General features: G+C 41.7%; 1 protein-coding gene across 1 annotated transcript; it reads right to left on the bottom strand.

Annotated features, from left to right (window-relative positions):
- Nucleotides 1–17,081: 17,081 nt before the first annotated feature.
- RAD23B (RAD23 homolog B, nucleotide excision repair protein) lies at nucleotides 17,082–62,211 on the bottom strand. The gene is made up of 10 exons (XM_019966687.2): nucleotides 62,001–62,211; nucleotides 44,691–44,772; nucleotides 41,543–41,622; nucleotides 38,428–38,696; nucleotides 34,186–34,241; nucleotides 29,973–30,100; nucleotides 26,680–26,812; nucleotides 24,976–25,103; nucleotides 24,109–24,279; nucleotides 17,082–19,478 (listed from the first exon to the last, which is right to left on the bottom strand). Exons 1-10 carry the CDS (start codon nucleotides 62,064–62,066, stop codon nucleotides 19,365–19,367), a joined length of 1,227 nt encoding a protein of 408 aa, XP_019822246.1. The 5' UTR covers nucleotides 62,067–62,211; the 3' UTR covers nucleotides 17,082–19,364.
- Between the last annotated feature and the right edge of the window lie 9,878 nt (nucleotides 62,212–72,089).

Below are 72,089 nucleotides of genomic sequence, written 5' to 3'. Positions count from 1 at the left end.
CACTGGGCTAGAGTCCCTCCGTGGAATTTCTCACTTAATCCTCACTGCCGCCCTGGGAGGCAATGAATCTGTGAGGACTGTTTCAGGCCACCGTTCAGACAACATGAGACTTTGTTAGCCCAGGGGGAGCCCCGGCTTCAGACATGGCTGGGTTCAAGATGAAGAAGGCATCATCAAGACTCTTTTTCTCCAAGGAACTGCTGACGTCACTCAAGAAGGCTCCCCACCGCGGCAACTCCAGACCTACCATTACCCAGTCTAGAGCGCTGGAAGTCTGAGCGCAGCTGCCAGAGTCCCTGAGACTCACTCGGATTGGACAGGCAGGGAAATTTACTTTTCAAGGGAAGCCTTCTGTGGTCCAGAGTGGAGCAAAGAGAGGACAGGGAAGGATCCAGGGCAGACAGGCAAAGGACCGGCATATTGGTCCACAACTCACTGAACCTGCCCTGGAATGCAGGTTCCTTTAGGGCGGGGACCCATCATATTTGCTCCTCGTCACCTAGAAGTGTCTCTAGACATGAGAGGCTCTCAGTAAATATCAGCGGATTGAGGTTGATTCCTGTTTCTTGAGGGACTGGAACATATTTGAGGCTAGGACAGCCATTGTGTGGATAAAAATAGCCATTCAAGTTGGACTGCCATGATTAGATGAGAAAATATAAGCAAAGATGCCTAAAAATACAAGACCTAGGGGCTCCATAAAAGAGTGTAGACTTCATAGACTCATCCATTTTCGGCCATGGTAATCTGACTCAGATGGACAATGATTTCCTGTAGGCTACTTGTGTCTCCTGATACAATAGTTTTAAAAAATAATAGCACTAGGGTTGGGGGGAAGAGAGAAGCAGGTGATGGAGATTAAGAGGCACACACTTTCAGTTACTAAATAAGTGAGTCACAGGAGATGAAATGTGGGAATATAGTCAATAATCACGTGCTAATATTTTTGTATGGTGACAGATGGCGACAAAGATTTATCATGACCATTTTGAAATGTACAGAAATATCAGATCACTGTGTTGTGTGCCAGGGACTAACATACTGTTGTAGGTCAATGATACTTCAAAAGCAACAAACAAACTCATAGAAAAAGTGATCAGATTCATTGTCACCAGAGGTGGAGGTTGGGGTGGGGGAATTGGATGGAGGCAGTCAAAATGTACAGACTTCCAGCTATAAGATATATAAGTACTGTGATATAATGAGCAGCATGATAAATGTAATTAACACTGCTGTAAGTTATATATGATAGTTGTTAAGATAGTAAATCCTAATAGTTCTCACCACAAAGAAAAAGATTTTTTGTCTTTAATTTTATATCTATATGAGATGGTGTTCACTAAACTTGTTGTGATAATCATTTTATAATGTATATAAGCCAAATCATCATTATGCTATACACCTTAAACTTGTAAGTGCTATATGTCACTTATGTCAATAAAACTGAAAGAAAAATAATAGCAAGTCATTTTTAGCATGCTTTGCCAATTACAATGCACCTTTACAATGGACTTCCCTGGTGGCTCAGATGGTAAAGCATCTGTCTACAATGCAGGGGACATGGGTTCCATCCCTGGGTTGGGAAGATCCGCTGGAGAAGGAAATGGCAATCCACTCCAGTACTGTTGCCTGGAAAATCCCATGGACAGAGGAGCCTGGTAGGCTACAGTCCATGGGGTCGCAAAGAGTTGGACACGACTGAGTGACTTCAATTTCACTTCACAATAATGATCTCATTTGATTCTCTCTACACATTCATGTTTAGATCCTGATGAAGGTGAAAGAGGAGAGTGAAAAAGCTGGTTTAAAACTCAATATTCAAAAAACTTAGCTCATGGCATCTGGTCCCATCACTTCATGGCAAATAGAAGGGGGAAAAGTGGAAGCAGTGACAGACTATTTTCTTGGGCTCCAAAGTCACTGTGGACAGTGACTGCATCCATGAAATTAAAAGACGTTTGATCCTTGGAAGGAAAGCTATGACAAACCTAGACAGCATATTTAAAAGCAAAGACGTCACTTTGCTAACAAAGGTCTGTATCATCAAAGCGATGGTTTTTTCAGGAGTCATACATAGATGTTAGAGCTGGACCACGAAGAAGGCTGAGCACCGAAGAACTGATGCTTTCAAATTGTGAGGCTGAAGAAGGACTCTTGAGAGTCACTCTGCAAAGAGATCAAACCAGTCAACACTAAAGGAAATCAACCCTGAATATTCATTGGAAGGACTGATGTTGAAGCTGAAACTCCAATACTTTAGCTACCTGATGCGAAGAGCCAACTCATTGGAAAAGACCCTGATGATGGGAAAGATTGAAGGCAAAAGGAGAAGAGGGTGGCAGAGAATGAGATGGTTAGATAGCATAACCAACTCAATGGACATGAATTTGAGCAAACTCTGGGTGATAGTGAAGGACAAGGAAGCCTGGCTCACTTAGTCCATGGGTTCACAAAGAGTCTGGACACAACTTAGCGACTGAACAACGACAAACAAAACCTCCATGTGAATTAGACGATAACACCTAATATTTTGTTGAGAGTTTATCCATGCCAGGCATTGTTCTGGATGCATGGTTCTAGATGGTGTGCCGGATAAGGCAATGGCACCCCACTCCAGTACTCTTGCCTGAAGAGTCCCATGGACCGAGGAGCCTGGTAGGCTGCAGTCCATGGGGTCGCGCAGAGTCGGACACGACTGAAGCGACTTAGCAGCAGCAGCAGCAGATGGTGTGCATTTGTTCATTCCCTTCATCTTCACAAGAGCCCTCTAAAGTGGATGTTATTCTCCCCACATCACAGATGAGGAAAGTGAGGCACGGAGGGGTTAAGTAACATGATAATGGTCACAGAGCTGATAAACAGCAGATACTCCAATCATCTGGCTTTGGCCTACCGTATTTAACCACCAAGCAAGATGCTGCTTTAGTGAATTCCATGAGAAAACTGGACCTGAAATAATGCAGTGGCCTCAGAAGCAGTAAGTAGCCAAGCTTTGGAAGCGAGTGCAAGTTATCTGCACGTTTCCCACTTCCCAGTCAGTAAAGCTCAGTCTCTTTCCTTCCATAGTACAAAGGTGGGTGCTCAGAGCACCCCAGTTCTCAGGGGGCAGCCACTGTGGGACTCCGGACCCAGAACAGACAGCCAGCAGGCGCCTGGGAGGTCCGTGAGCTGGCTGAGTGGTGTGGGCAGGAGAACAGGGATCCCCTACTTAATTCCTTTGTGCTTCACGCCAGACCTCAGGGCCAGGGAGGCCGGGTGCCGGGTGGGTCAGAGAGAGGGGTGTGCTTGCTGGGCACACCTGGAGCCAAGCCTGAAGCAGCTCTGGGCGCCCCGATAAGGCACCCACCCCCACACACACCGGAGAGCACCAGGAACCATCCGAGAGGCAAATCACAACAAGCATCTCACTGAGCTGGGCCTGGTGGGAGTTTTTTCCATTCACCAGCAGAGAAGAGACACTCACCAAGAAAACAGTGAACTAGTCAGCGCGCTGCACTCCGAGCCTGCCCACACACACCTGGGGCGGCGAGCGGCACCTGAAGGGCTTATGGCCACAAAGCCTCTGTGGGAACAGCAGGCAGGAGGGCCGCTGGGTCAAAAGTTTACACGGCAGAGTCCAAATCTCAGGGATGCTGAATGCAAGGTGGCATTGAGATCTGACCTTGGAGCCGTAAAAGGATATCCGTGGAAATCCGCCTAAAGCCAGTGATTTAAGCATCCGTAATGTGCTAATGCCTCCGTTGTGAACAATGTACCGTGGTTGTGTACGAGATTAACATCAGGGAGCACTGAGAGAAGGACAGACAGGAGCTGAGTTACCACTTTCCGAAAATTTAAAATTATTCCAAAGAAGTTTTGTCAAATTAAAAAAAAAAAATTTCTCCAGAGGGACTGTCAACCCCATTGCATGCTCTGCAGCCTAAGTCATTTCCGCTTTTTGTGCCTTGGTTTCTTCATGTGGGCACACAAACTTGGGCATAATGATGGTCCCTGCCCTAGAGTATAAAGAGCCCTTAGCCTCATCCGGCCCCATAAACATGGAGCAAACATGGGCTGTTATAACTATCCACACAGTCTGCCTTCACCCACAAACGACATTTCCAGGACTGCCCCCAGATTCCCCTTCGTGGAAGGACTTGCTGCCGAGCTGCAGAGAGCAGCCCTTCCCGGGGGCAGCCACACCTGCTGACCGAGTGATGCGGCCGGGCACTGTGGCTCAGAGGCCCAGGCACTTGTCAGATGTGGGACAGCTCTGCCCAGCAAGGCTGGCTCCAGGTCTCCCTGGGGACTGGTGGAGGCTTCATCAGGCTGCTTCGCAGTTGCCTCCCTCCTCTGCTGATCCCCAACAAATCTCTTGCCCCTTGAACTCCAATTCAGTGCTTGCTTCCTGGGAACCTTACCTGCGGCAGCTGGTCCTGGGAGTGGTCCAAGAAAGCAGGTAGATAAATGGGGCTCGGGACTGCCTGAGTCCCCACTCCGTTGGCAAGGAAGAGCCCATCACTGGTGGAAGGAGAAGCATGGGCAGGCGCCAACATAAGGAGGCTATGGACTGATGAATGGGTCCTGTACCTGTGGGTGAAGTGTTCGGGCAGGCCATGAATGTAACGGGCATGTGAGACTGGGGGTGGGGTGGCGAGTAATCGTAACTTTAAAGATGACAGTATTAGGGCTTCCCTGGTGGTCCAGGAGTTAAGAATCTGCCTGCTGATGCAGGAGACAGGGGTTCGTTCCCTAATCTGGGAAGATCCTACATGCCACGGAGCAACTAAGACTGTGTGGTGTGACTATTAAGCCTGTGCTCTAGAGCCAGGGAGCCGCAATTACTGAGTCCCACGCGCTGCAACTACTGAAGCCCGGGTGCCCCAGAGCGCATGCTCTGCAGGAAGAGTAGCTACTGCAATGAGAAGCCTGCTCACCACAACGAGAGAAAGCCTGTCTACAGCAAGGAAGACCCAGCGCAGCCAAAAATAAATAAGTAATACATTAAAAAAAAAAAAGATGACAGTATTAAGCAGCTATCACTAAGTAAAGGTTAGCCCAAAGGTTGGTTTGGGTTTTTCCGGAACGTCTTTCGGAAAACCTGAATGAACTTTCGGGCCCACCCAATACTACAGATTCCCCCACTGAAAGATAATGAATAGCTCAGGCCTCCTGGCAGCCAGTGGAAAGGCAGGAACGGAAGGGCTTCTGCAGTTGCACACAAGCCGAGGTGCATCTTCTATCCGGGACACGTAATAGTCTGAGTGGCTGAAATTCAAAGGCAGTGCACTGCTCCACCAGGGCAAGTCCAGTTAGGCCAGGGTAAAGTCCTGGGGTCCCGACCTTTGGGAGAGGGACACCTGCAGAGAGGCCCTGAATGTTTCAAGTCCCCAGACTCCACGGTATCCTCCAAGCCAGAAGCCTGGTCCAGCCCACCCCCTCCACCCAAGGCAGTACATTGGCTCCTTCCTACAAGGCAACACTTGCACCTCTACCCTTCTGGGATTGCCTAGTGAAAACAATGCTCGCATTCCTTTTACTAGGTTTTTTCCCCCTCGTAACATCCAAAATCTTTTTCACAACAAGGCCGGATCTGAGGTTAGTTCCTAGAGCCTTAGCTGGTGCACTGGCCTCCGGTGTTCCTGAACTTCTGGCCCTTGGAGCATTTGCTGGGTTTGGTGTGGCCACGTGGGTTCCCAGGGCCCTTGGGAGGACCAGGGTGTGGGAAGGGGCTGCCATCCAGGGGCACGTGGCATTACCTCGGGTGATGGTGAGGATGGCGCCCCTCACCAGCCTCTTCCTGGGGGTGCGGCTGCCGCCCGTGAGGGCGCCAGCCTTCAGTGTGGGCACCTCTGCACATGCACAGCATCTGTTACAGTGGTTTGTCCTCCTGGCCGGAGAGCCTCATCTTCTGGATTATTTGCAACCGGGACAGTGGTGGTGAGTTGCTGCCACTCGTGAACAACCTCTAGCACAAGCTGGTTGAAGGTACAGCTGGTTCCTCTGGGGCAGAAACTGTGTGGCTGGACGAGCTTTTTGGTTCTCCTTGGGCAAACGTCCACTCCCATGATGGCGTCTCTTGCTCAGACAGGTCCCTAAAACATCCTTTAATTCATTTTCAGCTTTCTCTTTTACATTTAGGTCTTAGCTGAAGATGGCTTCCCGGGTGGTATGAGTGGTAAAGAACCTGCCTGCCAATGCAGGAGACATAAGAGACCTGGGTTTGATCCCTGGGTGGAGAAGATTCCCTGGAGGAGGGCATGGCAACCCCCTCCAGTATTCTTGCCTGGAGAATCCCATGGACAGAGGAGCCTGAGGGCTACAGTCCACGGGGTCACTAACAGTCCGACACGACTGAAGCAACTGAGCACCCACGCAGCTGAAGACAGGCACGCATGTGTGTGAGATGACTTTATTTTTGTCCAGATGGAAGCCAGTCTCCCAGCAGCGTTCACTAAAGACTCCATCCTCTGTGCACTCATTGTGGTGTCTTCCCTCGTGTGTCAAGCTCTCACTCCTATGTTCCTAGGTCTGCTGCAGGATTTCTGGCTTTGTTCTGTTTGTCTACTTTCTCCTGAGTTACTTCTTAGGCTATGGCTTTGTAATACAGCTTATCCCTGTTAAGTGAGGTCGGTGTAAATAATAATTATGATCATTACAGATGAGGGCACTTAGGCTCGGAATATTTGAGTGAGTTGGCCAAGATCACAGGACTAATTAGTGGCCAAATCAGGATTCAGACACACGTTTACTTCCCTGGTGGCTCAGCTGGTAAAGAAACTGCCTGCAATGTGGGAGACCTGGGTTCGACCCCTCGGTTGGGAAAATCCCCTGGGGAAGGGAACAGCCACCACTCCAGTATTCTGGCCTGGAGAATTCCATGGCCTCTATAGCCCATGGGGTCACAAAGAGTCAGACATGACTGAGTGACTTTTATTCACTTGCATTATTTCAAAGATTGGGATCTTTTTACTCCACAAGGCTGTCCTCAGAGTTCCTAGGAAGCAAAAGGGGTTGGTTGGGATGGTGTTTTGACTACATTGATTTTATGCTCCCTACCTCAGAGAAGGTCATGTTCCTTCCCAGAAGCAACTGACATTTCCTTTGGCTCCTGGAACCAGAGAGAAGCCACTTTATCTGCCATTGTCTTCCCTTGGGAGGACCCAGCAGGGCAAAGAGGACCAGTTCCAAGCTTGGGACCCAGAGAAAGCTTCCACATTAGTGGGCAGTGGGCTTCCGGCTTCCCATACTGTGGCTGTAAGGAAGGGCTGAGAAGCCATATAATTATCTTCATTTCTTTGAAAACAGATCTGACCACAGCTGTCTCCTTTGCTAAAAACAAAATAAATAAAAGACCCTCCCCCTCACCAGCCCCATTAAGAAAAACACCAAAACCTACAGTGGTTCTCCAATGAAGCAATAGGGTGCAGACTTGTTTTTTCTTTTTGTGTTTCTTTTTAGAAAGATAAATAACTTAAAAGATAAAAAGATAATAACTATACCTTTTTCCATAATAGAATCATACAGATTCTATTATGTGCCTTAAACGTAAAACATCAAAGTGTAGCTTTAGAGGCAATGGTCTGTTCAGCCTTCTCCTTGTGTCTGGCATACAGTAGGTGCTGAGTAAATACTTATGGCTGCAGGGGCGTGTGGCTGAAGAATCCCCGTGGTTAAGAGAGGGCCATCAGCTCAGCTGGAAAGTGACACATCGCCTGGGTCAGGGCCAGACGGCAGGGAGCAGAGGGCTTCAGGTGGTGTCACAGGTCAGCCTGGGATGTCTCCATCACAGCACCCAGGAGAAGGCTGGAAGACCCTGTCTGTGTGTGGCTGGGTTTTGAAGGTGAACAGGCTGGTTCTTCTAAAGGGAGGGTTTTCTCCACCCCCACCTCACTCCATGTACTGACTGTAACATAAATCTGAAAGAGAAATATAAAAACAAAAAGCCCATCTGACTCCAAATCCTAAGAGCTTTCCCTGGGTTCCTCCCTCCGGGCATGCCATAGGAGGGCAAGGTACAAGAGCATCTCACATGACAACAATCGCACTGCCTCCTCAACCCCAGTGCTCACACAGAAATCAGCATAAAGGGGGACACAAGGGTGGCCTGGAGACAGGTCCCCATCCTCCCTGGGCTAGATTCTAGTTATGTCACCTTCTCTGAGCCTCGGCTTCCCATCTACACGGCAGGATTAAATGAGTCAATGTAGATCAAGCCTAGTGCCCATGGTCCTGCAGCTTTAGTTCCCTTCTGTCCTTTCCCCTAAACAGAACCACAGCGTTCCTCAGGGCAACAGAGGGCCACTAGGGGATGGCTTTTCTAGACCAGCATCTCCCCCAGCCTCCCTTGAGCTGGGTTCCCCACAGAGCCTTCATCTCTTCCAGGACACAGAGATGCTGGTTCCCCCTAACCTGCGGGGTTCATCCCCATCCTCCCACCTGAAACACTGCATAGCTCTCCCTCACCACAAGGGGGCGTGTCAGGGCATGGTGGAGAGCCTGTCCTGGCATCTCCCCATCTCTCAACTTGGGCTTGCCATGTTAAGTTCCCCCTGCAACGCTAGAGCGGCCTCCCTTCCACCCCAAACCTGCAGTAGGGCTCCAAAGCACAGTTCCTTCCAGTTCCCTTGTAAGTCGTGGGTGCCGAGCTCCTACTGCTGATGATTGACTTGGCAAGTTTTGTTTTGGCTTTGACGTGATGTCCATAAAACAAATGTGCAAATGAAGTTATGGTCAGATATGCAATGAGTGCACTGCACGTTCAGAGTAGAACAAGTGAGTAGCCCTCTGCGGGCTCCTGGGCAAGAATACCTTCTCGGAGCTTGTGATGCTGAAGCGGGTTTTAAAGGTGGGAAAGGAGTTCAGATGAGGAGAGAGGAATATGGAGAATTTCTAGGCAGAGTGACCAGCACATGTAAATGTGTGTACAGGTGTGGAAAGGCCTGGGTAATGGAGTCGTGTTGCATGTGGTGGAGAGGCGGGGAGATGGGCTGAAGGCATTTGCTGAAGCAAGTCTGTAAAAGGCACGGAAAGCCAATCAGAGAAGTTCAGCCTTTGTTACCCTGAGAGCAGGAGTGGAAGGCATTTGGCAGAGAGCCAGCAACAAGTTCCAGATATCAGTATCCCCACCGTGTCTGCAGCAGACAGGAGGAAATCTTTCGCCAGCGCGCCAGTGACTATCCCATATCGTGTATTTGGGGTCATTTAACAAGACTAAAGTGGAAAAACCACCATCTAACACAACAGTTCTCAAACTTTCTAGTCTTGGGACCTCTTCTCCCTCTTAAAAACTGAGAAACTCAAGAGTTTTTCTTTCTGTTGGTTAGATCTACCAATACTTAATTAGAAATTAAAATTGAGAAGTTCTAAAAGCTGATTTTTTAAAAAGATTTCTTTTGATGCAGACCATTTTTAAAGTCTTTGTTGAATTTGTTACAATATTGCTTCTGTTGTTTATGTTTTGATTTTTTGGCCACAAGGCGTGTGGGATCCTAACTCCCTGACCAGGGATCAAATCCACACCTCTTGCATTGGAAGGCAAAGTCTTAACCACTGGGCTGCCAGGGAAGTCCCCCAAAGTTAATTCATTTAAAATAAACCTACTACATGTTATTTTTAATCTTTGTGAAAAATAACTTTTGAAGAAATCAGTGACAGGAATGGTGTTGTTTGATTTTCACAAACCTCTCTGTTATCTGGCTTAGTGGAAGGCAGCTGCTTCCCACAGCTGCTCCCTCATTCCATCTGTTGTTATGTCACATTCTGTGCAACCTCTGGGAAACTCCACGATGTACCTGTGTGTGTGGCGGAGGCAGGGGGGTGAGGATAGCAAGCAGAGTCAGTGTTGTTTGTTATGAAAATGGTTCTGATGTCATAGACGCCTCAAAAGCAGTCTTCAAGCCACATTTTAAGAACTGCTAAGCAAATCATCAAAGGAGCAAATAGCTGTCGAAACAGCAAGGAGGAATTTTTTAAAAATCACAGGAAGGAAAGAGACTTAATTCAGGAGATAGGAAGAGGTCGGGATGAAAACAAAGCAACATCACCAAGGGTGACCTGTGTTTGCCTCCTGGCTCTGCCACTTGGTAACTGTAGCTTTGGCCTGATTGAAACCTCAGTGAAAGTGAAAGTGAAGTCACTCAGTTGTGTCCAACTCTTTGCGACCCCGTGGACTGTAGCCCATCAGGCTCCTCCATCCATGGAATTTTCCAGGCAAGAGTACTGGAGTGGGTTGCCATTTCCTTCTCCAGGGGATCTTCCTGACCAGGGGATCAAACCTGGGTCTCCCGCATTGCGGGCAGACGCTTTACCATCTTGAGCCACCAGGGAATCCCTGAAACTTCAGTTAATCCATCTGTAAATTGGCGATAACAGTAGTATAGGTAAAGCATGCAGCACAGAGTGAGACACTTGGATTTGTAGAGGTTAGCCACCTTCTCTTGGGCCCAGAGAGGACTCTGTGAAAACAGCTTTTGTTCAGTAGCTAGGAGATATATACACACACACACACACACACACACATATACACGCCTGGGGAGGCTGTTTATGCTTCTGTAACATGGGTCAGATGTGGACTCCAAGCACATGGGTATCTTGAAAACTTTGGTATTATTAGCACAGCTGCTCAACCCAAGGCCTGTCAAACCAGCAAGCTCAAATTCAGGCGGCATTAATGGAGATATCATGCATAGAACAAGGGAGGTAAGAGCTCCTCTAGCAGTTTGCACCCCTTACACCCTCCCTCAAGTATTGTATTCATCAGCATAACATTGTAACGTGTTCTGTGCTTAGTCGCTCAGTCATGTCCGATTCTTTGCAGCCCCCTGGACTGTAGCCCACCAGGCTCCTCTGTCCATGGGGATTCTCCAGGGGAGAATACTGGAGTGGGTTGCCATTTCCTTCTCCAGGGGGATCTTCTCAACCCAGGGATTGAATCCAGGTCTCCCACTTTGCAGGCAGAATCTTTAACACTGGCGTAACTCATTCCAAGTGAGGGATTTTTTTTCAGCATGGAGACTTGGCCAAAGGGTAAGGGTGGGAGGTGGTCTGGGAGACACAATCACTCTTCTCAAAGACCTGAGAGGTTGGCACACTGACTCAGGGTAACCCCTAGAAGTGAACCAGGCCCTGAGTATGGCCTACTACCTGGACAGGAAGAAGGGAGAGGGGAGCTTGACAATCCTGGAGTGTCTGAAATGTAAGAAGTCTGAGCTGGCGGTAGTGAGGGCCACATCGCTAGAAGTGTTCAAGTGGAGGCTAGAGATGAGGCATGAAAGCGGCCGGGTGCTTGGTCACTGGGTGGCACCCACAGGCCCATTCCAGTCTGAGTTCCTGTGCCTCTGGCACACTGGAAACTGTCAGAGGAAATCTAAAGGGCACATTGAGTGTCCCTAGGGATGGGTCAAACGGGCAGCGGGTCTTCTGTCAGGCAATTGTGCTGGGTTCTCTGCCAAATTCGATTCAGAGACATAGCTGCCAATTCCTCGGCCTAGAAACTGACAGGAGAAAAGCCAGCGTTGCTCAGAAAGTGTGTAGACATGAAAAGCTTATGTGGTGTTGCCAATGTTTGTGCCACGCTGACCAGCTGAATGGGAAGCCCACCAGCCCCCCTGGGAATGCTGAGCTGCTAACAGCTAAGGAGAGAGGACCAAGGCGCCCAGGGATCAAGGAGGTGCACCCAGCACCACTGATAATCATTCAGCCACTCCTCACATTGCAGAAAGGCAAAAAACTCCCAGCCTCCAGGACAGGCAGTCTGCAACCACATCAAACAATCCTGGCCTTGGGAATGATGTTTTCCAATCTACTCTCTCCCTTGACCCCTACTAGCAAGCTCTGAGGTGGACTCTGCTTTAGAGGAGGAAACCTGGACACAAGGCTGAAGTCACAGAGCTGGCATGGGGCGTGAAGACAGAAATCCAGGCCAAACTCCAAGCCCAGATCTTCAGGTCCCTCTGACCTGCCCCAGCCTGAGATTCTTGGGACTGCAGCTGTCAGCCTGCTCTGTTTATGTCTCAGATGCGGACCCATCTGGAATCTGTCAACAGAATTCTGCTGCCCCTACAACCAGCCAGCTGACAATATTATGTGTCAGGTCTTCAGAATCTGGTGCCAAGGTCCCTGGGCTGAGGAGAGAAAAACAGAGCAGACTTTGGGACTCTGTTCTTTGCCCCTAAACTTCTTAAGTTGGCTTTTAGAACTGAAGGGATGACAGACCTGGGAAGGAGAACCTGGAACCCTAGTAAAAACGACAAAGGTTGTCCCAATTATTTGTACATTGCCTGTGGATCCGTGCAGTGCTGCCAGCACCTCCACCTTCACTCGTTCTGAGGATACAGAGATGAAAGACACAGGCGTTGACTTTAAAGAGCCCGTCAGATGCTTGCTCATTCAGTGTATAGTTTAATGGGTGACACAAATAGATGATTTCAAGTCAGGATTCCCACCTTCAGAGTAGATACAAGTGGCCGAGGGAATAGAGAGGTCAGGTCTCTGGCTCAAGTTGGAGGGAAAAGGGAGTCATGGTCAAATGGGGTCTTGCATGGTTTTGACCACTGAGGAATCAGTAACAGAGGTGGGAACAATGTCAAACCGAATGTTTGCCGGGCCTTAGGCAACTGCTCATTAGTTGCTGAATGCATGAGGAGGAGAGTAGCATGTGCCAAGACAGACACAGCAGAGCACATTCTGGGGGAGCCGTGAGTAACCCAGCCTGGGGATGCACTCCCCTCCACTCGTCTGCTCCTCCTGCTGTCTCCCCGACCACCACTAGCACTGCAAACACACACTTAGGCAGCTGAGTGGCTAAGCAGATTGTTTATATACAGAGGAGGTGACAGGTAAGCAAACATACTGAGCATAACGGCAGTTAAGTCTCTCAGTGTCCAAGAAAAGATAATGCCGTTTGCAGCAACACGGACGGACCAAGAGATTATCACACTAAGTGAAGGAGTCAGGAAGAAAAAGACATATTATTGTGAAACCTAAAACACGATACAAATGACGGTATTCACAAAAAAGAAACAGACTCACAGACATAGAAAACGAAGTTTTCCTTACCAAAAGGGAAGGGGCAGTGGGTGGGGGGGCAGGGATAAACTAAACAGATACAACTACTACATTCTGGAAAATAGTAGAATGGGAAATATCAAAAAGTACATATAAAACATGTTACATATATGTGTATACATATATACCAGAATCACTTTGCTGTACACCAGAACATAACACAACACTGTAAATCAACTGTACTTCAATAAAAGGCGGTAACTTGTTACCAAAAAAAGAGAAGGCAATACCAGTGTGAACTCAGGTTCAGTATCTGTGTGCAGGCATAGGAATACAGATGCAATGTTTGCGTGTGTGTATTTATTTTCTATGTGTCTACTGAAATGCCTGGGAGCAGCTGAGACTCTAGTAACAACTCTGCACACCTAGAACAAAGCTGGTTTCTACATACAATCTGCATGAAAGGGAACCAGAGCTTCCTGCAGAAAATGGCAAATTCCAGGGCTGGTGCACAGAGAATACCGTGTGTGTCAAGAAAGTTCACTCCGGTTTTCCCAAACTATCTGGCCAACCCAGTACGAGAGCCTGAAATATATTACTGTGTGAGAAAATAAGGAAATACTCAAAAGAGTGATAAGGACATGCCAAACACAGACACTAGCTTTAAGAACAAAACCAACAGGACAGTGACTCCCCTTGCAGGCCAGTGGCTGAGATTCACTTTTCAGTGCAGGTGGTGGGGGTTCAATCCCTGGTCGGGGAGCTAAGCTCCCACATGCCTCGTGGCCAAAAACACCAACACATAAAACAGAAACAATACTGTAACAAGTTAAAGACTTTAAAAAATGGTCCACGTCCAAAGAAATCAATCTTAGAAAAAAACAGGATAATTTGAGCATCAATATAATGATGGATTATATACTAGTGAATAAAACAGGAATAGAGTCCATACAGGAATGCAGATTACAAATGAGGGAAAGAGAATGCCAGAATACAAGTGAAGGCTAGAAAAGATGAAGAAGCCATGTCATTTGGAAAGGGCATAGCAGTACTTTTTCCAAAAATGCATAATTTGAGTCTAGTCATGAGGAAACACCAAACATAAATTGAGGGACATTGCATAAGACAAGCACCTTGTAATCTCAAAAAAAAAAAAAAAAAAAGTTAAGCTCCCAAACATCAAGGAAGGACTGTGAAAGGGCATAGCCTGGAAACCAACCAAATGCAGTGTATTATTCTTGACTGAAGCCTTCTGCTGTGGCAGACATTACTAGGACAACTGCAAAACTGAAGTGGGTGTGGGGAAGTAGTGGGTGGTTTAGCTGGGAGCTTTTTGTGCTGTTCCCACAATTTTCTGTACGTCTGAAACTGTTTAAGGATGAAAAAATTAAGGTTCTTCGCAAAAATGCAAACATATAAAATTTATAACCCCAAAATTTAAGATACAAAATTATTTTAAAGTGTGGATAAATATTACCTTAAATGAATATCAAACAAGCAGAAGCAACCTTATTGACCAAAAAGAAATCTGAAAACAAAAACAAAACCAAAGGAAATCCCACAAAATGCCATCAACAAATAGGACTAAAATGCAAAAAAGCTGCAAAGAAAAACAAAAAAGTCACTTCAGGGTTCATAAATGCATCTCCTGCCACACACAAATTCTAACCTTAAGCTGTTCTAAGGCATAGCCTCACCAGCCCCTTTCATTCTCATCCAATTTTTAACCAATTTTGAGGTAACTTATCATGTTCTTCTAATCTGTTGGCAGATAAAACCCAGCTGATTTCTGTGATTTACTGCCAGACACTCTTAAGAATTCTGAGACAAATGTGGACTTTGTCATAGAGATGGAAGATGTCAATAACAACTCAGGATCCACTTCAAATATCCTTTGAGACTTAAGGTTGCAGCCCAACAAGCAGTCCTGGCAGACGCAGGCTTTAGGTGTGAAAGACCACTGACAGGAAGCCATCTACAGCTGGTGTAAGTGTAGAAGTGCTCAGTTTTCATCACAGAAAACCTAACAGTTGAAACACTGGAAAAAACTGGCGTGGCTCCTTGGGAGGCCAACCTCGCCAGGTACCTGAAGACCACATGGTCTGGAGAGAACACTATCTACAAACATCTGTAACTTATTCTGAGCCAGGTGAGAAGAGAGGACGAAAGCCTACTACTGCAATTAGAAAAAGTTTGCGTGAGACAGGAGGCAGAAGTCTGTGCTCCAGCTACGCTGTACCTTTGAAGGATCCATTAGCATTCAGTCTGTCACAGTAAACTGAGCTCAATGGCAAAGATCATCACGTTCCCATTCCCTGTGGAATCCACAGCACCACATGTGAAACAAATTCGTCACCAGTGATGCTTCTTTGGTCCTCCTAGCCTCCTCTTCACAGTGCAAACCCTTCTTGAGGGACCAGGTTTATCATATTAACATATATTAACATACATGATAGGGAAGATCTTTTATAACCAATTTATCACTATTTGGTGTGCCTCCCCAAATGCTAGTGCACAGCGCCCTTCCCTAGCAAGTCCAAGCTTTGCTCCCTACCTCCCTGTCACCGTTGCTCCCAACTGCTCTCCCCCTCCCTCCAGGGTTCCGTCCACTCTTCCAGCTGTGGTTAAGATGCTCCCTCTTACGGACCCAAGTCTGATCCCAGGGCCCAAGGATTCCCAGATGCATTCATTTGACTTTTCTGTTCTGTTCTGAGTCATCACTACACAAGGTGCTTCTGACACCGCTTAGTGCTGAATTTTGGACTTCTCTGGTGACTCAGATGGTAAAGACTCTGCGAGCAATGCAGGAGATTCAGGATTGACCCCCTGGGTCGGAAAGATTTCCCTTGGAGAAGGGGAATGGCTACCCACTCCAGTATGCCTGCCTGGAGAATTCCATGGTCAGAGGAAACTGGTGGGCCACAGGCCACAGGGTAGCAAAGGGTTGGACACAACTGAGAATAGCACTTTCTTATTCACTTGGTGCTTTATTTAGTTATCTTACTAAAGCACAAGAAATAGCATAGCAATAGCAAAGAATAATTTTAGACATCACATACATGCCGGACTAGCACACCAGGCGCTCCTCCCTTTGATAATGAATATGTGGGGGTGATACCACACCTCTGAAAGACCCCATGATGGTCACAAGCAAAGCAAACTGAAGTTAAGACCTCAAGAGGCCCAGAATGACAAATAAAAGGGGGAAAAGCGTCATAATTTAACATATGATAGGGCTGGGTGCAATCTAAGACATGGATGGAAAGCTTTCTGTAAAGGGCCAGAAGGTATTTAGGTTTTGCTGGCCACAGTCTTTGTGGCAACTATTCAACAGCAAACCTCTTTAGCACAAAAGTAGCTGCTTATAGATAATATGTAAATAAAGGAGCATGGCTGTGTGCCAACAAAACTATTTATGGACGCTGGAATTCAAATCTTTCCGCCTTTTTGTAAACAAAACACTGAAAACTGTCAAGGCCATTCTTAGCTCATGGCTCATACAACAGGCAGTGAGCCAGATTTGGCTCATGAGACTGCAGTTTGCTGGCCCCTGGCTTAGAACAAAGTGGAACAAAAAGGACAGTGGGAAGTCAACTGGAAGAACACACTGTACCTGAGCCGCACAGGAGACAGTTCAGCAGAACACAGATGTGGTCAGGAAGGACTCCTGTAAACTGCTTGCTTTTGAGTACTTAGCTATCTCAGGCTGGCTGATGTTTAAAAAAAAAAAAAAAAAAGAGGTTTGGAAAAGGGAGAACTCCCTGACATCTCTAAAGCCCCCATGAACTTTGATATATACATTCTAGGAAGTGTCCCATCTCTGTGTTGATGTTTTCACTGTGAACACAAACAGGAGACCCAATAAAACCGACCTAGTGCTGGGCATTCCACACCCTAATTCACCACCAACAAAGAAAGCAGAAGGATCAGTGATGGGGCACTGTCCATTTCCAATCTAAGATTCTATACGGTAAAATCATTTTAAAAAATGAGAAATGCCATGTTGGATATATTGAAAATATTTTATAATTAATTCTCTAGAATCCTAGCCATCGAGTACAGGAGAAAAAAAATCATATGGTGGAACACTTCAGTATTTTTAAACAATGTAAAAATATATTTGACTAGACGGCAGTAAGAATTTAACAAGTATAAACTTAAGCTTCTTCAGGTCTTCCACAGAGCAACTAAACAATCAACAGATTTCAAGAAACAGATGACAGAATACCTCCAACGCAAAAATTCCGAAGTCATGTAGCCACTTAAGAGATTTACCAAAATGTTTGTAAATTAAAAGATAACAGCAAAAGGCCACATAAAGCCTATTTCTTTCATGGTGTCATGGCTGATTCTTTCCACAGATAAACAGAGCACTGCAAAGAATGGCCAAACGTGGCCTGAGCTGTCTTCTGCTGATTATTAATCCCACTATTTGTAGTTCTGCTGTCCAAGGAGAAAAGCTCCATGTGATCGAACACCTCCTGCTGTCACTTCCCAGAGAAAAGAAGCGGTGGCTGCTGGTTGTTTTTTTCTCTCCTTTTCTAGTTTTCACTATGCTCTAAGCAATTAAGTAGCAGATAAAATATCGTGAAAATAAACGAATACTCCATTATCTCACCAGAAATGCCATCCCTCTTCCCAACTCATTGCTCTACCTCGAAAGATGAACGTATTTACAAATCCTCATTTTATTCTGAGACATTTTTGCACAATCCATTATAAAACATACAGGTAATACAAAGTCCAAAGGTCTTGTTGTGTTTATGGAATAAACACATGAAGATTAAACTACATGATTAACATGGGAAAAAAAATCATAATTTTGTTTATTTTCATAAGAGATAGGTTATGAGTGCATGATGTAAAAGCTTAAAAGTCATCACCAAACTGTGCTAAGGATTAAGAGATTATGTAGGATAAAATCTGTGCAAATTCATCTTCTTAACTCAGTATAAGATGGCAGAAAAAAAATTATTTCTTTAGTCTTTTTAATACTCAGGAAGAGAGCTGAAAAAAATAAAACAAGTAGACACACCTGCCCCCTCTTCATGATCAAATAACAATGCCAACAAAGGAGATTCCAAAGAAAAAAGCTGAGGTGAAAAAAATCCAAATAAAAGCCAACATTGCTATTAAGATTTTTCTTTTAATATGCCATGAGATATCTTGATTGTATATTTTCCAAAGTACTATTCCAGCTGCATCTCCCAACCCTTCCAAAAGATTTTGCCAGTCTTTCCAATGCAATAAAAGATGCTGGATTGTAGTTCTGTCCACCTTCTCTTTTCAAAAGCAAAATAATCCTAACAACTTTAATGGTCATACATTCTTATCTAATAAGGAAAAAACATTTACAAATATCAGAAACCCAGTTTTGAGACATTTGCATTAATCTTGAACTGAATCAGCATTTTGTGGGTTTTAAAAAAGGCAGCAGTTGGAATTCACGACTTGCTGACAAACACATTTCTGCTGAGGGAAGGGGAAGACAGGGAGAGTGAATGCTGCATTTCTTCATTGGCCCCAAAGTGCTAACTCCACAAAGGGATACATCAAAAGCAAACATGCAACCGTGGTTTTTATAACTTTTTACTGCAATATAACAATGAAGTAAACAGTAATTAGGCAGCTACCAATTTACCCCCAAAATAAACCAAAAAAAAATGTAAACAGAAAAATAACTCTGCCTATACTTGTACAGCTTCGCAAATCATGTTAGAAGGGTCTCACATTCAATGATCAAGAAATTTAAAATAGCAGTTAATTATTTTCATCTTAAGAAAATGTTCCCCCATCTCCCCCCTTCAACCCCAAGTATTATCATGAAAGAATGGGCTTTCTTACACATTAATTTTATACTTATTTGAAGCAGCAACAATAACCATCAATAATTTGGCATTTCTGTTTACAGTCACTCCCATTTTTTTCCCCCAATTTCACAAAGCCATTATCCAGTGTTGCCATAAAATAGGGACTGTAGATTCTAGGTAGCAAAGATTCTTTCTGAAACCAATGTTAAGTCAAAGAAATATAAAGCAGGGCATTACACTAAATTTCTGGATCTAGTACACTAAAAAGAGTGAAACCTAGGAAAAGTTACCTACTGTTTTATAGAAGAAATAAAGACCTGCAAAAGCTGATTTTTGGTTGTATAATATTTTACACACTGTGTGGATTTGCGGCATCTGCTAACTGAAGCAGACATGCACTGTATTTATCCCTGCCCTATATCCTAGATCCCTCCCTCCCCACCCCCAACAATCTACTACCTTATACCAAGTATTGTGGATATGAGCCCAAGTCATCCCAGACAATCCAGTGAACAAAGTTAGTGTAATGCACTGGTGTGAAGTGTGAGATTAAAAAAAAAGTCCCTTTCAATCTTCATCAAAGTTTTGCTGTAGAAGAAAATTGGCAGCCAAGTTCTCATTCTTCTCACAAGCAAAATATGCTTGTATCACAAGTCCTTCAGGAAATCCTAATGCCTTTAACTGCAAGAAAGAAAGAAAACATATTATGAGGTCATCATTGTTTGAAAACATACTATAAGGGATGCAAAAAACCTTGAGAATTTTACATGAATTCATCCCTGATTATGGAGCTGCTGTCCAATTCAAGGAGCTAGATAGAACTTTGGAGAAGGCAATGGCACCCCACTCCAGTACTCTTGCCTGGAGAACCCCATGGACAGAGGAGCCTGGTGGGCTGCCGTCCATGGGGTCGCACAGAGTTGGACACGACTGAGCGACTTCGCGGTAGCAGCAGCAGATAGAACTTGGGGCCCTTTCCTGTAACCACTTACAAAATTCTTTGCTCCTAGTTAAAATTTTGATGCTAAATAGATACTTTGATAACACTCACTGGCATTAATACTAAACGTTAGCTGCTGTGGTAGTTTAAAAATAAATGACCCTACAGAAATCTGTAAATCAGATGGCTTTTAGTACATAAGTGGTGAAGCTATGGATGAGAGTAACCGGAGGTGGAGGTGAGTTTAACTACCTAATCCAATTATTTGTTTAAAAAAAAAAAAAGCCATATCCTTAATTAGGGTCAATCTTAACCTCCTTGCTTTATGAAACACTTCATACTACAAAAACGAGTGGTCAATTATTAGTAATATTACATGACATACTTTTGAAATCAAGACATACAATATTGTTTTTATCTGCTTAATTTTTATAGCATTTTAAAAGGTGATATGATCCATTTAATTTTATTTTCCTAGTCTATTGAAAATCACTTGCAACTCAATAATCACTGCTTTTAAAAGCCTTTAAATACACTCAGGTGAATTAATCTAATTCCCCAGGTGCCATACATTTGTCCCTTGCATTAGACTCTATCAAGAAAGGGCCTTTAAAAACTAGGCAAAACTCCTAATTCAGCATGATTATACTCATCCATATAAGGACAAGAAACTCAAAAATGATTTTGTTACTTAGGTCTTGTCCACATTAAAGCTGGGCTAGCTGAAGTAAAAGGTAAACAGGGCACAATCCAACTGTATATGCTTTACAGTAAGACACACATTTAGATTCAGAGACACAGTATGCTGAAAGTGAAAGGACGGAAAAGGACACGCACCATGCAAACCATCACAGAGAGAGCTCAAGTGCTATATTAATATCAGACAACAGACTTTAAGATTAAAAGTGTTACTAAAACAAAGACATTTTATGATGATAAAACAATCAAAAAGACTTCATTATAAACAAACAGAACAACAAAGCCCCCAAATACATTAAGCAAAAACTGACAGACTTGAAGGGAAAAATGCAACAATAGCTGGAGACGTCAATATCCCCAAGTTCTATAATAGATAAGAGAAGGCAGAAGACAAGCAAGTATAAAACCTGAAAAATACTATAAACCAACCAGACCCAACAGACATTTACAGAACACCGAACAACAGCAAATTATACACCTTCTCAAGGATACACAGAACAGTCTCTAAAGACCATGTCAGGCCACAAAACAAGCCCCAACGAATTTATAAGGATTAAAGTTACACAAATTATGTTCTCTGACCACAATGGAATGAACTTAGAAATCAATAAAAGAAGGATATTCGGAAAATTCATAAATGTGGAAATTGATAAAACCCTAAAAAACCTACAGATCAAAAAGTGACAAAATCAGAAAATACTGAGATAAATGAAAATAAAATGTCAATACACTAAAATTTATGGCATGTTGCTGTAGCAGTTCTTGCAGAAGTTTCTACTTGTAAATATCTACAGGTATAACTCAGAGATACTGCAGGTTCGGTCACAGAATACTGCTATAAAGCGAATATGGCAATAAAGCAGGTCACAAGAATTTTTGATTCTCCAATGCATGTAAGTTATGTTTACACTATACTGTAGTCTGTTAGGTGTGCAGCAGCATGACATCTAAAAACCAATGTATATACTTTAATTTAAAAACACTCATTGTCAAAAGTAACCATCATCTTGACAGTCAAAAACCTTCAATTGGTAAAAAAGGAATTAACTGCGAAATGTAACGGAGAGAGGCACAATAAAACAAGGCATGCCTATGTAATAAGAGATAGTAAACCAATAATCTAAGTTCACCTTAAGAAACTAGGGGGAAGAAAAAGGGGAAACTAAAGCAAACTGAAGGAGATAAAATAGAGACTAGAAAAACACAGACTCAACAAAACCAAAAACTCTTGCTTTTTTCCCTTTAAATCAACAACATTAACAAACCTTTACTGAATTGACAAGAAAAAAAAAAATCTGAGAATTCAAATGACTAAAATCAGAAATAAATGTGGGAACATTATTATTACTTTTTATAGAAATGAAAGCAACAATAAGGGAATACTAAGAACACCTGTATGCCAACAAATTAGACAACATATATGAAACAGACAAATTTCTAGAAAAACAAAAACCACCCTGACTCAAGGAAAAAAAAAAACAGAAAACCTGAACAAGTCCTATGACAAGAGACTTAATTAGTAATCACAAAACTTCCTCAAAAGCCAGGCCCAGATAACTTCATTGGTGAACTGTACCAGCAATTTAAAGAAAAATTAACACCAATTCTTCATTAACTCTTCCAAACGAGAGAAGAGAATAGAACTCACTCCATAAGACCAGTACTAGCCTGACACCAAAATCAGACCAAGACACCACAAGAAAACTACAGACCAATACTCCTTACGCATGAAGATGCAGAAATCCTCAACACATCACTAGCAGACCAACTCCAGCAACATATAAAGAGCACTGAACAGCACGACCAGAGGATTCACCTCAGGAATCCAAGGCTGAGCCAACACAGAAAAATCAGTCAGCACAACAAAGCATATTGACAGAAAAAGGGGCACAGTCACACGATCATCTCAACACACAATCTGACAAAACCTCTCATCCTTTGTGATAAAAACATCCAATGTAATAGAAACAGAAGAGAACTTCCTCAACCTGATAAAAGGAATCTAATGAAACCCACAGCTAACATCAAACTTAATGGTGAAAGACTTAATATTTCATTTTCCTCTACTATCTAGAACAAGATAAGCATGTTGGCTCTTATCACTGCTATTCAATAATAGAGGAGGTTCTAGCAGGACAATGAAGCAAGTAAGTATATATGTAAATAATAATAAACAAAGGACATCTGAATTGAAAAAGAAGTAAAACTATGTCTACCTTCAAATGATCTTACATATAGAAATCTTAAGGAACACAAACAAATTAAGATTTAACAACTGAGTTCAGGAAGGCAAACAAAATTGAGTTTTGGTATACAAAACTGCATGATACACAAAATTGTATCTCCAGATAACAATGAACAATCCAAAAACTGAAATTAAGAAAACAATTCTAGGGACTTCCCCAATGGTCCAGTGGTTAAGACTCTGTGCTTCCAATGCAGGGGTCATGGGTTTGATTCCTGGTTAGGGAACTAAGATCCCATATGTGTTGGTGTGGCCAAAAATAAATAAATAAATAAAAAGGACACAATTCTATTTGTAACAGTGTCAAAGAATAAAAATAAGTATTTTCAATAAACGGTGCTGGGCAACTGGATATCATATAGGCGAAACATATCAATCTAGACTCCTACACCTCACACTATAAACAAAAAGTTAACTCAAATGGAGCACAGACATTTTTCATTATGTAAATGTAATAAGAGCTATAAAAACTCTTTGGGGAAAACACAGGCGCAAGTCCTCTGACCTTGGGTAAGGCAGTGTTCTCTTGTACAACACCAAAAGCAGAAGCAACAAAAAGAAAATTTCTCCAACACAGAAATCAAGAACCGACAGTCTCAAAAAAAAAAAAAAGTTGCTATAGAACAAGTGAGGCAATTGTCTACTGTCATTTCTATTATTTGAGGGGGTAAAACAGCACAATATATAAAGTATCTTTTAAGAAATACCAGTTATAAACCTTGAACACTTATATGCTTATGTCATAAAGACAAAGCTCAGATGCTTTTCTAAGTATTAAGTTATTTAATATGCAATTTCTCTGATTTCTACCTCAAAACACTCTGTAAGATAAGACAGGGCAAGCACTATGATTCTCTGTTTACATGGGGCCCAGAGCAGACGACTGACTAGTCACCGTATCATAGAAACCAGGTTACTGCACTGGCACGACCTGTACAGGCTGACCTGATAAGGGTGAAAGAGAATCAAAGTATCAGGTTCTGATATTCACTATACATACTGTATATAATTCACACACATATATTTACATTTAGAGACAACAGTGAAATAAAATTTGAAATATAAATTTAAAAAAGGATAATCTTGAACTGAGCATATACTTTTTTCCTCTTGAATTTTAATTCATCAATGAAATCTTTAGCTTGATTTATTTATAACAATTTCATGCTAGACTGGTATTTAATGCTGGTCCTTGGGCTTCACAAAGAACATGATGGAGAGTAGGGCTGAGAAGGGACAGTCTCCACTGCAATCCCTACATGAATAACGCTCTATTTGGCTCTGCCCAATAGGAGCTATCCTCCACGATGGAAATACTCTATATCTAGGCTACCCAATGCAGGAGCCACTAGCCCAAGTGACTACTGAGCATTTGCAACATGGCTAGTGTGACTAGAACGGAATTTTTAAGTTTTACTTAAACTCACCCTTTCTATAGCTTCTTTTTCCTGAGGCGTTACTTGAATGTAGTTCATATGACCACCTCCAGCTTCTGCGATTCCTCCACTGCCACCTCCTCCCCCTCCTCCTTGACCACCAGCTTCTTGAACTGGTTCATTTAACATCTGAATAAAATGCTCCTGATGTTGGCTAATTTGCTGCAGTGATTTAAAGAACAAAAGAACAACACGTTGATATAAAGTACCTCCAGGAAAATAAGAACTCTAATACAAATAAAAAGGAAAGCTACAACTCTGCAATTGCATTATTTTAGAATGATTCTGGATTAGTTGGTCTTTGGAAGGATGTGATTTCTTGTACATTAAAGAAACTCAGTATTTCTGAAGGAGGTAAACAGTGAAAAATTAAAAGAATTCAATTTCTCTTTCAGAAACACTCCATTCCCCCATTACTATTAAAAAAACTACTTGATGGCTAAAAGAAAAATTATATTAATGTCTATCTATTTTTATCTTCCACAACTAGCAGGCACTAGAATGCTACACAAAACTCAAATACTTCATGGCCTGAGCACTAAGACAAGCCCACAGGGGTATTTTCTAAGAGGCACTGCACCTCTAGTAATAAGCTTGAGAAAGAGAGATTTAGAAAATTAAACATCTCTTTTTGCGAGAGTTTCTCATATTCTTTAATAAAGTGTTTCCCAAACTTAGTATTTGACTAAATTAACCCCACCCCACCCGCAATTCTCTTTTTATCAGTACCTCTATAACATTCTCCTGAGGGTAGCTTGGAAGAACAGTTTATACACCTGGTAGAGGGGAAGGGGTGCCCATTGACTTCTACAAAATGTAATACATCCTAACCATTTTTGAAACTGATTAAACAGTCACCTGAAGTAACTGAGGATTTTCTCGACCTATCTGTTGTAGCAATGCTGGAAGCAGGGAAGGATTCTGTTGAATAATTTGCCTCATCTGTTGAAACTGAGGCTGATTCCGTAAAAATTCAAGAGGGTGTCCTAAAATAAACAGGGATATTTTTAAACAATAACAAACATAATTTAGACAGCAAACACTGTGAAGAAAAAAAATGATTTGAGTTCTAAGATGTATATAAAATGAAGTAAGTAATGACAATCTTCAAACTGTACCAACTTGCAAGTCTTACACTGCAGAAATTATTCCTACTAGCTCAGGTAGAGAGTGGGTTTGCCAGGTGGTACTAGTGGTAGAGAACCTGCCTGCCAATGCAAGAGACGTAAGAGAGGCAGGTTCAACCCTGGGTGGGGAAGATCCCCTGGAGGAAGGCATGGCAACTCACTCTAGTATTCCTGCCCGGAGAATCCCATGGACAGAGGAGCCTGGCGTGCTACGGTCCATGGGGTTGCAAAGAGTCAGACACGACTGAAGCAACTCAGCACAGCACACAATGTAGAGAAAACAGAACACTCAAAGAAGGAAGTTTTCCTACAACTGCCTTGGGCACTCGATTTATCAAATAATACTGAGAACCTGTGCCCTGCATATACTCTATAAAAAGTATTAAAAGTTGTTTCTGATGCACAAAAGTTCCTAAGAAATATATATACCAAAACTAAGAAACACAAAAAAACCTACCCTCTTTAATTGTATACAAAAGAATTATGCTTTTGAGGTTACGAAGATTAGTGAGAATTTTCTGATGTACATTCTTATCTCCTGAATTATTCAAGACAATCATTCAAATTAAAATGGCCACAGATCAGGGTTATTTACTCTTCTTTGTGTAACATTAGTTTTACAGAAGAAAACAAGACTCAGAAACTAAGTTATCCAATAAGTGTCACTGAACGGGACAGTACCCCAAACCTGAACCACAGCTCTGCTTCCTCCATTTCCATGCTGAATCTCAGGAAATGAAAGCTTATCCTCTGGGAGACTGTACACAAAGTGCTTAGGGATTTTTATGAACCAGAACTGACTGCCATAATTAGAGCTAGGAAATACATAAAGGAATGATCTCTTCAAAATTAACAGTTTGAATTACTTTATCAATTTTACAGAAGAAAGAATGAAAGTGAACATTCCCAGGCCTCTCACAGGCTCTAGGCTTTGCTTTCTAGTCAAACCTTTGCCAACCCAAGTGTGGGTGCTAGTCAGTAAAGATACTTGAATTCAAGCTTTGCTCTCACCTCTAGATATAAGATATTAAATATACTAGGTTTCATTTTCTTGGTTCTATAATAACCATTAAGATCCTACTGGCTTTGGAATTATATTTTATGATATTTATAGGCAGAGAAAGAGACAAGGTGTGCAAACTATTCCGAATGGCTTCGGAATATAACACTAAATGCAAGCTGGGAAGCATCTCTTCCTTAAAATGAGCTAAATAGAATATGTCCTTTACCAAAACTGCAGAGATGAAGTTTAATATAAGAGTATCTTTTATATCCACGTAGTATAGTTTCTTCTGGGCCTTTCTCTAACACTAAAAGAGATTTTAAGAATTATGATGCTCTGAGAATGAACCTCACCTCAAAAGTACTTCAGGTTAAATTATTTTACACTGAAGACTCATAGCCATTTCTTCCCCATCAAAAGATGCCACTTTACCTCCAGAACTTGTTGTTGTAGTTGTTGCTGTCGTAGTTGCTGCGGCTGCAGCCACTGAAGACTGAGGAGCCCCAGTACTAGCTGCTGGAGGGGGGTCAACCACAGCCTGACTTTCTCGATCTCCAGGAATTCCCTGTAACATAATTCCCAAGCTTTAGAATAGCTCATCATTCAAAGTTAGTTAAATACTACACAGAATAAGAGACTTTATAAGTCTATTCAATATCCTTGTCTAATTTCTAAAAGCATCAAACAGATGTCTGCTTCATTCAAAGCAAAGGATAAAGACAAACAAAGTCTGCACATATTCAAGATCAGAAATGGCCTCAATGTGGTATGGATGGATACATATTGCTATTATATACAGCAGCACTGCCCAACAGAACTTACCATTTTGGAACACCTCTATATTTATGTTGTCCAATAAAAATACCCATTACAAGTAGCTACTGAGACCTTGAAATGTGGCTAATGGTACTAAGACACTTAAAAAAGAGTTAAGTATTAACTTACTTATACTTAATAGTACTCAACAGCTACCCAACTAGAGAGTGTAGATGTAAGACATAAAGGAATTTTATTAATTAAAAAAAGTCATGAAATGATGTTTATACAGCAACACATATTAATATCTAACACCAAAGTATCAGGCAAGATCCTAAACTTACATATAATACTGTCTAACATTAAAAAGCTAATTATTTAAAATTTCAAAATATCAACACAAATCTTATTAGGACATATCTGACTTTTTAGTTCAGTGGTTAAGACTCCGCACTTTCACTGCAAAGGGCATGGGTTCAATCCCTGGTCAGGAAACTAAAATCCCACAAGCTGTGTGGTATGGCCCAAAGGAAGAAAGAAAGAAAAAAGTAAATGGGTATAAAAGAATCTTCAAGTTTTGGGTGATGATTTTTCTAAGTTTGTGACATTATCTTCTGAAGTTGTTATAACTTAAAACTGCACTAAGATTTTTGGAATACCCTATTTTGATAAAAATGATTTATAAGACTTCTCACATATAGCTATCAAATTATGTAATCTTTATAGGTTTTGGAAAGGGAATAGAGGAGAAAATACTGCATATAAATATGAGATGGTACTAGTAATCACTTCCACTTCCCAGTAAATTAGAGGCCAAAATCACAAACATATAGAGAATGAAGGACACTAAACAGCAGGATAATAATTGCTGTATTAGATGTTCCCTCTAGGCACTGCGAACCACCCAATTCAAACCCTTAAATGAGGAGCTATCAAGTGTGGACAAACTATATACAGATCGAGGGTCCAAAAGCCTCCATCAAATTCTCAAACAAGTTAGCTAAAGTAAAAGTTAACCACCACTGCAACAGATCTACCTCAAATTCTCACACACAGGACTTAGCTTTTTGTTAGATCATTACTTCTTCTTTCTACACACTCACTTTCACTTATATAGATTCATCAAAAACTAGCAACAGTTCAAAGCATCAAAACAGGTGCCTGCTTCAACTGAAAGTAAAGGATAAACTATTTCCATGAACCTCTCATCTATTTATTTGCATTTGATGCTAAATAGTAGCAACTGTGAAAATAGTAATTCATTTTTTTTAAACCTCAAAATTTTAAATCTACTGGGTCAAATTATTTGATGACACCATTAAAATTATGCAGAATTCCAAAATCAGGTATAAATTAAAGCCCTTCTATAAAAGGAAAGGCAATGTTTTTATGTAATACACATTTTTTGGGGAGGAATGAGGGGCAACCATAAACCGATCCACAATAACTCTCAATCCAGTATGATTCCTCAATTTCAAACTGATAATTAAATGAATTGTCAGTATTTTACAGACTTTCAAGTGGACAATGGGAAAAAGAATTCAAAAGATAAAATGATATGTTAAGATTTTCTGAACCTCATGCCAGTAAGCAGGAAATGACCGGAGGAGAAGCAATTATCTGCTCATGACGGGGACTCTTGGGAAACTACTCTCTGAAAAGGAGTTTCTACCAGAAGCGCAACTAGAAACAAGGTAATGGACTGAACTGTGGACGGTATTCTCCAAGGAGTTAGGATCGGAGATGATGTTTAGGGTGATTCAGACTTATGATAATATTCTAACACACCAACGACAATTGCAGAATAAAATCTTAGGACTAAAAAATTAATCCAATATTACTGCAAACTTTTACAATTTGCTTTAGATCTGTGTCACATTTGTAAAACAGACATTCATTGTCATAAAATATCAAGGGTTTCAGTTCATGCCCATAACAATCTATTTCTCAAAAACTTTTATTAGTAGAGGAGTCTACAACCTAAAATTTTCCCTAAACCCTTGTGAAAATCTGGGATCTGAGTTGTCCAGATAAATCAGATTATCTGAACTTTTCAGCACTCTCTCCCAATTTTTAAAAGCTAGCAACTAATTACAAAAATTTACATATTACAAAATTTGACTTGGACTTCCAACTTGAAACTTTCACTCTACATAGTACATTCAGGATCAAACGGCAGGCAAAAAGAGCTACTAAAATGTTGGATTCAGTTAGTTTTAAAACCTGCCCCAGCCCTCTTAACACACAGCTCTCATCCTTAGAGGATGATGTAACTAGGTTAGACACTACTACTCCAAGTGGATAGCCAATTTTAAAATCCATTTAGTCACATTTTCTGATTCAAAGTCTTATCACAAATCTTTTAGAAGAGGTTATACTTTATTAGCAGCATTGGTGGTTCAGTGGTAGAATTCTTGCCTCCCACACGGGAGACCCGGGTTCGTTTCCCAGCCAATGCATTATGGTCTTTGTTTGGGGCTTCCCTGGTGGCTCAGACCATAAAGCGTCTGCCTGCAATGCGGGAGACCCAGGTTCGATTCCTGGGTCGGGAAGATCCCTTGGAGAAGGAAATGGCAATCCACTCCAGCACTCTTGCCTGGAAAATCTCATGGACGGAGGAGCCTGATAAGCTACAGTCCACCGGGTCGCAAAGAGTCGGACACGACTGAGCGACTTCACTTTCACTTATACTTTATTAACAGAAAATGTTAATTCACTAAGAAAAATACTGGGTTGACCAAAAGGTTTGCTCTGATTTTTCCATAAGATGTAATGGAAAACCCCAAAAGAACTTTTAGAAAACCCAATAAATATCAATAAAAGAATTAATTAAACCAACCCAATAAAAGCATTATGCAAATGAGCATACATCACCATTATCTTATGAACTGCTATTGTTTCTTTAAAATTTGTTTCTTTGAGATTTCATCCTTAAACAACTAGAACAAAGAAAGCAAAATGTTTCTCACCATTAAGAGATACTCCACTGCTCTGTCAGGGTTGTTGAAACTGGCTCTCAGGGCTGCAATTACTTGCTCTCGTTCATAGCCCATTGACATGATCTCAGTTACCATATTCTCGTAAGACTGACCTGTCACTAAAAAGAGATGTGTGTGTGGATGGAGGAAGGCAAAGAGGAAAAGAGAAAGAAAATTTAATAAACAAACATTCCCCACATAATTTCAGTGTGTATGTACGTATGTATACACTGTCAGGCACTACAGTGTTAGGAATACCTAACGATGAGTAACTAAAACACATACACAACTACTACAACATACATGTGGTAGGTAGAGTAATCCACCTCCTCCCATCCTTAGAAACTGTAAGTTAGGTTACAAAGCAAAAGGGAATTGAGGTTGCTAATCAGCTGACTTTAAGATAGGGAAATTATCCTGGATTACCTGGATGGGTAATCCAATGTAATGGTAAGGGTGCTTAAAAGCAGGAGGGAAGCAGATGAGAGGGTCAGAGAAATAAGTGGGGGCAAGTTAGAGAAAAAAGCAGGGGCAGAGATGCTATGTGCTTCTCTGATGACAGAGGAAGGCGCTATGGCCAAGGTATGTGGTCAGTTTCTTAGAAGTTGGAAAGGACACCGAACAAATTCTCCCCTAGAGTCTCCAGAAAGGAATGCAGCTCTGATCTTAGCCCAATGATTTAGTCCCTTTATTTTAGTCCAGTGAGCTCCACGTCAGACTTCTAGCCTCCAGCACTACAGTAAGATAATAAATATGTTGTGTTATGCCACTAAGCTGTGATACAGAGCAGCAATGGGACAGTAATACAGTACGTTGAACACAGAATAGAAACACCATGCACAAAGGTAGCACAAAAGTATAACAGAATTAGAAGTCGAGGCTGGCAACCTGCAAGAGGAGATGGATGAAATGATTTTTGAAAGCAAGAAGTGGGGACATTTCAAGCCATCAATTGTGCTGTAATAAGTTGTTTTCCTTTGACACCTTTTATTATCAAAGCAGAGGGGAAAACGAGTTGGAAGCGAGAAAGTCAGAATGTCTCATACCATATAAAATGGTAAATTATCTCTGTAAATCATTTCCCAGAGATCTCTCCAACTCCAACTCACTCTTCATGGAAATATCAGACAACACTCTGATTTAAAGCAAGTTTTCCTAATAACAATTTATCCTAAGAAGTTTTCCTAGTGATGATGAGCATCTTTTTATATTTCTGTTGGACTTTTGTATATCTTCTTTGGAGAAGTATCTATTCAATTCCTTTGCCCATTTTTTTTTTTTAAACTATTGAGTTGTATGAGTTCTTTATATATCAAGGATGTTAACCTATCATATACATATATATGGCTGCAAGTATTTTCTTGCCATTCCATAAGTTGTCTTTTTACTTTGTTGATAGCAAAATTTTCAATCAAGTTCTAACAGCTATGAAAGTATAGCTTAAAAAACTAAGTATCACTGAGCAAATTCAACATTTGGTATCTTGTTTAATGACTTTTCCCTTCCTATTCCATTAAGTACTTAAACTATTTCAAATTTTTAATTACCCACTGATACAATTCTAGCACAAAGCACTCAAGTGTCAGTATACTTTCTGTAATCTAGTTCTCAGATAAAGAAAACATTATCAAGAATAAAATTATGTGCTGTGGAGTATCAGAACTATACTATTTTAACAGTGTTTTTCTCACTCAATTCTCACAAGAATTCTATGAGGTTGAGGCTTATTAGAAAGATTAACAATTTGATCAATGGCTATTAAGCCACAGTGCAGAGACACAAACACAAGCTGTCTAGACCCTAGAGCTCCCACACCTAATCCTTAATGCCATGCCTCCTAATTAGTCAAGTTATAAAAACTCAAATAGAAGTGTCTACATGCAGGCTTGGTACATTTTAGATCCTAAAGGTACAAGGGAAATGACTCCTAGGAAAATTAGGGACAATGGACAGCATCAGACAGAGCTAAGGAGACAGAGGAAATAGTGAAGAAAATGTGATTAAGAATGAATTCTGAACTTATCATCTAGGATAGGAGGTGTTGTGAAAGGAACAATGACCTCATTAGACCTGCCTTTTAGAAACTCCACTGTGGCAAGGAATAGACCAGTTAACAGAGTAATACTAGAGCATCAGGAAGGGAGGGACGTCAGCTGAGGCAATTAAGTGGTAGTAGAAACAAAGATTCCAGAGACTTTAGGAAGGAGATCGGTAGGACTCCTAGTCTCACTGGTCAAGAGAGGAAGAGGTCAAGGTTGATGCTAATACTTTGGTAGAGCATGGATGATGATGGAAGCAAGAAAGGAACAAAAGAGAAGAATCAGATGGAGGAATAAAAAATTTGTCAATTTTGAATCTAAGGAGTTTATGGAGGTTTTAGGTTTTCCAGCTGGCAGCTTAAAGAATGAGTCTCAGAAGTCAGAGGGATATATGTACTGGAATTTTAACATTGAGAATCCTTAAAAGTACAGTTGACAATGTAGGTTTAACTGTGTAGGTCCACAAATAATTGGATAACTGCATTCCTAGCATACTTCTATATGATCCATGGCTGGTTGAATCTGCAGATGCAGAACCATGGACAGAGGCCTGACCGTAAAGTTATAGATGTATTTCTGACTACACAGAGTTGATGGCCCTAACCCCTGTGTTATTCACAGGTCAACTGTGTATGGGTGGTTATTTACTATTCCCATGATCTGAACTTTGAACAATGACCTAGAGCAGAACCCTAGAAAAAACCCATACATTTAAGGGCCAGGTAAGATACAAAGAATTAACCAGGAAGCCTGAGGAAGGAACAATCAGAGATACAGTTCAAGAAAAGAGAGGCGTCACAGAAGCCAAAGAAGAAACATTTAAAGAAGCAGGGTATCGACGTAAAGACTGGATAAATTAAAGATTAAAGGGCTAAGGGATCCTGAGACCATAATAGCAGTTCTAAGAGATGCAGATGTAAAAGGTAAGACATCACCACCAGAGACCACAGCAGGAGGAACTACAGCTGTGCATTCCTGGGCTCCTGCCAGGCAGCATCAATGCATTCCAACTGAAGCCTAACAGCGACAGCCAGAGCCTCCAACAGCATCAGGGGGGAGTGTAGGCTGGTTCCAGCTCTGAGGCTACAGAGCATTTTACACATCCCTGGGTAATCTTGAGCTGTTCCAGAACCTGTGTAACAATTTCCTAAGATTAAGCTTTTACTGTTTGAAATAAGAGTGATTTCTGTTTTCCTGCTTACTAGACACTTGACTCATACTCGTATGGTAGCAGGGTAATCCCAGAAAAAAGTCCTCACAGGTATGAATGTGGGTTTGGTACACCCAGGTGATCTTAGGTTGATTAAACAACTATTTTGCACCTTGTGCTTTTTACATGGCAATCAGGGCATCATAGAGTTCAAGCTCAATTAGGTCAGAGGGCCAACCGTATCTTGCGTGATACTACTGCTGCTGGAACCTTGCTGCTGCAGCAGCTACACAGGGCATCCAGAAGCCCATACTCTATGGAAGCTGCACCCCCACCTGCTCCAGTCTTCCACCTCCCCACCATTTCCCGTGGTATAGAAGAGTACCAAAGGGCAGGAGCAGGGCTGCCAGCTAACCACCGACAACAAGCACCTACAGCAGGCACTGTCCTGGGGCAGTCACAGCGTAACCCAGTTACAACTGTAACCCAGGGACAGTTACAATGGGAAACGGACAAAACACCCAAACTGGTTCTGACAGATGTACGTGTGAAGGGAAGATGGAAAGACATTACTCAACAGGTAAAAAGTCAGGATAAAACGGCATTTTCACTGTAAGTACAATACAAGCAACAAGATGCAGATGGGGACCTACAGGGCTACAACCTGGAGTAAAGGCTGGAGGTGAATGAATAAAGATGAAATGTGAGACAGATTTAGTAACATCTTATACTCATTTCAAAGACACTTCCTAATAAATGTATACACAGATTAAACTTCATTTTAAAACCCATATTTGGAAAGTGGAAAACATATCTGCTTTAAGGAAAGAAGTATGCTTAACTCTTAACAGCACAATTTAAATGATTCAATATATAGAACATTAATTTACAAAGTCTTCAGTAACACCGAATTATCTAAATCATTTAACCACCTGATTATAAGCAACCATGGAAATGATCTAGAGAAATGAAGCCTCTTCCCTCTTATAAAGTAATTCACCATATAGATACTTACCAAGTGCACTTGTTGCATCTTCAAAAAGGTTTGACCGAGAAGAATCACCTGATGTACTGTAAAATGTTTTTAGAAAATCATGTATCAGAAAGTATGTAAAATTTACCTTAAAGCTTAGTAGCTGTCCAATTTGTACAGACTCTTGGTTTTAATTAAATGTATAAATCTGGCTACAGTGTTTAAAAAGGCTTCCAGATTAAAACCCAAAGCTTTATCCATAACATTTATGGATTGGGAAGAATTTTAATACTCATTCTGTTCTGAAAATCCATCATTTAAAGAACTTACAAATAATCTGTAAGTCAAATCACAGTCAAAGAAATACCAAAAGCTGTACATGATAAACAGCACATGTAGAAACTGTATTTGGCTGGAAAGGCCTGGGAAGTCTTTATATAGTAGAATTTCACTTAGATCTTATAGTTAAGTTCCGAAAACAGAAACTGCAAGAAAGTATTCAAGCAAGGAACATAGCATAAAAAAAAATGCAGAGGCAGGACAGACCCGAGCTATAACCAAGTTTTAAACCAGTTTAAAAGGACTAAGTTTTCATGGGACTTCCTTGGTGGCCCAGTGGCCAAGACTCCATGCTCCCAATGTAAGGGGCCTGGGTTTGATCCCTGCTAGGGAACAAGATCCTACATGCCACAACTAAGAATCGCTGCAGCCAAATAATATTAAAAAAAAAAAAAAAAAAAAAGCAGAGGAGGCATCTCCTGATCTCCCAAATATATTAAAAAAAAAAACAAAAAAATTAAGTTTTTGTTAAGCAAGTGAAGAAGATGAGTCTAGAAAACAAAGTAGACACGAATACGATGATGAAAGACCAGGAAGAGAAGGCCAAAGAAAAATGAGGTTCACAAAACTGGTCAAGACAGCAGTTAGCAATTTAAATTACAACATACACAGAGACAATATACACATATACCTGTGTCCCAATTTTACAAACAGAACTCAGTAGACTTCAGTTCTGAGAAAACCCTACAGCACAGCAAGACAACGGAAATACCCAACTTTGAATTCATAAATTACTTAGAGTATCCTTGTATCCCCAGGTGCTGTGGGCAGGGTTACTTCTGCCAAAGTGCCTGGCATCCTAACACTCAACATAACTGGTAAGCGTAAAACTAGCATTTGGTACCCCACTCCAGTACTTGTGCCTGGAAAATCCCATGGACGGAGGAGCCTGGTGGGCTGCAGTCCATGGAGTCACTAGAGTCGGACACGACTGAGCGACTTCACTTTCACTTTTCACTTTCATGCACTGGAGAAAGAAATGGCAACCCACTCCAGTGTTCTTGCCTGGAAAATCCCAGGGACGGAGGAGCCTGGTGGGCTGCCGTCTATGGGGTCACACAGAGTCGGACACGACTGAAGTGACTTAGCAGCAGCAGCAGCACTTGGTATAATTTTTAATGTACCTCCATTAACTAATGTTTAGAAGGTAAAACTTCAAAATGAAGTTTTTGAACTATAGTTCAACACTATACACACACACACATATATGGAAAGAAACTCTCCTGCCCTGGACCCTACCCAGAGACAACCACCACCACTAGTTTCTATATACTGACTTGTGTCTTACTGTTGTGTTTTGGAATAACTGCATGTCAGAAGAACTACAACTGCCTCAATTTTTCCCAGAGAGGCATGACTTTCCATTTAATTGATCAAATCAAACTAATAAGAACCTGTTTGGTTTCCAATCTTTAAATTCTTTCTGTACTCAAATTTATTAATCATTTCTTTCATGACTTTTTTGTGTTAAGATTGTTTTTCCCATGTTTTCCTCTAGTTTACGATTTCACTTCTACATTAAATCTTTCTCTGTTTAAAATTTATTTACTCTTTTTTCTTTGGGCCACACTGTGCAGCATATGAGATCTTATTCCCCTACCAGTTAATCAAACCCATGCTGCTTGCAGAGCCGTAACAACTAAACCACAAGGGAAGTCCATAAAACTTATTTTTATAAGATGACCTCCAGGTAACTAGACATTTACCCCAACAGCATTTCCCAGAGTGGTCTGAAATTATTTTTATCTTATATTAAGTCCCTGGATGTATATTGGTCTGTTTCTAGACTACTATTTCATCAAGTAGCCATTCTAATAAGAGCCATTCTAAAATTGCAATCACTACCATGCATAATTCTTTGGCGCTCGGCTTTCTTCACAGTTCAACTCTCATATCCATACGTGACCACTGGAAAAATCATAGTCTTGACTAGATGGACCTTTGTTGGCAAAGTAACATCTCTGCTTTTCAACATGCTATCTAGGTTGGTCATAACTTTTTTCCCAAGGAGTAAGCGTCTTTTAATTTCATGGCTGAAGTCACCATCTGCAGTGATTTTGGAGCCCCCAAAAATAAAGTCTGACACTGTAGAATTGATGCTTTTGAACTGTGGTGTTGGAGAAGACTCTTGAGAGTCCCTTGGACTGCAAGGAGATCCAACCAGTCCATTCTGAAGGAGATCAGCCCTGGGATTTCTTTGGAAGGAATGATGCTGAAGCTGAAACTCCAGTACTTTGGCCACCTCATGCGAAGAGTTGACTCATTGGAAAAGACTCTGATGCTGGGAGGGATTGGGGGCAAGAGGAGAAGGGAACGACAGAGGATGAGATGGCTGGATGGCATCACTGACTCGATGGACATGAGTCTCAGTGAACTCCAGGAGTTGGTGTTGGACAGGGAGGCCTGGCGTGCTGCGATTCATGGGGTCGCAAAGAGTCAGACACGAATGAGCGACTGAATTGACTGACTGACTGACCGTGCATAATACATTTTATTACCTGGCAGAATTAATTAGACCCTTCATTAATGTTCTTTTATAGAACAATTTGTGCTATTTTTGCACACTTTTTTTCTTTTTAAACCTTACAGATAACACGGAGATACCGTTTAACCACCACTCAAATCTTGATTCTAACTCCACACTCCTCCCCCTCCCCAGAGGAAACCATCTTATCAGTTAGCGTGAGGTCCCTCTGCTACTGTTTCTCTACACATTGACATGCTAACCCACAGACAATATGAATATTGTCATGTGGTTTTTGTTTGGTTTATGGTTACTGACTCTACTGTTCTGCAATCTGCTTCTTTTCACTCGATTAACAAAGCCTTGAAACCACATTTATTTAATATGCATATATACTGCATACTTTACCTGGGCTACAGTACTGGATATTAGAGTTTCTTAAACTTTAGGAAGCCTAAGAGTTCACCAGTTTTACTGTTTAGTCGTTCAAGGCGTGTCTGACTCTTTGAGACCCCATGGACTGCAGCAGGCCAGGCTTCTCTTTCACTATCTCCCTAGGGGACTCTACTAGAATTCACTAGCAGAGCTTGTTAAAAAACAGACTTCTAGGACCCTCAAGTCGAGAATTCTGATTTACAGAGGTCTGGGGTGGAGCCTAAGAATTAATTTCAAAGTAACTCCCAGTAATGTTGATGCTGCCTATTTACTGCCACACTACGGAGAATTCCATGGAGAGAGGAGCCTGGCAGGCTATAATCCATGGGGTCGCAAAGAGTTGGACATGACTAAGCAACTATCGCTCAATATGAATAAGCACAGTTCTCTAATATGAACAAATAACAAGTCAAGTCATGCTCTTACTAATGGAATTTAACTTAGTTCCAATCTGTCCTCAATCACAAGCAATACAGCCCTGTGCACAAGTTTGGTTTCTCTATAGTAGATATTAAGGAGTGGAATTTGCACTGTAATATGTAGTTTTACTGCCATCCACACTTTACAGATGAGGAAAAATCCAAAGATGTTAATTTCTTTTCTAAGGTTAAGACCAAACAAATGTCAGACCTGAACACAATACTATGTAGCAACTGGAAAAACTTACTGATATGGAAAGATGTAGATGACAGATGTGACCATAGTAAAATAATATACAACAAATAATGATGGGGGACAATGTCAAGTTGTTTGTATGTCAAGCTATAATATACTGTCAGGTTATTTTATGATTCTTATTCTTTTGCATCATTTGTATTTCCTAACTTTTCTATACAAAAGTTTTTTTTCCTTTCTCCCTGGGAGAGAAAGAAAAAAAAATCCAGATTATGGAAATTTAAACAGACATAAAAAGCATACTATTTTAGTCAGGGTTCAAAGTTTATATAGAAAGTTTGTTTGATCCACACAATAATCAAAATAAATACACACACGAAGTACCTGTTATGAACACCCTCCTATGCAATTTCCTGGAGCCCCGTTCGTACCTGTCGGTTGACGTTGGGGTGGTGGCCACTGGGGTTTCCACTGGCCGCTCCGCAGGCTTCTCCTGCTTCGCTGCACTAGCAGGCGCAGGCTCAGAAGATGCTGTCGTCGGTGCTGGAGTGACAGACACAGGTGTGGGAGTGGGAGCCGAAGCGGGGGCAGGGGCTGGGGCCTGAGTCACAGCTGGCGCTGTGGAGGAACTGACTGTGGTGGTGGCGGCAGAATTTGACTGCTGAGTTGTAGCTGGTGCTGGTGTTGTCACTGCTTTAGGCTAAACACATTACAAAGCAAAATCATGCATTATGATAAAATACTACATTATTACCTGACCTCTGGATGCTATAAACAAACATAACAATACAAATTTTTAGATTGAAAGCAATTTTGTAAGGTGACATAACGAGCGATAAACAGCAGCAATCTGAATCATTATTTACGTTACACATTCAAAGCTGCTAAGAGCATATATATATCAACTATCAATCTCAATTAGTTCTAGCCAATGATTTCAGTCTTAGCATCATCATGAAAAAGAATCAAAAAAGCAAATATTTTAAAACATAAAGAATGTGTGTATCCAAAAAAATAAATAAAAGAAACACATAATTCACCCCCCAAACTTCATAACTGAAGTTTCTTGGTTACAACTTTCAAGTATTTATCCTCATTTGAAAGCATTATGAAAATAACTCCCTTGAAATTAAAGTATAAACAGAAGTATGATTAATGAACATGCCAGATAATCTGCTGTATTTTAGAAGAGGGAAGAAAATCCCAATGTTGACCAGAAGCCAATGGTTTAAGTACAAAGAGACTAACATTACTTCTGAGATGTATATATAGTTAAACAGAGGCCAGTAACGTTATAACTGCACGCTCAGCACTTTCTGAACTAAAATCAGAGCCATAAGCATTCCCACCAAGCAAAAAGCAGTTACATATGTGTAAAAATCACACTATATGAGTTTTATCTTTCTCCGAAGGCCTATCAATGCTCACGACCTACTTAGTTCATAACTTTCCTAAGGTAAAAAGGTAACTGATTTGCTGGAAGATGAGATTAAAATTCAACATAAGTGCCCCAGGTATAAATCAACAAACTGTAAAAGAGTGGACTTGTGTCTTATTCTAACTGAGCTGGTATAGAGTGTATTGGGAAAAACGTCTTGGGCAGGTAGGGGGATGGGACGTAGCCCCCCTCCTTTACCTATAGTAAGAGGCTTGAATTTGGCTCTGCGATTTTTATTGCCAACGTAATTTCCTGCAAATTATTAATGTTCTATAACTCCAACTAGATAAGAATGTAATTTAAATGCATTATGTCCATTTACTATTTCCCTTAAGATCAATATAATACTGATTATATATATATATGTTATATATATATTATATATGTATAGTGATTAATATAATACTATAATATACCATGTCCTCAAGGTCTCTGTTGCCACAAACAGCTTTTCAAACCTCACTCTAAATAGTACCAAACCCATCTGCTTTTCAAAGGTCCTCTGCTTAACTTTTGATATTAATAGTTTTTTCTCTCTTCTTTGTAATAAGGGAATTTCTCACTGCTTCCAAAATGTTTAACTGTAGCAGTCTTCTTCCCCTTCTAAAAGCTGGCCTATGTAAAATAAGAATCTGCTTGGCTCCAAGTAGCTGTTTTTCAAACGCATGCACCTATTCTGAGACCCAGCCTGCTTACTTAGTTATGCTCTTAACAGTCAAGGTTGCCGTAATACTAAAGGAAATAAAACCATAACAAATACATACCCAAGTGTCTGTGGCTACCAGACATACTATGTATGATAAAATTAAATAAGGGAATATTATTCAGCCTTAAAAAGGACAAATTCTGGCACATGCTATAATACGGCCAAACCTTGAAGACATTTTATGAAGGAAAATATTAATAAACAAGTCACAAAAGGAATCACAAAAGGAAAAATACTGTATGACTCCACTTATATGAGGTATAAGGTGTAGTCAAATACACAGACAGAAAAGGTAACAGTGGTGTTGGGCTGGGGCACGGCATGGCTATTTACTCTTTAACAGGTACAGAGTTTCAGTTTGGGAAAATGAAAAAAGTTTTAGAAATGGATGGTGGTGATGGCTACATAACAATGTGAATGTAGTTAATGCCAAGGAGCCATACACTTAAAAATGATTAAATTTGTACATTTTATGTTGTGCATTTTATCAGTTTTTGAAAAAACTAGTTGAGACAAAGTTTCCTCATATGATTCTGTTAATCTGTATTTAATGTTTAATATTTTAATAATTAAGTGCTTAAATATATATAACAAAATATTTAAAAAATTAACCCCAATACATATGAAATGTTGAGCTGTTTTTTGTTTCTTACTACAAAAGTATGCAGTAATTAAAATCCGTTTGTTCAACTCTTTATTTTCTACTGCATATATTCCTTTGAGACTTAAAAAGTCTTTGACAAACTGGTTTGCAATTACCTATTTAAATTTAGTTTGGGTGCTTGCAAGTAGCATTATCCCTAGATTATTAGGAGCTCAGAATTTAGATCATAATTCAATCTTAAAAATGAGCGTCATAAGTACCACCACTCCTCTACTGTCTTAACACTCTACTGCATATTTATTTATCTTTCTGTCTTTCCCTTTTTCTAGTTTCTAAAAATCTATCTCATTGACTAAAAAATATCACTGAAATTTTTAGTCTATATGCCTTTTTGGCCTTCAGGCATTTGTTAGGTCTAGTACATCATTTAGCCAAGTCCTTTTAAGGCATTCTTAATAAAAACTATAAAATACGAAACATTTGAAGAATCACATTCTCTAACTACATATTTTGTGATTTTACTAATCCAACAATACCTAATGATGTTTAACAGGAGATTTCACATGTATCAACTGTTTCAACATATTTAAAATTATGCTCAAACTACAAGTACATAAAACTATTAACATTATGGTTGACTCAAAGCAAACTGTTAACACACTTAATAACTATTAAGTGCATGCCACTATGGATGTATATATACTGTTTTCACTTAAAAAGTAAGTGTAAAGAAAGACTTGGGATCTTTTTTTTTAAACTCACATGGATAAAGATATATACAAGGAGGCTGAAACTTACTTTTGTCACCATAACTACCACGAAGTTTTTCTCATCAATTTTATATTCTTTTAGAGCAGTATCATCATTGAGGATTTTGCCTAGTACATTAAGAAAAAAACATATTATTAAAGGCACCATAAACTGTCTTACACTGAGGTTAAAACAATCATAAACATTAATTTTATCAATTAAAACTTTCCCCAAAGAGAAACATTAACCAATCAGCCAAGATATACATAAATGGATACAAGATTAGTTAAGAAGACATGAGCATCTGACTAAAAGACAGCAAGCACATACATTGTCTGTAGATATCTGAATCCCAAGCACTTCTTAAAAATTATTTGTAATTCAAAAAAAAAGACTTGCTAGGTAAGGAGATATTAACTAGGTCCTGAGAAACAGGAGATCATGAAAACAAATAAAATTCAATTTTGAGACGCTCAAAGATCTACCCCCAACCCGGACTGGGAATAACCTATAAACCTTCTTGATGGAGGGAGAAAAGTACTTCTTACTCCCACAAATACTGGATACTTGAAACACAGAAATGTTTCACTGCCATAAAAAGTAAGTACTCATAATGACTTGGGACACAGAAATGTCAAGATACAGAACTGAGTAAGCCACATGGACTGTATGACTTCAGTCATGCAGAATGACAGACGTAAGGTCAAGATTCCTTCAGGCTTCCTTTTCCTTGAAATTAGTTTTCCATTTTTAAAGTTATTGACTTAAAAGCAGCAAGCATTAAGACAAAAGGGAATAGTGTCTCTGTCTGCACAGGAATGAAAAAAACAGCCAAGAGTAGGAACCAGAAATTCTAGTTTTATATCTGCCACCAACTACCCATGCCTCTTCAGGCTTCTGAGTCCTCATCACAGGGCTGGTATTTTCCTCTAAACTACCTCAGTTAAGAAAGTACTACAAAATCTCTATCCAAAAACAGACAAGAATCCAGGGTAAGTCAAGATCCATCTTACTGACATCCGCACTCAAAGTGCTCAGTATTTCTTCTAAACAACACAGATAAGAATTTTCTCCACAAAATTCACCTATTAAGTCTATTTTTAACATACATCTTCCTGGTTACCAGTGAGGCTAGTTAATTTGCAACTTCCTATTCATATCCTTTGTTGCTTTTTAATTGGGTCATCCTTTTCCCTACTGATTTGTCAAGAGCTCTTCATATAATCTGAATAATAATCTTTTTTTCCCCCTGTCATTTATTGTAGTGTCTTTTGACACAGGTTTTCTATATTCTTCAGTCAATTTTGGTATTTTATTTAAAAACAGATAAACTTATGGCTTCTCTGGTGGTCCAGTGGTTAAGAATCCACTTTTCAGTGCAAGGGTCACTGGGTCGATCCCTGGTCCCAGATGACCCGACATACCACGGAGCACCTAAGCCTGCGAGCCGCGACTACTGAGCCCAAGCGCCGCAACTGCTGAGGCCCCTGAGCCTGAAGTCCGTGCTCCACAATGATAGAAGCCACTGTGGCGAGACGCCCACACACCCCGAGGAGCAGCCCCTGCTCCCGACAACCAGAGGAAGCCCACGCACAAAACCAAGACCCCATAGACGAAAAATAAAACGACATTTCAACAGATTACAAAAGGTGCTCAGTTTGATGGGAAAACTAAAGAAAACACATGCAGAACAATAAAACTGGACCCCTATCTTGTGCCACTCATAATGATTAACTTGAAATAGATCAAAACTTAAACATAAGGACTGTTACCATAACACAGGGAAGAAAGCCAGAAATTGTGGCTTTACCAACAATTTTTGGGGAATCACGAAGAAAGCACACACACACAAAATTCGACAAATGGACTACATCAAACTCAAAAGCTTCTGCATAGCAAAATAAACAATTAACAAAATGAAAAGAATTCTACAGAATGGGAGAAAAATTTCAAAAACCATGTCAGTTATGTGGCTAATATCCAAAATACATAAAGAACTTAATAACAAAAAAAGCAATCTGTTTAAAAACTGGCAGATTAAATATAAATCAACATTTCTCCAAAGAGGATGTGGAAATGGTCAAGAGACAGATGAAAAGATGCTCAACATCACTAAGCATCAGGGAAATGTAAACCAAAGCAAGACACTACCTTACATCTGTTGGAATAGCTTGATGAAGGAGACAAGAGGGGCTGGTGAGGTTATGGTGAAAAAAGAATCTTTATACACTGTTGGTGGGAATGTAAATTGGTCCAACCACTATGGAGAATATGGAGGTTCCTTAAAAAATTAAAAACAGATCCACTGTATGACCCATTGTGTGTATGAGTTATGTCTTTTTTATTCATTCATCCCTTGATGGCCATTTTGGATTGTTTCCATATCTTAGCCATTGCGAATAGTGCTGCTATAGACATGGGAGTGTATATGTCTTGTCAAAATCCCGTTTTTCACTTCTTTGGGTATATACAATATTATTCAACCATGAGAAAGACAGTAACTTCCTATCTGCAACAACATGAATGGACCTTGTGAACATTATGCCAAGCAAGATAAGTCAAGCACAGTATGATATCACTTATATGTGGAAATGTATGTGGAATTTAAAACTCTGAACTGTAAAAAAAAAGTTATTTTACCTTGGTAGTTACCAAACGTTTGGGGCATGGGGGAGATAAGAGTTATTGTGTTTAAGAGTACAAATGTGTAATGAGTATTAAATAAGCCATAGAGATCTAATGCACAGTATAATGAATACAGACAATAATATTGTTAATTCTGTAATGTGGTAAATATCACTACAACAGCAATCATATTACAATATGTATCAGAGTTAACACTTTGTACACTTTACACTTAAACAATGTCACACAAAGTAATCCAATAACATTTTTTAATTAAAAAAATAAAGAAAAACAAATACAGCCAGTTACACAATGCTTACAGAAGAAAAAACTAACAAGCAAAACTAACATTACTGGATGGAGAAATACATAAAGCAAATGTGAAAAATAAGAGGACTGAATATTATAAAAGAACATTCAAATGACTGTTCATTCTCTGCTTTTATCTCTACAATGTTTCTGACAGAATCAATTTGTATATGCTACAATTCTTAAGATGGCAATTTCTAAAACTAAAAGATATCACAGTACACATGAAAATGGCATGTTAATTTCAGTACTTAATTCATACCTGCATAAATTAACTTTTGACCTGCTACAGGAAAGGCATCTTTACCCTTTTCGGATTCAATCTTCTCTTTCAGTGCTCTCACCTGTGGGAAAAATTTTAAAATATTTGAAAAAAATATAAACAAAGGAAAATCCAGAATCTGAACAAGTGATGCAACATAAAAATTTTATACATATTATTGATTCCAAAAACTTAAAAGATCATGTCTTCATAATACTATTTTAAAAAATTCTATTGATAACCCATACTATTAGATATGGTTAAGTATAAACTGTTTTACCATCTGTTACACAGGTTTTTTTCCTTAAAAGACTTTCTTAGTTGACTTTAAAAATCTATTCAAAATAAATGTTTCAAAAGCACAAACTATGATTCTCATTATAAAGTTTATGGGTTTATTTCCCACAGAGTAGGAAAGTAAAGAAAAGCTCTCTAATCTAAAAGGTTTAAGAAATAAGGTGGTCTTGTCTACAATGATAAAAAGTAAGTTAAATGTGAATGTCAAAAAGCAAATTATTTACCTTAAAAGTGGCTAATGTTTCATTATAATCACCTGCGGGAACTCTATAAAGACCAATTAAAACATAATTTCTGAGTGTGGGTCTGGACATCATTATTTTGTAAAAGCTTCACATATGATTTCAAAGTTTGGCCAAGGTTGAGAGCCACTATATTACTTAACTGATCTTGAACAAGTTGCTCACCAGTCTCATCTATAAAGAGGGACTGGAACGGATGATCTTTATGGTTTTCTATCTCTAAAATTACATGACAACAGGTTCATCATCAAGTACTCAGAAAACAAATGTAAACTATTTCCTAAGTAGGGTGGCATAGAAGTTAAAAAAGAGAGACACCATAAAACTAAATTTCTCTTAATGCCCAAGAATCAAGGGGGAAAATCTCATTTCTTTCAATTCCCAGAATACTTCTGAAAATTGTACAAGTTGATAGTTCTGAGCTTTATGTGGAAAACTGTCATGGATACAAAAGGGAGGGCTCCTCCCCAAATCACACTGTTACTGTAATATAAGCAGTGGACGGAGGAGCCTGGTAGGCTGCAGTCCATGGGGTTGCGAAGAGTCAGACATGACTTCACTTTGACTTCTCACTTTCATGCACAGGAGAAGGAAATGGCACCCCACTCCAGTACTCTTGCCTGGAAAATCCTGTGGATGGAGGAGCCTGGTGGGCTGCAGTCCATGGTGTCGCTAAGAGTCGGACACGACTGAGAGACTTCACTTTCACTTTTCACTTTCATGCATCGGAGAAGGAAATGGCAACCCACTCCAGTGTTCTTGCCTGGAGAATCCCAGGGACGGGGGAGCCTGGTGGGCTGCCGTCTATGGGGTTGCACAGAGTCGGACACGACTGAAGCGACTTAGCAGCAGCAGCAGCTGAAATCCAGACCCAGATCTTCTGACTCCACGCTTTAGAGCAGAGTATTTTGCAAATGTCACATAAATCACCCTTGCTATACTTATCTTCCTGAAGTGGGTCAGTAGCATCACTGCTATTCTGTTATTTCCCAAAGTGGAAACCAGTCACAAGAATCTCAACCACTAAATATATATGAGTACAAGAAGGAAAGTAGGGCAAACAACAACAAAACACCCTTCCAATCATTTTATTACTAAATAACACTGCTTCAAAGAAATCAAAACTGTGATTAAGAATATTAAGCAATAACAATGAGAACTCTATATACATTAATACCTATATGATATGATTTAAAAAGTAATCACAGACTAACACTAAACATTTATTATTGAATGAAAATTAACAAACTAAGCATGTAATCACTGCAGATGGTGACTGCAGCCATGAAATTAAAAGACACTTACTGCTTGGAAGGAAAGTTATGACCAACCTAGACAGCATATCAAAGAGCAGAGACATTACTTTGCCAACAAAGGTCCGTTTAGTCAAGGCTATGGTTTTTCCAGTGGTCATGTATGGATGTGAGAGTTGGACTGTGAAGAAAGCTGAGTGCCGAAGAATTGATGCTTTTGAACTGTGGTGTTGGAGAAGACTCTTGAGAGTCCCTTGGACTGCAAGGAGATCCAACCAGTCCATCCTAAAGGAGATCAGTCCTGGGTGTTCATTGGAAGGACTGATGTTAAAGGTGAAACTCCAATACTTTGGCCACCTGATGTGAAGAGCTGACTCATGTGAAAAGACCCTGATGCTGGGAAAGATTGAGGGCAGGAGGAGAAGGGGATGACAGAGGATAAGATGGCTGGATGGCATCACTGACTCAATGGACATGGGTTTGGGTAGACTCCAGGAGTTGGTGATGGACAAGGAGGCCTGGTGTGCTGCAGTTCGTGGGGTCGCAAAGAGTCAGACACGGCTGAGCGACTGAACTGAACTGAAGCATGTAATTCAAACAGAAATAACAAGACACATACCAAAAGGAAAATGCGCATAAAACAAATTTAGAGAAATAGTAGAAAATGGTTCCTATAGCAATAGAAAAATGCACAAATGACAAGGCAGGCAATTCACAACTATACACCCAATAAAAAGAAAAGCTGAACCTCATTAATTACCAGAAGCACAAATTTTAATGTCAGATTATCATTAATCCAATAACGGTCACACTGGAAAAGATTGTCTTGAATAATTTTTGGTGTTAAGTGTGAAGAGAGGGATAAACTTTCAGAATGAGAGCATCAAATGATATAGTGTTTTGTGGACAATCTGCCAAAATGTCTCAGTATTTTGGCAGAGGGTGTGTGGGATTGCGTGTGTAGATTCAACCTGGCAATACCACTTTGGGTCATACATCAAAGAAAACAGAGCTAGACTTTGGAACCAGGTTCACTGACCCATCCAAGCTTCTGGCATTATTCCTTTACCTCAACCCAATGATCTTCACTTCCAATCCATTTAAGTCATCTACTCACAGCCATTTAGAACACAGGTTGAATCTCATCATCCCCAAAATGCTCTTCAAAATTATAATAAAAGTGCTAATCTCTTCCCATCAACTCTCTCAGTAACTGCTCACCACACCTGGTCTTGCACTTCATTACGACTCTGGTCCCTTGAGCCTCTCCTTTCATTCCAGCTCTGCTCAGCTTAGACAATAATGCCACTGCTTCTGTCACTTCCTAACATCACACACTTGTCTTCCTACTGCTCCTGCCAGGCAAATTTCCACATGTGGGCCAACACAGCTGAAGTTTTCAGTACTCAAAATTGACTTCAACCACTCTGTGCTGTCATACACTTCTACGTTACTTAGCTAACAAATCTCACCTTTAACACCTAACCAGCTACCTATCCACATTCACAGTCTTCTAAATGTTACTGAAGAAAAGGAAAGACATCCCCAATCCTTCTGTTCCCCTGGTTAGCCCTCTCTTCCATCCTCCACGACGTTGTTGTTTCAAATCTGTACTCTCCTCTAAATCTGATTCCCAACACTTGCACCCTCCCCGCAGATGACCACTTGAATCCTACTTCATTCAAGACACATTCAAGACAACACCCCAGGAGCTCACACTCTCAACTGGCTGTTTCCAAACTGACACATGGGGTTTTTTCCCATCCATTCACTAATCTCCGTTTTCTTCTCTACTAAATGAAAGGTATCCCTCTCTTCAAATCTAATTCCTGTTGTCCCTCCAGTATTCTCCAGTACCTTGCTAGATTCATTCTGTTTCCTATCCCCTCATCCACTTTTATTTTCAACCTCTCCCTCAAGGCCAGTTCATTTCCATTCACATTTACACAGACCTAATTCTCTATCATCTTAAAACAACCCCCTCCCCCAATCTGTCCCCTGCTAGTTACACTCTCCTCCCCTTAGACTCAAGCAATTTTCAAAAAAGTTAACTACATATTGCTTTTACTTACTCACAACTGCATACTTCTTACTCAAGAGTGCAATACAATGTGGATAAACTGAAGCATAGACTTTGTTCTCATTTTGCTGCTTATCTTCTGCAGCAGCGCTACTCCTACATTGACAGTAAGGTGGCCCTCCCCAGTACCCCTGAATTTAGCAGCATCAGCAGCCGACACGTCTTAATCCTTCTCTACAGGATTCCTTGATCTCTGTCACAGCTGACAGCACTGAGCCATTTCTCCCTTTCACACTGTCTTACCTTGGATTCCGTAACACTGAACTCCTCCAGGTTTCCTCCTACCTCGATTCCCTCCATTCTGAAATCCCCTCCCTTGCCCAGACCTTTAAGTGTTACTCAAGGCTATGCTTTTGACTGAATTTTCTTTTACACACTCTTCCAGGATAATCTACCTCATCTACTTCTAGTTTTAAGGACGAATCGGATGTCACCTGTATCTCTAGCCCAGTTCTCTCTACTAGAAACCTTCACCGGATATACTATAGGCATTTCAACCAGAATGTATTTGCTGAAGGATGGTTTCTAGACTACTTTAAGTCTTCTATAACCCAATCAAGCTGAGCACCATTTTGAAACAGCTTATACAGAAAAGCCTTCTTTTCAGATGTCGTGAAGGAGGAAAAGATAGCAACTCTTGCACATGGCTTCTCTGGGAAAGGTTATGTCCAGCAGCCAATGTAGTTACAACTTCTCTAACATAGTCAACAAAAGAGTCCAAAATGCAGTACTTGAGTGCAACCTCAAAAACGACAGTGATCTCTGTTCATTTCCAAGGCAAACTATTCAGTATCACAGTAATCCAAGTCTATGACCCAACCCCTAATGCTGAAGAAGAGGAAGTGGAACGGTTCTATGAAGACCTATAAGACCTTCCAAGACTAACACCAAAAAAAGGTGTCCTTTTCATCATAGGGGACTGGAATGCAAAGTAGGAAGTCAAGAGATACCCAGAATAACAGGCAAGTTTGGCCTTGGAGTACAAAATGAAGCAGGGCAAAGGCTAACAGAGTTTTGCCCAGAGAATGCACTGGTCATAGCAAACACCCTCTTCCAACAACACAAGAGACGATTCTACACATGGACATCACCAGATGGTCAATGTCGAAACCAGATGGATTATATTCCTTGCAATTGAAGATGGAGAAGCTCTATACAGTCAGCAAAAAACAAGATCAGGAGCTGACTGTGGCTCAGATCATGAACTCTCTTATTGCAAAATTCAGACTTAGATTGAAGAAAATAGGGAAAACCACTAGACTGTTCAGGTATGACCTAGATCAATTTCCTTATGATTATACAGTGGAAGTGACAGATACAAGGGATTAGATCTGATAGGGTGCCTGAAGAACTGTGGATGGAGGATCGCAACATTGTACAGGAGGCTTGTGATTAAAACCATCCCCAAGAAAAAGAAATTCAAAAAGGCAAAATGTCTGAGGAGGCCTTACAAATAGCTGAGAAAAGAAGAGAAGCAAAAGGCAAAGGAGAAAAGGAAAGATATATCCATCTGAATGCAGAGTTCTAAAGAATAGCAAGGAGAGATAAGAAAACCTTCCGCAGTGATCAATGAAAAGAAATAGAGAACAGAATGGGAGAGACTTGAGAACTCGTCAAGAAAATCAGAGATACCAAGGGAACATTTCATGCAAAGATGGGCTCAATAAAGGACAGAAATGGTATGGACCTAACAGAAGCAGAAGATATTAAGAAGAGGTGGCAAGAATACACAGAACTATACAAAAAAATCATCATGACCCAGATAATCACGATGGTGTGATCACTCACCTAGAGCCAGATATCCTGGAATGTGAAGTCAAGTGGGCCTTAGGAAGCATCATTATGAACAAAGCCAGTGGAGGTGATAGAATTCCAACTGAGCTACTTCAAATCCTAAAAGATGATGCTGTGAAAGTGCTGCCCTCAATATGCCAGCAAATTTGGAAAACTCAGCAGTGGCCACAGGACTGGAAAAGGTCAGTTTTCATTCCAATCCCAAAGAAAGGCAATGCCAAAGAATGCTCAAACTACCACACAATTGCACTCATCTCACACACTAGTTAAGTAATGTTCAAAATTCTCCAAGCCAAGCTTCAAAAGTACGGGAACCATGAACTTCCAGATGTTCAAGCTGGTTTTAGAAAAGGCAGAGGAACCAGAGATCAAATTAATGGATCCAACATCCATCAGACCATAGAAAAAGCAAGAGAATTCCAGAAAAACATCTACTGTTGCTTCACTGACTACACTAAAGCCTTTGACTGTGTGGATCACAACAAAATGTGGAAAATTCTTCAAGAGATGGGAATACCAGACCACCTTACCTGCCTCCTGAGAAATCTGTGTGCAGGTCAAGAGGCAACAGTTAGAACTGGACATGGAACAACAGACTGGTTCCAAATAGGAAAAGAAGTATGGCAAGGCTGTATATTGTCACTCTGCTTATTTAACTGATATGCAGAGTACATTGTGTGAAATGTTGGGTTGGTTGAAGTACAAGCTGGAATCAAGACTGCCAGGAGAAATATCAATAATCTCAGATATGCAGGCGACACCACTCTTAAGGCAGAAAGTGAAGAGGAAATAAAGAGCCTCTTGATGAAAGTGAAAGAGGAAGAGTGAAAAACCTGGCTTAAAAGCTAACATTCAAAAAACTAAGATCATGGCATCCGGTCCCATCACTTCATGGCAAATAGATGGGGAGACAATGGGAAGAGTTGAAGAGACTGTAGTTGTCTTGGGCTCCAAAATCACTGCAGATGGTGACTGCAGCCATGAAATTAATAGACACTTGCTCCTTGAAAGAAAAGCTATGATCAACCTAGATAGAATATTAAAAAGCAGAGACATTACTTTGCCAACAAAGGTCCATTTAGTCAATGCTATGGTTTTTCTAACAGTCATGCATGAATGTGAAAGTTGGACCATAAAGAAAGCTGAGTGCTGAAGAATTGATGCTTTTGAACTGTGGTGTTGGAAAAGACTCTTGAAAGTCCCTTGGAGTGCAAAGAAAGCAAAGCAAAGCAGTCCATCCTAAAAGAAAGCAGTCCTAAAGATTCACTGAAAGGGCTGATGCTGAAATTGAAGCTCCAATACTTTGGCCACCTGATGCAAAGAACTGACTCATTGGGAAAGACCCTGATGCTGGGAAAGAGAAGGCAGGAGAAGGGGATGACAGAGGAAGAGATGGTTGGATGGCATCACCAACTCGATGGACAGGAGTTTGAGCAAGCTCTGGGAGTCAGTGAAGGACAGGAAAGCCTGGCATGCTGCAGTCCATGGGGTCATAAAGAGTAAGACATGACTGAGCAATTGAACTAAACTGTGCTGAGCCCCGTGTCAATGTTTCCACTAAGTCATCTCAAAAGATGGGCCTAATACTAAGCACTACGATCAGAGTAAACAACAAGTTTCTCCTGGCTGAAGCAGGGATATTCATTTTGCTGCTTATTTCCCCCTAGATAAAGGATGTTAGTTTATCACTGATTAGAGACAGAATATGGTTAAGACTCAATAAATCGTTTTTTTCCCTAGCCACATACTTCTCTTTTATGAAATTGTGCATTTTAAAAGAAAAACATACTCAACACCTACTAGACATAGCTAACATTGCTTTTTTTACCCAAAAGGAGACAATCATAATAATTTATTGAAAAAGGCCAACACAAAAGCAGATCAGTTATCCTTTTCATCCCATTCTGTTCTGAGGTAGTTGTCTCTCACTTCTCCAATATTCCTCACATTAAATCCAGTGGTTCCAACTTATCATCTAACTTATCACATTGAAAAATGTGAACGCTATATTGTATCCCATGACACTATCTTAGTTCAGGCCAACCACCATTAAAAGTAGTTATTTCCATGAATTAAAGTTGTATGTTTCAGATATAAAAGTAATGTCTTTTAAATCTTATCTCCATAGTAGTATAATGTTTTACAAGTCAGTCTTCCTACACATCACTTAGTTCATGGGTGCTACATACTTACCATGTGTCAGGCAGTGTACAAAGAGCCTCACAATATTTAACTCATTTACTCTGTGTTAGATCTCTATTTGAATCCTGGCTGGTTATTCAGACAGACTTAGTATTTGAAAACAACAAATACTGTTGAGATTTGTGAACACTGATGCAGGCATTTTTGAGGCAATCTGCCATCCTTTGACCCAAAAATTCCACCTCTAAGAATCAATACTAAAGGGATGTTCACAGAAATACTTCAAAGATACATGAACGAAATATGTGTAGTACACTACTTATTGTAATACTGCAAACAACCCTAAATATCCATCAACGGTGAAATGGTAAAATACATTATTGCTCATGCATACAGCTGTATTGTTAAACAATTCAATAAGAACAGTGACTATATAAAGAAATTAACAGAATGCATGTACATTAAAATGACTGGAAGAAATATTTACAATTATCTTTAAGGACAAAGGGCTCCTCTGGTGGCTCAGAGGTTAAAGCGTCTGCCTCCAATGCGGGAGACCCGGGTTCGATCCCTGGGTAGGGAAGATCCCCTGGAGAAGTTAATGGTAAACCACTCCAGTATTCTTGCCTTGAGAATCCCATGGACGGAGAAGCCTTGTAGGCTACAGTCCACAGGGTCGCAGAGAGTCAGACACGACTGAGCGTCTTCACCTTCACCTTAAGGACAAAAGCAATGGATTTTTAAATACATAGTGTTGTTGTTTTTATGTATTATATGCACACATTTTTCTGAAAAAAAAAAAAAAAAAAAAGACAAGCAGCATATACAGAATTCAACAATGGTTACTTAGACCAGGGGCCTAAAGCCTTTTGCTCTTTATACACTTTACTTACTATAACAAGTCTCGATTGTTTTTAGTAATGAGGGGAAATGTAAGTAGTTTAAAAGAAAAAACACCTCATGGTACCCTCTTCCAACCATTACTAATATTATACAAGAATACACTGCAATTTATGAGATCTCATTAAAGCTGAAAATTCTGGATAGTTCGAACACTACATAGCCTAGCAAATTAAAAAATTAGTAACAGCAAGTAAGTTTTAGCCATTAACCATTATGTATGTGTTAGTCACTTAGTCAAGTCTGACTCTTTGCAACCCCATGAACTGTAGCCTGCCAGGCTCCTCTGTCCATGGAATTCTCAGAAAAGAGTACTGGAATGGGTTGCCATTCCCTTCTCCAGGGTATCTTCCCAATCTGGGGATCGAACCTGGGTCTCCCACATTGCAGGCAGATTCTTTACCATCTGAGCCACCAGTGAAGCCCCCATTAGCAAAAGGAAACAGAGACCTAAAGCAAAATCTGTTTACAAAAGGATTCCATACAGTTTATGGGCAAAACTTTTCCTTTTTGGTTCCCTGGGCGGTATCCTTCCATTTGGGAGACTAGTGCAGGCATCCGAGAGTATTTCCTGAATCCTTCCCACAAAGCGGGTTTCAGGTAATTCTAAAAACAGAACTGATTATGAAGATGTCAACTGACATTAATGCAGCAGGAAACTTCTTCCCACTGGACCAAAGGAAAGAAAAAATGTGGTACAATCTTTTTTTTTTTTTAACTGAAAAAATAATTTTCAAATTAGGGTTACGATCTAAAAGTTACTATTTTAAGTATAATTTGAAATTCATAATCCATTCTCCCCCAACAGAAACTATGATAATTAGGCTCCTAAAGCCAAAGTACTCCAAGTGTTAGTCGCTCAGTTGCGTTCAACTCTACAACCGAGAGCTGTTGGATTATAGCCCTCCAGGCTCCTCTGTCCGTGGAATTCTCCAGCAAGAATCCTGCAGCGGGCAGCCATTCCCTTCTCCAGGGGAATCTTCCCAGTCTGCGTCTCCAGCGTTGCAGGCAGACTTTTTACTGTCAGAGCCACCAGGGAAGCCCCTGGTAACCAACAGCAGCTACTAATTTCTTTTCTTTTTGTCTTTTTTTTAAATAAAAAAAGCCTATCTATTTATGCCAGTTTAATCTATTCTACAATATTATAAATACATTCCTAACAGTATGGTCTCATCAAGATCTAAACGGACACAGACTTTGAAGACAGTAAAGCAGAAATTCCCAAGTTACTTGTAAATTTTAAAGTCCCTATACAGGCAGAGAACGGATCTAATACACGACAAATAAAGCCACCCACCTAATACAACCAGACATGCAGAGGACAGGACAGAGGGAGAGACAACAACTGTTATCCACCTGCTCAAGCATCGAAGACCTATGCATACATATTAGTCATTTGTAGCTGGTCTACTTCCTCTGCTGGAATAGGTATATATGTTAAAGGGTTTATAAAGTTCATCCCCCTATAAAATTAGCTGTCAGAGAGCCAAATACAAGGAATGTATTTATCCAAACTTATAGGGAACAGACGTGTGATGTCCTTCAGCAGGATTCACTGTTCTATACCAAGTTTAAATTTATAACATTTCTTTCCAAAAGCAAAAGAAATTTTATATACTATCTATCAAATAATCTCAATTTCCAGGACTAAAATGACAGAATACTTCTCTCAGCACTGAAGTTGCTGACTACATCAAGCTGAGAAAATAAAGATATCTCACACAAACCATGTTCAAAAAGGACAGTGAAAACACATATCACAATGAATGGAAAACTGATAAAAAACAGGATTTGTTTTTCTAAAAATTGCATAGATTTCTGATTTCACAATTTACCCAAATTTTCAGATCCATGATCTCATCTGATTTTCACACCAACTCTATGAGGAAGGTAAATTACTATTACTCCCATTTTACCCATGAGAAAACAGATTTAAGTATGCCACACTCAAAGACACAAGGCAACTACAAAGTGGGGAAAGGCTCTCCTCTAGCTTAGGGACAGTATGATGTATTTGAAAGAGCAAGATGTTAAAAAAAAAAAAAAAGGCAAACAGATTCAAGAGCTACCCTTAAGTTCTGCTGTAAGGAAGAGGGGGAAACGGAACTGTAGACAAATGTGGAGACAAGGGAGGGTTTTATTAAAACAAGGAGTGTTTAGATAACTCTAGAAATGGAAAAATCAATGATGAAGAAAAGGAGACCCAATGGAGTGACGTCCTTTATAAATGAGAGTTTAGGATGTCGTGGGAAACTGAAGGAACTGGCCTTAGATAGCACTATCCACAATACAAAGCTATCTCCACAATCAAGAGAGGCTGTCAGGTGGAGTGAGAGTGGGACCATGTTGTTAAGCACTGTCACCAAACATACTGTGTATTTTCTCAAACTCACATAACCTTCAAAACGATCCTGAGACGGCAGTATTTCTGTGGCTGTATTCTTAACTTTACTGATGAGGAAACAGGCACAAAACTGGGTAACTTGCCAAAGGTCACATCACGTGGCAAGTGCTACAGCCAGGACTGAAAGTTAGGCGGCCTGGCTCAAGAGACATGCCACACCTGACCCTTGCAAGGGAGTGATTATAACCACTGGCTCTATTTTAGCTGGGCAAAAGTGGAAGCAGTAACACGAGGAGAGGGCCAGAGAAAAGCAGTATGGATAAAATGGATTGTAAGTCTCCTAAGAACTGGAAACAGAGGAACGTTAAAGTGAGGTACCAAAAACAGATTACTGTGGACAAGAGGAAGAGCTCCAGTTACTTGCCATGATAAGAGCTAGTCACCACTCCTGGGTCTGAATAAATGAGTTAAGTAGAAGGAAAGGTCACCGGATGTGCAATTAATGAATGGAGATCAGACTGTGGACAAGACCATCATTCAAAGACAGTGAAACTACCAAGGCCATTGACTGTGACCCCAGATAAGTTACTAATCATGCTGGTCTCCAATTCTTTTTAAAACACACATTATTACATATTTTTCACAATTCTGGTTTTTTTTTTTAACAATGCCTACCACAGGCTGTGACACTCAGAATTATTGCGATTGTTTTCATGTGTCTCCCATGCATTCCTCAATTCACTCAAATCTAACTTCTGGCCCCACCGCTTCAAGGAGACTACTCACCCGGGTCACTTATGACCTCCAAGTTGCCAAAACCAAGTCATGTTCCTTGTTTTCATCTTACATTTTTGCAAGTAGCAGATACACTTGACCCTTTCCTCATCTTTTAAACTTTTTTCTTCTCTTGGATTCTTCCTCCTTCAAAGGTCGCACCTTGACTGCCTGACCTTTTCACTACTCAGTCTTCACATGGAACAGCACCCCAGGTTTCAGCCCTAAGCCCCATTTCATTCCATTCTCACCAAGGCTCCTCAACTCTAGTAGCTCTAACGGGTAATTTAGGCTCTTGGGCTCAATTTTGTCCAGAATGGGCACTGAAAAAGGTTGAGGCAAGATGATCTCATCCATTCCCATGGACTGAGGTCAAACATACATGTGGCTTGTCATGTCTCTAACCCCAGCCCAAATTTCCCTCTGGAATTAAAATTCATAGCAAATCTCCTTGTCATTTCCACCTAAATGTTTAGTAGGCGTCTTAAATGTAAGTCTTTGAGTTCCCACCCCAATCCCTAAACCTGCTCCTCTCTCAACCCTCCATGTCTTAGCAAAGAACATGGTGTTCACACAAGTTATACAACTAAAACCTTTACTTAATCTTTTATTTCTCAACTTCCTCCACTACAACCCATCATCAGCTCTTCCCTTCCAACCATATCTCAAATCCCTCCAATTCTCTTTATATCTCTACTGTTACTTCCCTAGTCAAAACTTCAACTCCTGAAACTGTTGTGCAAGCCTCACTGCTCTTCGTACTGTCTGTTCTCCAGACAGCAAAGTAACCTTTCCAAATCATAAAAGAAATATTTTTTCTGCTCTGCTTAAAAGCCCCCAAAGGCTTCCTATTTTACAATGAAAATCTCCAGCTTATTACAAAGCCCTACAGGCCCTGGCCTCTTGCCTAACTCTAATCCCTCACCTCTCTTTCCCCTCACCTACTAGAACAACAAAACAGGCCTTTTTTGATTCCCAATGCACACCCTTGAAAGTCCTTCCCTAAAGAAAACACTCTCCCCATCTCTGAGTGCTTATTATTCAGATCTCAGTTTAAATGTCACCTTATTTAGAAAGGTCTTCTGTGACCAGTCCATTTAAAAGTAGCCACCTAGTCATGCACTATCACATTACCTCACCCTATTTCAATTCTCTACATAACTCTTACCATTATCTGGTTTTGAAAACTTGTTTTTCAACTGATTTATCCCACTATAACGTACACACCATGAGAGCAGAACCTGACATTTTTAGTAAGTATTCAACCAATACTAAATAAATTAACATGCAAAGATTGAGGGATCACTGACTTGGCAATTCACCAAAAAATGTATTTAGTTCATTCAAAAGATCTTTACCAAACTCTTGTTGCTGTTGTTTAGTCTCTAAGTCATATCCGACTCTTTGCAACCCAATGGACTGTAGGCTCCTCTGTCCATGGGACTTCTCAGGCAAGGATACTGAAAGGGGTTGCCATTTCCTTCTCCAGGGGATCTTCCTGACCCAGAGACTGAACCCAGCTCAGCTGCATTGGCAGATGGATTCTCTACCACTGAGCCACCTGGAAAGCTCCCTTAAATGTTTCCTGTGTGCTAAGTACAGATGCAAGCCATGCCAGATTTCCCAGATACTTCCAGTATTTTGTTTTACCAAAATGCCAAGAAACCTTAGTTTTACCTCTGTGATATAGTATTTTAATACGTTAACTACTTAAAGGTTTTAATAATCTAGGAAACTTCCATAATAAGGCACTATCTCCAGCACAACTCTATTATAATACAATTAGTCACGATGGGAACAATGTGCTAAAAAATGATGGCTAGTAAATCCTATATACAGAACTAGTACTCAAGCAGTATTTTGCAGCACGAATGTATCACCAAGTGAGATAATTCTTTGCAGATTACTGTACAGATCAAATACACTGTCTATACCAATTAAAACTACTGTACTTTAGCAACTGTCTTATCAAAAACTTCCAATGTATACACATAGCTTTGTTGTGACTTATGTAGTATTTCAGCTTGTGCACTTAATGTCTCGCCTCAAACTCACTGTTGTTTTTCCCCCAGTTATTTTATAAGAGGAGATGAATTATTATTCTAATAATAAAAAGATTTTTGTAATGGTTAACACTAAGGGCAGTGCAAGGGTAACGGTCAAATAAATGGCACAAAATGGCAATGTTAAGGTTTCACTGGTTTTAAACAAAAAGGCAGGGGAGGACTTTCAACATTCAAAAACTAAAGCAAATAAGAGCACCTTAAAAACAAATCTTGCTTTTTCTACTGTGTCCGTCTCCTATGCTATAGCCACCGACTGAGCTAAGACTATGTAAATATGTCTCCCCAAAAGCCCCAGACCATGTCTCCCGTGTCCTTGCATTCCTCTGGTTCTGCCAGTCAAAGCTCACTGAACATTTACTTGTTCAGCAAACGAATCACTCCCATGATTCCTCTTATCTCTCAGTCCTCTTTCACTCATTTTTGCTCCTACTCCTCTCAAGCTCACAAGAGTTTCTACACCAGCCATTTCAAGTTACTTAAGTAATTTAAGGTTCCTTAGTTACTTCTAGGTAAAAAATCAAACCTCTGAGTGGCCAACACATAGGTTTCAGACACCAAAATCTGTTCATTTTATGTGAATCTCCCTAAAAGTCTCACTAAAATCCTATTTTTTCCCCTTTATTTTAAATTTATTTTCTTAATATCCTTGGCTATCTAGTTTTCACAAACAGGATACTTATAGTCTGCCGATAATTATATAATTTTCATTGCGTCTTTTCTTACTGGAATGCTCTCAAATACGGTATTAAAAATAAATGTTAATTTAAAAATCACTATAAAGATGCAATTAAAATAGCTCTAATGTTTTCCCCATTTCTGAAATTTAAGTCCATTAAAGTAAAAACCCACAAGTCATTTTAAAGTAAATGTTCCAGAATATCCCGATTAAATGTTTTCATTTCTTGTCCCAGACTAACAATGTTAGGTTTTACATTTATATAAACAGCAGCACAATTATACTTGGACAAACAGCAACAAAAAACTGAAGAAGCAACTCTGTAACTAAGCTTTCTGAAAATCTACCTTCAGAAGTATATGTTTATAATTCATATAAATAAACTGGAAAATAGCAACTTAGCTAATTATCTATACAAACACAATACTGGCTCTAAGATGAGCCAATAATGAATGCATAAAATGCCTAAAGAGCAATACAAATCTAGTAGAACATAAATGTTTCAGTGGAGCTGTAGAAAGTCACTGCATATCTTCAATAAACCAGAAATATAAAACACTGCCCCCGCCCCAAACCTTTAGGTTTCAATAATTCTGGAACTAATTGTGAATACCAGTTGGTAAAGTTCCTGCAGCACCAACATTACAAAAAACTAAAGTCAATAGCTATTTTATGGAAAAATTTGGCTGAAAACTAATTAAACAGCTGCATTTTCACCTCCATCCTTTAACTTATAAGTACACAATAAGCAGTAAAGGAATATTCAGGAAGAATTTGATGTTAGTAACAGCGATCCACAGGTGTTGTCAATTTTGAGGACACTGAATTTCTCATTGAAACTTGGTATCTCTTGCACCTTTTAAGAATTTATCATGTAGCATATTTACACATATAATTAAGTGCCTTGAGCTAAAATCATTTTGTGCCACAATTTCAAAAAGCTTGGGAACTACATTTTTAAATAATTCAAGATGTAGAAAACTTCCTCCCTCAAAGGTACCCATTGATTAATAATCAATTCCATTTACTGACCACCAATTAAATACTATTTAATCTTCACATCTTTGTAAAACAGGTACATAGCAAATTATGTTAGAGCTGCAAATGGGAGCTCAGGTTTATTTAATTAACCAACACCAAGTAGACCTGGATGGGTGTGAGAGTTGGACTATAAAGAAAGCTGAGCGCCGAAGAATTGATGCTTTTAAAGTGTGGTATTGGAGAAGATTCTTTCGAGTCCCTTGGGCTGCAAAGAGATCCAACCAGTCCATCCTAAAGGAAATCAGTCCTGAATATCAGTGGATGGACTGATGCTGAAGCTGAAACTCCAATACTTGGCCACCTGATGCAAAATGACTCACTGGAAAAGACCCTGATCCTGGGAAAGATTGAAGGCAGAAGGAGAAGGGGACGACAGAGGATGAGATGGTTGGATGGCATCACCGACTCAACGGACATGAGTAAGTAAGCTCCGGGAGTTGGTGATGCAGGGAGGCCTGGTACGCTGCGGTCCATAGGGTCGCAGAGTCGGAAACGACTAAGCGACTGAACTGAAGGTCCCCGACATCCACCAAAATTGAATCAATTATTTTGAAAAATACAGACGGGCAGAAAGTTGCTGCTGTAAATACAACACTGTGACAACCTCAAAGGTGTACAGACTCACACTTCCAGAACACAAGAAGTTTACACTGAATGGCAATTTTTAGATCTTGGCATAAAGTTGTACTGATTTCAACACAGTGGCTTTTTGCAGTCACAAATACAGAGGATGACATGAGAATTTAACACGTGAAGTTCGAGTCGTCCAAGAGTTTACAGAAGAGATTCAGAGTTTTTATTTTATTTCTCCTCTGAAAGGCTGTTATTTGGGGGTTGGGTGCAGACTTCCGATCCCACAAGTTCAAGGCTTCTAACACAGGGAACTTGCTAATCTGGAGTTAAGTTTGCGCCTGGATTTATTGGAAGGGCTCTAATGCAACAACCTTCACCACCAAAAAGGCCTCCAAGTGCAATCTACGTATGGGTGTGGGCTGGGTGGCGGGAGAACTGCAGAGAAACGATTCAACATTTATGCAAATAAAAGGGTCACCAATTCTGCGGCGAAGAGGGCAAAAAATGCATTTTCACCACCCCTCACACTCACTCTGCGGCTGACGGAACCTGATACCATTTTATTTAAGGCTCATTATCTCCAGTTACCACCTCCAAGACCTCAGCGCCTAACCAGGTCCACGCAGGTATAGTGGCGTCGCCTACCTCTCCCTCCCTAACCTGTGCACCCACACCCGGGAGCCCAGCTCGATCGCCCAGGCCACCCTGACCTCCCCTCCCCCTCTGGCCCCTCCACCGAGAGCGCCCAGGCCGAGGTCTCCGGTGCCCCGCTAACGTGTGCTTCACGCCATATGCCACCCGGACTTCGGTGTCCGACCACTGCTTCCCCTCACTCCTGCCACAAAACTCACAGCCCACTCTGAAGGTTCGTTGGGCCGCACGCTGCCAGGTCCCTGGCCCTACCCGCGCCCGGAGCCCGCAGGCCTCATAAGCGCCCGGGTCCCTAGACCCTCCGCTCGCCATGCCCTCTCGGGTGCACCGCGGCTCTACCTGCTCAAGCTCCGCTCGAAGCTGAGGTCGAGGCCCCGCACGCGGTCCCGCCGCGCCATCCCCAGCCCAGGCCTTCCCGGCCCCTCGCGCGGACCGCCCCCGCTCCGGGCCGGGCCCAGCGCGCCCCGCCGCACTCACCGTCTCGTCGGGGTCGATGTCGATCTTGAAGGTCTGCTGCTGGAGGGTCTTCAGGGTGACCAGCATGGTGCCGTCGCGCAGCTCCGCTGCCGGGCCTGCTCCGGGTGCTGGCCGCTGGGCGGGGTCTGTGGCCTGGCGGGGCCCCGGGGTCGCCCGCGCTCCTCGCGCACTCGGGAGGAAGGTGGTGGGGGTGGGGGCTTGTCACATTCGCCCTGCAGAGCGGCCTCTCCCCCAGCCCTGGCCCCCGGCCGCGCCGCTGCCTCCGCGACTGCGGCCTTCCTCGCGAGCTCGGGCCACCGTGCTTCCTCACGCGCCCGGTTACCAGCCAGTGGGTCTGTCGGAAGGGCGAGGGGCTCTGCGAAAGCAGCAGAGAATCCGCTAGCTCACCACAGGCTGGTGGCCGCCATCATCGTGACTCGCCGAGACGCGCCCTCCCCCCACCACCCTAAAAACCTGGGGGATGGGGCCGGGCTGGCGGAGCGCGCAGGCGTAGGGTGCGGCGAGGCTGTGCGCAGGCGCAGCCAAGAACTCCGCCCCGGAATTGGGGCGGGGTGGATTGCCGCTCTGGAATGCCGGCCGCCTGGATGGCGCGTGCGCAGGCGCAGTCAGTGGGCGTCTTGTTGTGGGGGCGCTCAGGGCTTCCTCGTCTCGTCTGTTTCTGGGGCCTTCTCCCGCCCGCTGTCGCTCCGCCTACGTGCAGACTCCGCCCGGTTGCCTGAGTTGCGCAATCCGTAGCCTGGGAAGCGCTACGTGGAGACACGACAGAGTGGCTGGCGAGCCTTGGAACTAGGGAACTAGAGGGTGGAAGGTCGGGGCGAGGTTTAAGTGAAAGGGTCGCGGGCAACCAGCGTAGTGGGCCAGCGCTTGCAGGGCGCTTTCTATGTGGCTGAACCCTTATGCTGGGATTCATTTACCCTGAGATCACTGACTTCAGCGCCAGACCACGTTAATGGACCTTGCGCCTAAATATAAGATCAAGTTATATCACTTCCCCAGGCAGATCTGTCCAATGGCACCTCGTCTCATGAGTAAAAGTCAAAGTTCCTAGAGCTGGATACACAGCCCCTACCTCTTACATCTTATTCTCTCGGCTTGCACTAGACGTTGTTGGTGGATGTTCAGCAAATGCTCTCAACCTGAGAGTCTACCTTCACCCTTGCTGTTTCCGCTCTGAGTCTTTTCCTCGATACCTGGGTGGCTCGACTTCTCACTTCCAATCTTTGCTCAGATGTCGCCTTCTCAGGGAGATCGACTCTGGATACCCGACTTAAAACGGCAACTTCCCGAGTTCCGTTACCCTGCTGTGTCTTCTATAGCACTTCAGTTCAGTCGCTCAGTCGTGTCCGACTCTCTGCGACCCCATGGACTGCAGCACGCCGGGCTTCCCTGTCCATCACCAACTCCCGGAGCTTACTCAAACTAAAGTCTATCGGGTCGGTGATGCCATCCAACCATCTCATCCTCTGTCGTCCCATTAATACATATGTATTGGGTTTATCATCTTTCTCCCTTCAGTAAATCACAGGCAAGCTGCACAAAGGCAAAGATTTTGTTGTGTTGCGTGATGCACCCCTAGCACGAAGAAACAAGCCTGGCGTGTAACGCAGGCATAGTAAATATTTTTGGAATCCATGAATGCGCTCGGTTTCTCATCAGTAAAATGGGGATAATAATAGCACTCAACTTCATTGATTATTGGAGGGGAGTGTTGAATAATGTATGTAAAATCTTTGTACCAGGAACGCACAGAGTTAGTAGCCCATAAGTACATAGCTGTTTGTAGTACGCCCAATTCAGATAAGAAAACTGAAGTATAGAGATGATGAGTTAGGTACCTGGAGTCACCCACCTGCTAAGTGGCAGGTCCAGAATCTGAATCTAAGCAGAATGACTCCAAAGTCCATGCTCCTAGGTGCCTGGCATTCCTCTCTCTTAATTACGTATCCTGCTGCACATTTAGGGGCTTCCCTGATAGCTCAATGGCACCCCACTCCAGTACTCTTGCCTGGAAAATCCCATGGATGGAGGAGCCTGGCAGGCTGCAGTCCATGGGGTCGCGAAGAGTCAGACATGACTGAGCGACTTCACTTTCACTTTCCACTTTCATGCATTGGAGAAGGAAATGGCAACCCACTCCAGTGTTCTTGCCTGGAGAATCCCAGGGACGGCGGAGCCTGGTGAGCTGCCATCCATGGGGTTGAACAGAGTCGGACACTACTGAAGTGACTTAGCAGCTGATAGCTCAGGCGGTAAAGAATCCGCCCGGAATGCGGGAGGCCAGGGTTCGATTCCTGGGTCGGGAAGATCCCCTGGAGAAGGGATAGGCTACCCACTCCAGTATTCTTGGGCTTCCCTTCTGGCTCAGCTGGTAAAGAAACCGCCCGCAATGCGGGAGCCTTGGGTTCGGCTGCACGTTTAACTTAAAGTAATTCAAATGCAAAATTACAGTTAGGTCACTAGCTGTGTGACTAATTGCAAATTACCCCCACTGTACCAGCATCCTCACTGATAAAATGTCACTGCTTGGTTTTCTGTGGATTCTAGGAGCTCAGATCTAATTCTTCCATGGAACTTTGCTTGACCAACCTCCCTCTCCACTAACCTCCTGTTGTCCATTTCAGACCACATGTCTCCCTGTATTGTAATTCAGCATCTAACCCTCCACCCTCTGTATTTCCCTATATCTATTGTTAGTCACCAGGTGATCTCATCTTACTCTTTGTTTTGAAATACCTCTCTCCTGGACTTTCCCCCTGAGCTATCGTTAGCTGATTGCCTGCACAGTATCTTTTTAAAAAATATTTATGTATTTAGCTGTGCTGGGTCTTAGCTGCGGCACATGGGATCTTTCCTTGCAGTGCATAGGCTTAGTTGCCCTGTAGCATGTGGGATCTAAGTTTCCCAGATCAGAGATCCAACTCGCCCCCTCATTTGGAAGGCAGATTCTTAACCACTGGACCACCAGGGAAGTCCCAACACAATATCTTGACTTGAAATATAATTAGCCTCTGATACTTAACGTGGCCAAACAGAACCATTGACCCCCTCTGGGCCTCCCTTCCCCCTGAATCCTGTTCTCCCAGTTTCCCCCCATCATAGTTCATGGCACCGCCATCTACCCACATGCTCAGACCAAAAATCTAGTCATCATGCCTGATAAGTCTCTTCCCTCTCTTCTTCCCCGCACCAGCCACCACATCTAATCCATTATCAAGTCCTATCAACTTTATTCTCCAAGTTATATCCCCAAGTCAGCCATTTCTCACCATTTCGACTTCTAAAACCCTAGGCTAGTCCATCAATATCTTTCATTTCAGCTCATCTTTCCAAGAGTCATGACCTACTCTTTGTGACCCCAGGGACTGCAGCGTGCCAGGCTTCCCTGTCCAGCACCAACTCCTGGAGCTTGCTCAAACTCATGCCATCCAACCACCTCATCCTCTGCCATCCTCTTCTCCTCCTGCTCTCAACCTTTCCCAGCATCAGGGTCTTTTCAACATCTTTCACCTGCCTCCAAAGTGGTCTCTCCGCTTCTACTCTTTTTCAACCTCCTCAGCAGTCAGAGTGGTCTTTTTCAGATACAAATCATGTCACATCTATTCTTAATACCTAATTATACTTGAGAATAAAATTCAAACTCCTCACCTGACCTTGCAAATTTACCTGACCTTGAACATTTCATGCAAAGATGGGCTCAGGAAAGGACAGAAATGCTATGGACCTAACAGAAGCAGAGGATATTAATAGGAGGTGGCAAGAATACACAGAAGAACTGTACAAAAAAGATCTTCACGATCAAGATAATCACGATGGTGTGATCACTGACCTAGAGCCAGACATCCTGGAATGTGAAGTCAAGTGGGCCTTAGGAAGCATCACTATGAACAAAGCTAGTGGAAGTGATGGAATTCCAGCTGAGCTCTTTCAAAGCCTAAAAGATGATGCTGTGAAAGTGCTGCACTCAATATGCCAGCAAATTTGGAAAACTCAGCAGTGGCCACAGGACTGGAAAAGGTCAGTTTTCATTCCAATCCCAAAGAAAGGCAATGCTAAAGAATGCTCAAACTACCACAGAATTGCACTCATCTCACATGCTAGTAAAGTAATGCTCAAAATTCTCCAAACCAGTCTTCGGCAATACGTGAACCATGAACTTCCAGATGTTCAAGCTGGTTTTAGAAAAGGCAGAGGACCAGAGATCAAATTGCCAACATCTGTTGGATCATCAAAAAAGCAAGAGAGTTCCAGAAAAACATCTATTTTTGCTGTATTGACTATGCCAAAGCCTTTGACTGTGTGGATCACAATAAACTGTGGAAAATTCTTCAAGAGATGGGAATACTAGACCACCTGACCTGCCTCTTGAGAAATCTGTATGCAGGTCAGGAAGCAATAGTTAGAACTGGACATGGAACAACAGACTGGTTCCAAATAGGAAAAGGAGTATGTCAAGGCTGTATATTGTCACCCTACTTATTTAACGTGTATGCAGACTACATCATGAGAAACGCTGGGCTGGATGAAGCATAAGCTGGAATCCAGATTGCCGGGAGAAATATCAATAACCTCAGATATGCAGATGACACCACCCTCATGGCAGAAGGTGAAGAAGAACTAAAGAGCCATTTGATGAAAGTGAAAGAGGAGAGTGGAAAAGTTGGCCTAAAGCTCAACATTCAGAAAACAAAGATCATGGCATCTGGTGCCAACACTTCATGGCAAATAGATGGAGAAACAGTGGAAACAGTGGCAGACTTTATTTTGGGGGGCTCCAAAATCACTGCAGTTAGTGACTACAACCATGAAATTAACAGACACTTACTCCCTGGGAGAAAAGTTATGACCAACCTAGACAGCATATTAAAAAGCAGAGACGTTACTTTTCCAACAAAGTTCTGTCTAGTCGAGGCTATGGTTTTTCCAGTAGTCATGTATGGATGTGAGAGTTGGACTATAAAGAAAGCTGAGCCCCAAAGAATTGATGCTTTTGAACTGTGGTGTTGGAGAAGACTCTTGAGACTCTCTTGGACTGCAAGGAAATCAAGTCCAGTCAGTCCTAAAGGAAATCAACCCTGAATATTCATTGGAAGGACTGATGCTGAAGTTGAAGCTCCAATACTTTGGTCACCTGATACAAAGAACTGACTCATTAGAAAAGACCCTGATGCTGGGAAAGATTGAAGGCAGGAGGAGAAGGGGACGACAGAGGATGAGATGGTTGGATGGCATCATTGACTCAATGGAGATGAGTTTGAGCAAGCTCTGGAAGTCGGTGATGGACACGGAAGTGTGGTGTGCTGCAGTCCCTGGGGTCGCAAAGAGTCGGACAGGACTGAGCAACTGAACTTAACTGACCTGACCTTGGGGAGCTCACATGATCTGCCAAACTCTCTGGCCTTATCTCTTCCCTTCTCCCTCTCATTCATCATCATCCCTCTGCACCACCTTTCTTTCATACCCCGAACAGGCCAGGCTGGTACTAATCTCTTGGCCTTTGCATTTGAGTTTATTTCAGCTTGAAATTCTCTTCCCAGATCTTTGAATGACCAACTTTTCATCATTCAGGCCCAAGTCATAATTTACTTTCTCAGATTTCTCCAGCAACTTTAATAATATATAATAAACATACATTAACCCTTTAGGCAAGGCACCATTCGAGGCACTTTCCATGGAACCTCATATCTGAGCCCCACCAAACTATGTGATATCTGCAGCAGGAGTGCGTGTGTGTGAAGTCACTTCAGCCATGTCCGACTCTGTGCTACCCTATGGACTATAGCCTGCCAGGCTTCTCTGTCCATGGGACTCTCCAGGAAAGAATACTGGAGTGGGTTGCCATGCCATCATCCAGGGGATCTTCCCAACCCAGAGATCAACCCTGTGTCTCTTATGTATTCTGTATTGGCAGGTGGTTTGTTTATCACTAGGGCCACCGGGGAAGCCCATCTATAATTTAGTTCAGTTCAACCACTCATTCATGTCCGACTCTGGGCAACCCCAGGGACTGCAGCTTCCTTGTCCATCACCAACTCCCAGAGCTTGCTCAAACTCATGTCCATTGAGTCAGTGATGCCATCCAAGCATCTCATCCTCTGTCGTCCCCTTCTCCTCCTGCCTTCAATCTTTCCCAGCATCAGTCTTTTCCAGTGAGTCAGTTCTTTGTATCAGGTGACCAAAGTATTGGATTTTCAGCTTCAGCATCAGTCCCTCTAATGACTATTCAGGACTGATTTCCTTTAGGATGGACTGGTTTGATCTTGCAGTCCAAGGGACTCTCAAGAGTCTTCTTCAATACCACAGTTCAAAAGCATTAGTTCTTTGGCGTCCAGCTTTCTTTATAGTCCAACTCTCACATCCGTACATGAGTACTGGAAAAACCATAGCTTTAACTAGATGGACCTTTGTCAGCAAAGTGATGTCTCTGCTTTTTAATATGCTGTCCAGGTTTGTTGTAGCTTTTCTTCCAAGGAGCAAGTATCTTTTAATTTCATGGCTGCAGTCACCATCTGCAGTGATTTTGGAGCCCAAAAAAATAAAGTCACTGTTTCCATTGTTTCCCCATCTATTTCCCATGAAGTGATGGGACCAGATGCCCTGATCTTAGTTTTCTGAATGTTAACTTTTAAGCCAGCTTTTTCATTCTCTTCTTTCACTTTCATCAAATGGCTCTTTAGTTCTCCTTTGCTTTCTGCCATAACGGTGGTGTCATCTGCATATCTGAGGTTACTGATATTTCTCCTGGCAATCTTGATTCCAGCTTGAGCTTCATCCAGCCCAACGTTTCACACAATGTGCTCTGCATATAAGTTAAATAAGCAGGGTGACAATATACAGCGTTGACATACTTGTTTCCCAATTTGGAACCAGTCCATTGTTCTGTGTCTGGTTCTAACTTGCTTCTTGACCTGCATGCAGATTTCTCAGGAGGCAGATGAGATGGTCTGGTATTCCCATCTCTTGAAGAATTTCCCACAGTTCCTTGTGATCCACACAGTCAAATTCCATCTACAATAGGACCCTTGTTTAAATTTTTTCATGGCTCTACCTGAAATTGTTATTATTTTTTATTATCTTGGCTAAATAGTACAAGTTGGGCAGGCTGTATGCCTCCGTGTCTGATACAGGTGTGTTTGCCTAGAGTCCCACAGTTCACGTAACAGATGATGGGACCCCCTCCAACTCACCAGTGCAAAGGCCACCAAGGTGAGGGTGCTTATGAGCAAAGCCTTGTAGGATAGGCCTTGAGCTTCTTCAGTAGCTGTTGAGCCAAAATATAAAGATGGAAGGGAGTCATTACTTCCAAATACTTGATAACAAGCCAGGGAATTTTACTTGTATTTTTGGAAGTTGGTCAAATGATTTCAGGGAAGAAGATGAGCAAGCAGAGATGCAACAGCTACTGAGTTAGAAAATACTGGGGTAGAAAATGCCAGAGTCCAAGCCATTCATTCACTCATCAAGTAATTCTTGAGACTTTCTCCATGCCAGAAGCTGTTCTAGGTGCTGAGGATACAATAGGGAGCAAAGTCCCTGCCCTCATGGAGTTTGTATTTTAGTGGAATAATAGATAATAAACTAAAAATCAAAATTATAACAGATGGGGGTACTGATAAATACTACTTTTTTTAAAGAACATGAAGAAGATCAATAGTGCTAAAAAAAGATACACTTGCTACAGAGAATGTGCCAGCTATTTTTCATCCCCCTCCCTCACCTTCTTTTTAAAAACGATTTTTTCGGCTGCATCAGGTCTTAGCTGCAGCGCGCAGGATCTTCATTTCCTCATGCAGGCTCTTTCACTGTGGCACAAGGACTGTCTAGTTGTAGCTGGTGGACTCAGAAGTTGCAGCACGAAGCCTTAGTTGCGGCACGCGGGATCGTAGTTCCCCAACCAGGGGTCAGGCCCACGGCCCCTGCATTGCAAGTCAGTCAGCGTCAGTGTTAGTGGCTCAGTCGTGTCCGACTCCTTGCGACCCCATGGACTATATAGTCCCCTAGGCTCTTCTATCGGAGAAGGCAATGGCACCCCACTCCAGTACTCGCCTGGAGAATCCCAGGGACGGGGGAGCCTGGTGGGCTGCCGTCTGTGGGGTCGCACAGAGTCGGACACGACTGAAACGACTTAGCAGCAGCCGCAGCAGGCTCTTCTATCCATGGAATTCTCTAGGCAAGAATACTGGAATGGGATGCCATTTCCTTCTCCAGGGGATCTTCCTGACCCAGGGATTGAACCCAGGCCTCCCACATTGCAGACAGATTCTTTATCATCTGAACCACTTGGGAAGCCCTCCTGCATTGCAAGGCAGATTCTTAACCACTGGGCTGCCAGGGAAGTCCCCCTTCCCCATCTTCTTTCTTACCCCTTCTTCACCCTGCAGTCGGTCCCAAGAAGACTACCCTGTATGGGTTTCCACAGCTGGCTTCTCAGGGAGTCCTAGCAGGAGAGGACTGAGGGAGGAGAGTGAATTAGGTGTGTACTTGGCAGTGCTCTGGATACAGGATCATTGCTTCTGTATGGCCTTCCATGTGACTCTGTCCTTCCAGGTCTGGTGAGTGCTCCCTAGAGGGCCCTGCTTCTCACTGCAGGGTGCTGTCCCGTCCTTGCAGTGCGCCTATACACTTCCCTACATCATTGTGAAGAGTCCCTTTATTGACTCTCCCTGGATTACACCTTGTCAGTTTCATAGGACTGCTAAAACAAAGTACCACGAACCGAGTGGCTTAAAACAACAAAAAGTTATTGTCTCACAGTTTTGGGGGTTAGAAGTTCAAAATTAAGATGTTGGTAAGGCAATGCTGTCTCTGATACCTGACACACGGATTCTTCGTGGCCTCTTCCTGCCTTCTGGTGGCTTGCTGGCAATCATTGGCATTCTGTGGCTTCCTGTACCACCTTGATCTCTGCCTCCATCATCATCTGATGTTCTCCTCTTGTATGTCTGTTCCTCTGTCTCTTCTTATAAGGACAGGAACAGAATAGGAAAAACTCTTCTTGTGTCTCCTCTACTCACTGCTCTATTACTACTTTTAATATTTACTTCTGATCACCAAATTATTATTAGTTAGTTCAGTTGCTCAGTTGTGTCCGACTTTTTGTGACCCCATGAACCACAGCACGCCAGGCCTCCCTGTTCCTCTCCAGCTCCTGGAGTCCACCCAAACCCATGTCCATTGAGTCAGTGATGCCATCCAACTGTCTCATCCTCTGTCATCCCCTTCTCCTCCTGCCCTCAATCTTTCCCAGCATCAGGGTCTTTTCAAATGAGTCAGCTCTTCACATCAGGTGGCCAGAGTATTGGAGTTTCAGCTTCAACATCAGTCCTTCCAATGAACGCCCAGGACTGATCTCCTTTAGGATGGACTGGTTGGATCTCCTTGCAGTCCAAGGGACTCTTAAGAATCTTCTCCAGCACCACAGTTCAAAAGCATCAATTCTTCAGTGCTCAGCTTTCTTCACAGTCCAACTCTCATATCCATACATGACCACAGGAAAAACCATAGCCTTGACTAGATGGACCTTTGATGGCAAAGTAATGTCTCTGCTTTTTAATATGCTGTCTAGGTCGGTCATAACTTTCCTTCCAAGGAATAAGTATTTTTAATTTCATGGCTGCAATCACCATCTGCAGTGATTGTGGAGCCCCAAAAAACAAAGTCAGCCACTGTTTCCACTGTTTCCCCATCTATTTGCCATGAAGTGATGGGACCAGATGCCTTGATATTAGTTTTCTGAATGTTGAGCTTTCAGCCAACTTTTTCACTCTCCTCTTTCACTTGCATCAAGAGGATCTTTAGTTCCTCTTCACTTTCTGCCATTAGGGTGGTTTCATCTGCATATCTGAGGTGATCACCAAATAGGTGGGTTTTCTTTCTCCACACCGAGTAATTCTCCAGTTCTCTGTGGACACCAGCTGGGCATCCTACAGTGTGATTCAGTCCTGGCACTACCTGGAGTTAGCATCTGATCCCACATGCCTTCCCTGGTTACTCAGATGGTAAAGAATCTGCCTGTAATGCAGGAGACCTGGGTCGATCCCTGGGTTGGGAAGATCCCCAGAAGAAGGGAATGGCAATTCACTCCAGGATTCT

This window comes from Bos indicus, chromosome 8 (genome assembly GCF_029378745.1).
Source record: "Bos indicus isolate NIAB-ARS_2022 breed Sahiwal x Tharparkar chromosome 8, NIAB-ARS_B.indTharparkar_mat_pri_1.0, whole genome shotgun sequence".
Classification (NCBI taxonomy): domain Eukaryota; kingdom Metazoa; phylum Chordata; class Mammalia; order Artiodactyla; family Bovidae; genus Bos; species Bos indicus.
This window is presented reverse-complemented; position numbering and strand designations above follow the sequence as displayed.

What these genes read in the sequence shown, in the direction of transcription:
- RAD23B (XM_019966687.2), bottom strand. Translation starts at nt 62,066, where the DNA reads ATGCTGGTCACCCTGAAGACCCTCCAGCAGCAGACCTTCAAGATCGAC. An exon ending in AGATGCAACAAGTGCACTTG is followed by an intron (nt 30,101 to 34,185) that starts GTAAGTATCTAT and finishes ATCTCTTTTTAG; the next exon opens with TGACAGGTCAGTCTTACGAG. An exon ending in AAAAAGAAGCTATAGAAAGG is followed by an intron (nt 19,479 to 24,108) that starts GTGAGTTTAAGT and finishes TCTTTCTTGCAG; the next exon opens with TTAAAGGCATTAGGATTTCC.